Here is a 70,905-nt window from a genome sequence, read left to right on the forward strand (position 1 = left end):
TGTGCCAGCGCTGCTAGGCGGAGGATTAGCCTAGTGAGCCGCAGTGCCAGCCTGTTAGGGAACTTTCTTAAAGGCATTTGGCATGTACACTTTGTCTCCATTTCCTTCTACCCTCACCATTTCTGTCTTCTCTCAGCCTGTTGCTTAGAGTGTGGATTGTTGTGAGCGCCTATTGTCACGTAGCTCAACAGTAGCAAATGGGACGTACGACTTGTCAGTCACGGGGAAGAAAGAAACACACGGACACAAGACTGTCTTTTTCAATTTTATTGTTCACACACTGAGGACACACCAGGGTTTTATATCACACTACTCATCAGCATGCTCATTGGGATCAATACACTTATCAGTATCAATATACTTATCAATCTATACTATTTAATACACTTATCAATAAACTTAACACTACTATTTAATGTGACTTAACTACTTAACTTAGCTACTTAGCTTAACGTCTTGGCCTAATCACCTAACTTAACATAATAATTTAACACACTTATCAATATCACTAATATCACTATCAAAAATATCACTTATCATAACTTATAGCTAACTTAACACACTTACTGACTTAGCTTAAAATAACTACTTATCATACTTAACTTACTTACTAAAATACTTAACTATCAGAGTAACACTATTCCCTTAATGACTAGAAGCCTACTGGGATTAATACCATTAATATCAATATCAATAATACTACTTGAACTTATTCATTAATCCATAGATCACAGTATACAGCGTTAAAGTAATTTTGAGGGCTATTTAACTATAATAGTATATGTACATCAAGGTCTCCAGCATTATTTACGGATACCTTGCATAGGGTCAAAACACAGTTACATTATATTACACATGACTAACATTATTTGTAAAAGCTGCGTTTTCAAGGCTCGTATCATGGTCACGAATAAGAGTGTCAGTGTTCAAGGTCCAGAGCTCCATGTCTCAGCAGAGACGGATCTCGGATCAGTCACTTACAAGCAGGAAGTCGTGGGAAGACTGTCACTCTGGGCAGTAGGCTCAAAGTTCCCAGGATGACGGCCAGGCGAGAAGTTGGAGAGGTCCCCTGCTGAGAGGCCTGGTCCAGCTTTGTGGTCAGGTCTGGCAGCAGGCTGATAAGGACTCCAGGCAAGGCAGTGAGGTGGCATCTCAGGTGGAGTTTTGATCCCGTAGTCGCTTTGTGTCGCTTAGCAAGGGGGCTAGTAAGCTGGTGCTTCAGCTCCAAGTGCGAGGAGATCCAGAGGTTCACTCACACTGGGCCACACACACACACACACACACACACAGTGGGGTTACAGCTCAGGGACAGCTCTGCAGGTTGGCTTGTGCCGCTACCTGCTCCATGAAGAGTAGTGGGCTGCCTCTTCAGCTCTGGATGTGTGGAGATCCAGAGGTTCACACTCACTGGGCCATGATCCCCAAGAGGATGGAGAGTGGTGCAAGGGCTCCCCTTTTTATCCTCATTTCCGGCAGTTCTCCAGCTTGCCATCCTCCAGCTTGTCCAATCAATGCTGTTTCCTCCTTGCTTATAGTTGAACAGTCCAGTCAATACTGTTCCCGCCTTACTTATGTTTGAGCTGTCCAGTCAGCATGGGTAGGAGGGTACTGTCCATAGCACACTGTTATCTGACTGACCAGAGATGTCTGCTTGGTATGATTAGGGGCGTCTCCCTAACAGCCATTAGGTATTGCCTCAGCTCCTGACTTATAGCTCCACTTTACTTTTATTTTGTGGCTAGTGGTAACTTCTTAACTCAATGTTTTACTGTGTTTCCACAGTTCATCTCCTTTTCAGGTAAGCAGTGGTTTGTGACTCCTCTTGAGATTCCTGTGGGATTCTCCACGTGGATGTGATAGCCACCATCTTGAACCATAAGAGCACAAACCGTACCCAAGGATTGAAAGGCAGTAGATTGAAAGGAGCCTGGACTCTGGAGGACACTGTGGAGAAATCTGCCAGCCCAGTTCTGGACCCTGCCTCCAGACTTTGTGTGACAGAAATACACTCCCATGTCCAGTCACTAGTATTTCGTGTCTATTGCTGCCAAACTGATCATAATGAAGGCATAAGGCTAGATTATTGACCAACTTCTTTGGGACAGAATTGTGTGGAAGACACTAGTTATTTGGATCTGTAGAGTGTTGACAGATCTGTGACCTTGAAGTTATGTAGATAATCTTAGTGACATCATATGTTAGAGTTATAGCATCTTTTGTAAAAAAAAAAAATAGTCTGTGAAATGGAGTTTTTGGTGAAGCAGTCAGGACTTGAACCAACACTCACATGGGGTAAAGGAACTGTAAACAAAGGCTTAACCTTCTACACCTACTTTATACATTCTTAATGCTGTCGTTTGCAGCTCAAAAATTTTTAATTTTTTTTATTTGACAGAGTTAGAAAGTGAGAGAGAGAGACAGAGAGAAAGGTCTTCCTTCCATTGGTTCACTCCCACAAATGGCTGCCACGGCCAGTGTGCTGCGCTGATCTGAAGCCAGGAGCCAGGTGCTTCCTCCTGGTCTCCCACACGGGCACAGGGGCCCAAGCACTTGGGCCATCCTCCACTGCATTCCTGAGCCACAGCAGAGAGCTGGACTGGAAGAGGAGCAACCGGGACAGAATCTGGTGCCCATAAGGGATGCCGGTGCTGCAGGCGGAGGATTAACTAAGTGAGCCACTGTGCCAGCCCCCCAAATTTTTTAATTTCAATGAAGTCCAATTTATATTTTCTTTGCTAGGTTATGCTTTCAGTTTTGTACTTAAGAAGCTTTTGTCTAACCCCAAATCATATAGATTACTCCTACATTTTCTTCCAAGAGTTTTATAGTTTTAATTTTTACATCTAGGTTTATGATTCATTTCAATTAATTGTAATATATGGTGTGAGGTAGGAGTCCAAATTCATTCTTTGGTGTGTGAATATCTGGTTGGTCCAATCCCATGTGTTGAAAAAAAAAATTATCCTTTCCCCCATTGAATTGTCCTCGCAGAAATAATTGTTTTAAAATTTATTTTTAGGGCCGGCGCCGTGGTTCACTAGGCTAATCCTCCGCCTTGAGGCGCCGGCACACCGGGTTCTAGTCCCGGTTGGGGTGCCGGATTCTGTCCCGGTTGCCCCTCTTCCAGGCCAGCTCTCTGCTGTGGCCAGGGAGTGCAGTGGAGGATGGCCCAAGTACTTGGACCCTGCACCCCATGGGAGACCAGGATGAGTACCTGGCTCCTGCCATCGGATCAGTGCAGTGCGCTGGCCGCAGCGCGCCAGCCGCGGCGGCCATTGGAGGGTGAACCAACGGCAAAAGGAAGCCCTTTCTCTCTGTCTCTCTCTCACTGTCCACTCTGCCTGTCAAAAAAAAAAAAATTTATTTTTAAATATGCATGATATGCTCTCATAAAAATTAATCATATAAATAAATATTTAAAAAGCTAAAAACCATTAGAATTCTTCCTCCAAAGATAATAATTAATACTATAGGGGCCGGCACTGTGGTGCAGTGGGTTAACGCCCAGGCCTGAAGCACCAGCATCCCATAAGGGTGCTGGTTCTAGTCTCGACTGCTCTGCTTCCCATCTAGCTCTCTGCTATGGTGCAGGAAAGCAGTAGAAGATGGCCCCAGTCCTTGGGCCCCTGCACCCACGTGGGAGACCTGGAAGAAGCTCCTGGCTTCGGATTGGCACAGCTCCGGCCGTTGGGCCATCTGGGGAGTGAACCAACGGATGGAAGACCTTTCTCTCTCTCTCTCTCTCTTTCTACCTGTCCTCTGTGTAACTCTGACTTTCAAATAAATAAATAAATCTAAAAAAAATACTATAAATAAGTGGTCTGGAATAAATGATCTCCAAATGAGCTTCCAGATCTATGAATCTGTAAAATTTGACTAGTAACAAATAATTCTTGGAAATACTATTTAGCATAAAATTCTATTTAGTACGAGTGATTGCCTAAAGTACTCAAATGAAAGGCCTAGTGTCTCTCATCCTGGATGTCAGGTGAAACCATCTGAAACTATTAATGGTTGTATTAAAATCTACAGGCCTTTGCTGGAATAACCTATCTGGTTTTTCCTGTTTACTTTACATCCTGCATTATGCCAAAGCAAACAACCAACAACCTCCTTAATGATACTGGACTGTACCCTTTGCATTGGAGAGGGCATCATATTGCAGAAGCAGTAAGGGCACAGCAACAGCACAGAGTCAGCCTGTCTTGATTTAAATTCCAACTACAGCACTTATCTAACTTGTGTTTTTTTTTTGTTTGTTTGTTTGTTTGTTTTTGACAGGCAGAGTGGACAGTGAGAGAGAGAGACAGAGAGAAAGGTCTTCCTTTGCCGTTGGTTCACCCTCCAATGGCTGCCGCGGCCGGCGCACCGCGCTGATCCGATGGCAGGAGCCAGGAGCCAGGTGCTTTTCCTGGTCTCCCATGGGGTGCAGGGCCCAAGCACCTGGGCCATCCTCCACTGCACTCCTTGGCCACAGCAGAGAGCTGGCCTGGAAGAGGGGCAACCGGGACAGAATCCGGCGCCCCAACCGGGACTAGAACCCGGTGTGCCAGCGCTGCTAGGCGGAGGATTAGCCTAGTGAGCCGCGGCACCGGCCCTAACTTGTGATTTTGAACCAGCTTCTTAACATGTTTGTACCTCTGTGTTTTTTTGTGTGTGGTGTTTTTTTTTTTTTTTTTTTTTTTTTTTTTTTTTTTTTTGGCAAATGGGAATCATAATGCCAAAATTACAAGGAAGTTGTGAGGAAGGGAGGAATGACAATGCATGCACAATGATTAGGACAATACCTGACAAGTACTCAATAACAAAGCTGTGCAGTTTCATTACTATTTGCATATCTTGGTTCTTGGCACATAGTAGGTGATGAACAGTCATCAGACTAGGACTTTTTAAATTTAAATAGGGTTGTGGAGTTGGGGAGTTTTGCACTTCTGTAAGACAAAGAGAATGTATGGCAGCTCCATTTTCCCCTTAAAGAGTTGGAAGAGGTGGGACAGCTGGTTAAGCTGCCACCTGCAACACCAGCATCCCATATGAACATCAGTTTGAGTCCCAGTCATTTTACTTCCAATCCAACTTCCTACCAATGCACCTGAGAAGGCAGCAGAAGATGGCCCAAGTACTTGGGCACCTGCCATCCACATGGGAGACCTGGAAGGAGCTCTAGGCTCCTGGCTTTGTCCTGGTCCAGCTCCAGCCATTGTAGTCACTTGAGGAGCGAACCAGTGGATAGAAGATCATTTTCTCTCTATTTCTCTCTCTCTATCTTCTCTTATCTCTCACTATCTTCCAAATAAATAAATACATCTTTTAAAAATGAGGAAATTATGATCAAATTTATGTCAATAAATTTAAAAAGTAACTGAAATATTTCTAGGAAATATCTCTCACTAAAACTGGCACACACAAGAAAAAGGAGCTCTGAATAGCCCTATAACTAAAAAATAATGAATGCATAATATTAAAACTCTTCCTTTAGCTTCATGAATTACGAGCTTTGTAATCTTGATGAGCTATGTAATCTGTTTCCCCACGAGAAAAATGAAGATAGTGACATAATGAAATGGGTACTATTTGGAGATTAAGTGAGACAGTATCTATAAAAGTGCTTTGCACAGGGTCTAGCACATGCTCAGTGCATGCTAGCCATTATCAGTCACCTTTATGGCTCTGGGTGTGTGTCACCGAGTGCAACAGCTGTGTTCTTCAGACACCATGCTCTGAGAGGTAGAATGGCTTGGCCTGTTTTTGTTCTGAAAAGAAAGTGCTTGGGGCAATAGATCCATCTGAAATTTAAAAAGAGAATAAAACCTGTTTTGTCCTGAAATCAGATTTTCTCTGCTTTCGTTTTGCACACCTGACCTAATGCCAGCCTTGGAATTTTCCCCACTACTGTGGTTGCAACTTTTGTCTTGTGTGCAGAACCACTTTACCACTTTTACAACTTCAGTCCTAGATCCTGACTCAGTGGCTTGCAATCAGCTATTACCTGTAATTTATAACCCAACTCTGACCATCGCTGTCTCCATTTGCCTTCTGTCTCCCACCCTGGACTGATTTCCCAGACGAAGGTTTCACTTCCTGTTGGCTGCTCCCCTAATCTCTGAAGCCTGCAGTACTCACTAGCCAGGGGACTGCCTGCCTCCTCTGTGTCACGTGTGTGATCTTTCCCCATGCTCTCTGTCACCCTGGGGCTCTGCTCACATCTGCTGCATCACATTCCTGATCAGAGGGCTCTCCCTCCCTCAGGTCTTCACCCTGTCACCATAAAGCACCTGGCACAGTCCTACTTCTCTCCTGGAATGGCCATCCTGCCATGATGCCATCTTCATGATGCCAACTTCACAGCTTCCTCTGGACGGCATTGCAGACTTAAACAAGGGGGTCTGCCAGCTGTGGAGCCCTCCCCTCTTTTAATGGGGTTTCTTTCCCTGCTGCCTCTTGTGTTTCTTCTGCTCTGTCCTTTAGAGTCCACTTCCTTGTCCTAATTAGTCTTCACCACACCTCCTCTGATTATTTCTTCCTCACTTGTCAGGTTTTGTAAAGATCTTTCGTCCCCTCTGGTCCAAATCCTTCCTTCAAACATCAATTAAAGACTGCACTGGCAATAAGAGATATGGGCAAACCAGGGAAATCCAAGAATAGGGATTCCTCTGGTCCCCAAGATGTTACCAGGAATTTCAGCGGCAGAAGTTCTTGGATTTTCACTTTGCTGCATGGCCATTTATTTACATGCCTCAATGACTCGGACTTCACTTACTGGGGGAGTTCTCCACCCTTCCTGGATTCCTCAGCCTCTATTCTATATCTTTCTTTCACCTCATCATTTTTTTCTTACTTACTATGTCTGCTTCCTTGTAGCTTAACCCTACTCAATAATCGAAACTTGCTTCTGATTCCATCTCTTCCTTCCTTGTATTAGTTCATTTTTCCTTGTTATAACAAAATATCTAAGACTGGGTAACAGAAAGAGAAGAGGTTTATTTAGCTCACAGTTTTGGAAGCTGGAAGTCCAAACACCATGGCATCATTTCTGGTGAGGGCCCACTGGCTGCATCACATCATGATGGAAAGCATCATGGCAGGAGCCCACGCCAGAGAGAGAGATTACATGGGCAGACAGGAAGCCAGAGACTAGTTTGGATCCACCTTGCTCATTTATAAGAATTTACTCTTGCAAGAACTAGCTGGGGACCCTAAGAACCACCTCAGGCTTTTCCAAGGGCAGCATGCTCAGTGACCTAACCGTCTTCCACTAAGCCTTACCTCTTTAAAGAGTCCACCTGGGGGCTGGCGCTGTGGCATAATGGGTTAAACCGTTGCCTACAGTGCCAGCATCTCATATGGGTGCTGGTTCGAGTCCCAGCTGCTCCACTTCCGATCCAGCTCTGCTATCACCTGAGAAAGCAGTAGAAGATGGCCCAAGTCCTTGGGCTGCTGCACCCATGTAGGAGATCTGGAGGAAGCTCCTGGCTTCAGATTGGCACAGCTCCCGCCATTGTGGCCCATTGGGGAGTGAACCAGAGGATGGAAGGCCTCTCTCTCTCTCTCTGCCTCTCTTTCTCCCTCTCCCTAACTCTGACTTTCCATAAATAAATAAATCTTTAAAAATAAATAAATAAAGATTCTATCATCTGAATACCATCACATGAGGATCAAGTCTTCCAATATGTGGATCCTTGGGGTACAGACCACCTCCAAATCATAGCATCCTTCCTCACGTCTTGTTAGCTCCACTTCTAATTTCCTTATTAATTCCCATTTCAGGTTCTAGAGAGCAACCTTTCTATTTAATTTTTTTAAGGAAATATTCCATCAGCTTGAATCCTGGTCAATTGAAATCCTTTCACAATGTGGTGACTCAGGATGAGTTTTTTTGTTTTTAAAAAAGATTTATTTGCAAGAGAGGTAGAAATAGAGATAGATATATACATATACAGAGAGAGAGAGAGAGAGAGAGAGAGAGAGGAGGGATCTTCCATCCTCTGGTTCACCCCCCAAATGGCCACAACTGCTGAGGATGAGCCAGGCTGAAGCCAGGAGCCAGGAGCCCCATCCATGTCTCCCACATGCACTTGGGCCACCATCTGCTGCCTTCCCTGGAACACCAGCAGGAAGCTGGATCAGAAACAGAGCAGCCAGGACTCCAAACAACATTGTGATATGGGATGCCAGTGTCCCAAGCAGCAGCTTAACCTGCTCATCCCACTACCTTCCTTTTTAGAAAGAACTTTCTGCACTAAACTGCATCATTAACTACTGGGGAGACCCTGGGTTTGCCTGACTTTGGGGCATCAAGTGCCCACACATGGTTCCGTCGACTGGAGACCAGCATGGTTGCTGCCAGTCACCCTCAGCAGCGGCTGTGAGCACACCGTGCTCGGGATGCCACTTCCAGGACACTGTCACTTGCAGCATTTAATCCCTACAGCGACTTTGACAACAGACATCCTCCTATGCTCTACGGATGAAGAAACTGAGGAACACAATGGTTACCCAAGGCAAAGTCAGCGTGCGATCCCAAATCTGCCAACAGAAATCATAAGGGATCTTAAGTGAATTCTCCTGGGAGTGGGTAGGAGGCGGACATCACTCAATAGGACAAAGCAAAACCAGGAAATGAACTGCACAGAAAGACGCTTCTACAGGGTCATCGTAATAAGAATTCTGAGTGACAGTGGGGAGAAGTGCAATGGGAAGGAAAGGAGGGGGGGTGGAAGTCTGGGACGCTGGGCTGCCTTTCTGGAGACAGTGAAACCGTGGAAGGGAAGAAAGGGAGTGAAGCTAGGCAAGGAGGGGAGAAGGAGTTTCACTAACAAGAATTTTTCTCTAAAATTGAAATTAAGAACCAGAAGGGAATCTTATAAAAATTAAATCATCTCAGCCGGCGCCGTGGCTCAATAGGCTAATCCTCCACCTTGCGGCGCCGGCACACCGGGTTCTAGTCCCGGTTGGGGCGCCGGATTCTGTCCCGGTTGCCCCTCTTCCAGGCCAGCTCTCTGCTATGGCCAGGGAGTGCAGTGGAGGATGGCCCAGGTGCTTGGGCCCTGCACCCCATGGGAGACCAGGAAAAGCACCTGGCTCCTGGCTCCTGCCAGGATCAGCGCGGTGCGCCGGCTGCAGCGGCGGCCATTGGAGGGTGAACCAGCGGCAAAAGGAAGACCTTTCTCTCTCTGTCTCTCTCACTGTCCACTCTGCCTGTCAAAAAAAAAAAAAAAAAAAAAAAAAAAAAAAAAAAAATTAAATCATCTCATTATGTAGTTCATTTTCTTCAAAAGGGGTAAAGGCCACAATTTGGTAAATCTGAGAAATCATCATTTAGCTGCCACCCCAAAAGCCTGAACCCCCCAAAACTTCTTCTCCCTCCCCTGCTCCTGGCTATATAACTTGGCTAGACTGGGATAGGACAAAAAGATCTCTCTAGGGGCTAGCATTATGGTGCAGCAGGTAAGCCACTGCCTGTGATGCCGGCATCTCATATGGGAGTGTCAGTTATAGTCCTGACTGCTCTGCTTCCAATCCAGCTCCCTGCTAATGCACCTGGAAAACAACAGATGATGGCTCAAGTACTTGAAACCCTGCCTGGAGTTCCTGGTTCCAGGGCTCTGTCTGGCCCAGCAACAGCTGTTGAGGCCATTTGGGGATTGAATTAGCAGGCAGAAAATCTCCGTCTCTCCTTCTTGGAGTCACTCTTTCAAATAAATAAGTGAATCTACAAAATAAAATAAAGATGGTTGTACATCAGCAACTCAGAGATGCTAGAAGTGAGGTGGCGAGGGTCTCAGTCCTGAAGTTTTCAGATTTCCATCAGTCCACTCTAAGAGGATGGGATGGATGTGCCTGTTGGTTCTTCAGCGCCTCCCCTTCCTGTGGTAAAAGTTGTGGACATCAAATATCACCACAGGGTTTCTCAGGGAGCATGCAACCTTGACCATGGAGTGGGGGTTGCTAGAAGATTCCAATGGTTGGTGTTGCCATGTCTGTTATTGGGACGTCCCCACTGTTGGCACGGGCACCCCATGCTCTTAATCAGGGACTGTTTTTCCAGGATGGTTTTGGAGACTGAGTACTGATGGAACAAGGACAGAAGCCTCAGCCATTCTTGCCCATTGCCCAAAAGATAGATAACGTTGGAATGTAGTCCTTGCCCTTGAATTGCAATTGGGTCTCACACCCTATTGCCTTCATACCCCACCCAGCATTCTCTTCCAGGTTCCCAAGGCCTCACCCAGTTTCAGGAATTCCCCTCCGCCTGCTGCCTCCTGCCCTCACCCCCATCCCTAGCCCTCCTTAGAAAGGTCCAGCCCCTGGTGGTGGGGCCTTCTGCCACGTGCTCCATGGATGTGCATGTGGGCAGCTGGTCACCCACCTCTGTGGATTTATTTTCTCTGAATAAATTCGATCTGGCTGTAAATTCAGACACTGCCTCCTCTCTATTCTATACCTTTTTTTCTAACATTTTGGTGCCCCATGAAAGGAGGCAAATCTACAACTCTTTTCCTAACAAGTACCCTTGCTGCCACATGTTTTTTCTATGCTATTGTGCAATTGATTTGCTTAAATTTAAATTAATCCAATCCAGTCCATATTTCCCAGAAATGACAACACAGCCACCTTAATTTGATATGGATGTTCTTGAAACTCCATTACACAGTCAAAAATAACGCCTTTGGCTGTATCATTTCTGCTGGTGTCTGACCTCATCCCTTTTATTTGATTCTAATTGATTTTATTCTAAATTTGGGGTACAAATTGTCTGTATAAATACTATCTCATTAACCATAAATGGGTATCATGAAGCAGTTAGTAATATATTTTAGAGCTGAAAAAAAAAAAAAAACTGACACAAAGAGGTTTGGTAACTTGTCCAAAATCACATGACTGGTAACTTGTAAGAATCCTAATTCCATGGGTATTGCCTGGGTAGAAACAGCTGTTGGGCCTATGCAAGCCTTTCCTATCAAAGAGCCAACCCCACTGGCACCAGCAAGGTGTCGAGAGGCGCAGTGTGATGGACGGGCACCCGTGCCATGCTGACGGAACACATGTGGCCGGAACATAAGATGCACCATGGCGCTTTCGCCTGCCCTGTGTAGCCCAGATAACGGCTGGCAGAGAGGAAAAACGGTCCGTGAGAGCAATCGATATGGGCCTCATCACGTAAACCTCCCTTAGCCAGCTGGAGTGGCGTTCTTGGAGATGCATTAGTAAATTTAAATCACGCGGCGGACATGCCTGCCCCTGACGGGCGCCTGGGGCTCCAACCCCAACCCCAGCACCAAACACCATCTGTGTCTGAGCTGTACAGCCAAACGCCATGTTGCCCGAATTAGATTATCTATCTATCTATCTATCTATCTATCTAAAGTGAGAGAGAGACAGAGAGAATGCTGCTGTTTTAAACAGCACACTTAAGTGCAGTGGTGAGGACAACAAAATGAGGGTTTCAGTGGTTCATTTCCCCAAGGCAGATGGACCATTTCTTGCCATAGCCTGGGGAGCCTCTGGCCCTCTCAATCTCCACTTATCCTGTTGGCCTCTGGACCTGCTAGCACAGGCCTTGAGTAGGACACAACAGGGGCCTCTTGCTCTGGCATGCCGCTTTGTGTTAGTGTTAGGAATCACAGGTGGTCTGGTCCTGCTGGCTGTGGCCGCCACATCATCTGACAGAGACGGCGCTCCCAGTCCTGGCTGGCTGGCCCAGGTGGATGTGCCATTGTAAATCCCTGCTAGACATTTTTCCATCCCTGGCTGAGGCCTGATGCTACTTTTGCTGCTTTTTACCTCTGGGATCTGCTTTTAAACCAGCATTTTCCTGTAACAGAATCATGATTTGGAAAATAGTTTATTTATTTACTTTGATTTATGTGAAAGGCAGAGTGACAGAGAGTGAGGGTAAGAGAAAGAGAGAAGGAAGGAGAGAGAGACAGAAAGAGAGAAAGAGAGAGATATCAATCTTCCATCTGCTAGTTCACCTCCCAGGTCTAGGCCAGGCCAAAACCAAAGCCGATTCTATTCTGGTCTTCCACATGGGTGCCAGGGGCCCAAGTATTCAGACCATCTTCCACTGGCTTTGCAAGCTGTGGCTTAACTCACTGTGCCACAATGCCAATCTCAATAAATCTTTTATTAGTATTATTAATTAATTATTCACTTTGTTAAAAGATTGATTCATTTATTTGGAAGAGAGTTACAGAGAGAGAGAAAGGCAAGGGAGAGATAGAAGCAAGAGAGTTCTTCCATTTGCTGGCTCATTCCCCAAATGGCTGCAGTAGCTAAGGCTGGGCCAGGCTGAAGCCTAGAGCTTCTTCTGGGTCTCCCACCTGGCTGGCAGGTGCCCAAGCAGTTGGGCCATCCTCCACTGCTTTCCCAGGCACATTAGCAAGGAGCTGGGTCAGAAGTGGAGCAGCCAGGACTCGTGTGATGCCGGCATCACAGGCAGCAACTTCATCCACTACACCACAACACCAGGCATTCCTTTTCTTTTATAAAAATTATCTTTTGCTTTTTTTCTGGTGCATGTTTCTCTATTCCTGCAGTGAATCATTTGTCTGCTTACAGACCAGACAAATGACCACACGACATGATGGCAAGACAATGGTCAGGCCCCTCTCAGCTCAGGGCACGCTGCAGAAGGGGAAGCATGAAAATGCAAGTTAGTTATGTGGGGAGGAATGTAGAGATTCAACTTGGCATGACCGCCATCTTTTCCTCTAGCGAACCCTGGAGGTCATCATAACCTTGCAACATAAACAAAATTGTTATCTGAATGCTTTCATCTGATACACTGGAATGTCTCTAAAGAAATTTAGTATCTCTTGATAAAGTTCAGGTGTTTTCAGATTAGCCACAGGCTATCTTTGTCCTTAAAACCCTATTCCCTCTCCCTTGTGGCGTGGAGATCCCTGTGTCTTAGAGGGGTGGGAGGCCATGCTTCTGTCATTAGGCTCCTCTAAGTTACATTCCATATAACACTGGATTTGTCCCTTCTCCTGTCTTGTGGCACCTTCTGCCTTTGGCAAGTGGTTCTTGTACACTGTTTTTCAGAAACAATATTGATAATAACAAATTAGTTGACAGTTTGGCAAAGAACGAGCAGTTCCATACTGTAGAAGGACCTCTTGGGTAGGGAGTTTGGTCTAGTGGTCAAGATGCCTGCATCCCACCTCAAGGTACCTGGGTTTGATACCTGCTCTGACTTCTGATTCCAGTTTCCTGACAGTGTGGCCCCTGGGAGACAGCAGTGATGGCTCAAGTCATTGAGTTCCTGCCACCCATGTGGAAAACCCAAACTAAGCTCTGGACTACTGGGTTTGGCCTGACCCAGCCCAGGCTATTGTGGGCATGTAGGGAATAAATCAGCAGATAAGAGCGCTCTCTCTCAAATTGAAAATAAATAAATAAATAAATAAATAAATAAATAAGAGTGGTGCTGGCAGGAAGCACTGCCTGGTAACCCAGATCTTGACTTCACCAGGAGAAAGAATTAGAGAGCAAGTTGGAGAATAGCAAGTAGCCAACAGGCAACGTTTCAGTGAGACAGCAAAAGTGCACACTCTACAGTCAGGGAGCAGGCTCCTGGCGGGGGAACCCCATCTCTGTACTGTGTTTAACATTATGTTGCTTATTTAGCGAGAGGCGAGGCACAGCCTAATAAGAGGGAGTGCTATTCAGGATTTTCCTGAGAAGTAGGAAACCAGCAACTGTGTCATCTAGTTGGCTAAGGTCTTAGAGTGAGCACAGAAGGGGCTGTAGGTCAATCCAGGGCAGCCTCTGTGGTCCAGATAGGGGTCTGTTCATGTCCAGAGCCAGAGAACCCTAACTTGTATGTTGCAGGCCCTGAGATCACAGGAAAGACCCCCAGGTAGTTTAACCGGCTCCCTCAGCCCTCTGTGTCTCAAAAGCCCCTCCCCATCAAATACTGACTGTTTGCACAGGGAAAAAAGAGCAATTTTATTGTGGAGAAGCTTGGCATCCAGTGATCTCAGGAAATCACTGTGACCAAATTGAAATTATGCATGCCCCACTTGTTAGGATGCACTGAGAAAAAAAGCAGCAAGACTCCTAAGATATTCATGCCAAATAGGCATAAATGAATTGAGGCTCAAATTGAGGGACATCCTACAGTAATCAGTCTGCAGTCTTCAACTGGGTCAGTGTCATGGAAGAAATCCTGAGGAACTGTTTCAGATTGAAAGACACTAAAAAGACATGACAACTAAATCCGACATGATTCTGAATTAATCCTTTTGCTAAAGGACTCTGTTGGGGCAATTGACAGAACTGGAATGAAGTCTGAAATATGACTAATAGTAATTAGAAAAATCCATGTTAAATTTACTGGTTTCAACAGGGCCTCACACTGGTAATTTGTTCTAGACTAAGAAATAGAGTCCTTTCTCTTGTGCTTGCTTCCTGTAAGTAAAAGTTTAAAATAAGTATGGAGGAACATTCAGTAACACATTTGCCTTTGTTCACAGATGGCATAAGGCAGAGATGAAAAGTTTCAGGGAGGTACTCGTAGGAAAGAAGTGAAATGTGAGCTGGAACAATAGAGGAATAAAACAAAACCATCAAACCAAGGAGGGCAACATTGGAAGTTTCACACAATCAGGGAAACGCCAGCAAAAACACAGTGAAGGATGCAGAGGCCCAGATTAAGAACAGATTCACCCCCTCATGGACTGCTCTCCATAGTTCTGCATGCTGGCTGCTCTGTCTCAAACCAGTCCTTTATGTTACAGAGTATAGCGAAAGTTTGTATATCATTGAACAGCAACTCAGGTATTAAATGGGTCTTACCTGCCCAGACCTCTCTAAGAAACTTCAGGTGCTCTGCAGCCTTGACACTTTTTGAGATTCATCACCCATCTCTCACCTGGAGGTGGGTGCAAAGGCCTTATGATGTGTCCTGTAAGAGAGCACCATTTCCCCTGGTTAGCATAATGTCATCCACGCAATGAAACCAAGCAATGCCAACAGGAAAGAACAGGGTGAGGTCCTGGACCACCATGCTATGACAGATAGTAGGACTATGCAGCTACTCTTTGTTTTAAAGGTTTTTTATAAGATTTTTTTTTATTTGAAGGGCTATAGAGGATGAGAAAGGGGGAGAGGGTAGAGAGTGAGAGAGCGAGAGAGCTCTTCCATCGGCTCACTCCCCAAATTCCTGAAACAGCCAGGGCTGGGCCTGGTGGAAGCCAGGAACGCCGAACTCTGTCTGGGTCTCCCATGTGGGTGGCAGGAACTCAGGTACTTGGGCCATAATCTGCTGCCTTTCCAGGTGTGTTAGGAAGAAGCTGGGTCAGAAGTGAAGTAGCAGGGACTTGAACCAGTGCTCTGTTATGGGACGCAGGCATTCCAAGCATCAGCTAAAGACTGCGCCACAACTCCTGCCCCTACACAGACACTCCTGGGGCAGCACCGGGAAAGTCCATGTGAAGGCAAACTGACCTTGGGAACCACCTGTAAAGGGGTGCTGAGAAGCCATCAGCTAAATCTAAAACAGCATACAGAGAACCCGGAGAGGGTGCTAGTTTTTCTAATACCTGGGTAATACTGGGATCAGCAGCACATATGTGAGGCACTAGCCTATTAAGTTCCCAGGAATCTATCAATTCTCCAAGTCCCATCTGTTCGTTTCTTGTTTGTTTTTGTTTGTTTGTTTCTTGTTTGTGTTTGTTTCTAAGATGGGGCTGTTAACAGCATTGTGGGCTGGCTACAGAACTCCAACCCTTCCTAATTGTCTCATGTTTCCTGGTGTCTCCTCTTTTGGCCTATCCTCAGTGCATTTTGTACTGCTTTGTTTGCATTATCTGCCCAGGGACAGATCACCCTGATTTGAGGCTGAAACTCCCAACAGTTGTTCGCAGTGTCTTCCCTAACAAGACGTCCATGCCTAGGGGGTTTTCTAGAAATGAGCACCAGCAATAGGGCTGGAGGCATTTGCCCCATACCGAAATGCAATGATCCTTACTTTTCGCTAATGGGCTTGCTCCTGTATCCACATGTGAGTGCCCATGGCCCCAGAATAGTCTGGGTTTTCATGGAAAAGTGCACATTTGATGCCCGTGTCTACTAGGGCAACGTTTTTTATTTTTTCTGGGGAGACTGGGAGATAGGGAGTTCTTTATAAGGCTTCTGGTCACCCTCTATTGCCCTCACCTTGGGGCGATCTTGACCCCCACCCCCATTCTCTGAGAGTGGGTAGAATCCTTTCTATATGATCTGCAATGCCTGCCTGTGCGCAGGAGCAGACGAGAGAGGTGGGAACCGCGGGTCTTTCCACGGAGCAACATGGCATCTGGCTGTTCCTGTTTCTTCTCGCAGGAACACCAGTGCCAAGGAGATTGTGCTGCACCTGCTTTCTAGTTATCAGGACGGATTCCTGATTTTTCTTTTCCCCAAGCTTGTTTTGTTCTCCTCTCCTACCCTGTTTAGTGACAGGGCCTATCCTACCACAGCCCCTTCCAGCCCTTCCCAGATTGGCTGTGGCTTCCCGGACATCAGCCCCATCCCGTCTGACAACTGAGCAAAGGAGAGAGCGAAGCAGTCCGTACCACTGAGGCAGGCTTGGGAGGCTTATTTTCCATGTAGTGGTAGAGATCCATTTATGGAGCCTTTTCAAACTCTCGGTGTCCGTGGTCGGCCTGACTCTCAGTTCCGGCCCAGGCCTTTGGGCTTCTCCCATGCTCCTCGAGGGGCTGCTTGAGCTGGCTGCTCCGTGTGTTGAGCCTGTGCCTTTCACTGCACAGGTGTTGGGTGGGAGAGCACAGCTCAGAGCCTGGAGGCCCTCCTTTCCAAAAACCTCAACAGCATCTCTCTCTGGCTGTTTTTCGTCTTCACCTCTGAGGCCTGCTGCACATTGGTAGCCAGTGGAACAGTTCACGATACATCCTTACTGTGGTGGGCTAAGTGACAGTCAGCCATCAGCCTAAACTCAGCAACACTGTCAGATGTCCTCATACTCACACGGGGGCCACAGACGTCTGGCCCGTGGAGCAGCCCTCTCCACAGGTAGCCTGCCAGGATTTCCCCGGCAAGTGCTTCCTGCCCCTTGTCCATTTCCTCAGATACATACAACAGGTCACGTCAAACTGAATCCCTCCAAGTATGGACTCGTGATTTGTCTTATTCAATGGACTGTTATCTAGTACTATCATTACAAGTTCCTATCTTATCCAGTGGACTATGATCTATTACTATCATTACCTTTAAGATATTTATTTATCGATTCAAAAGAGTGAGAGCGCCGGGCGCGGTGGCGCGCGCCTGTAGTCCCAGCTACTCGGGAGGCTGAGGCCGGAGGATCGCTTGAGTCCAGGAGTTCTGGGCTGTCGTGCGCTATGCCGATCGGGTGTCCGCACTAAGTTCGGCATCAATATGGTGACCTCCCGGGAGCGGGGGACCACCAGGTTGCCTAAGGAGGGGTGAACCGGCCCAGGTCGGAAACGGAGCAGGTCAAAACTCCCGTGCTGATCAAAAGAGTGAGAGCAAGAACAAGAGAGGAATCTATCTGCTGGTTCATTCCAGAGTGAGGCCGGGAGACAGCAAATCCGTACAGGTCTCTCATGTGGGTGTCAGGGACCCAGGTACTTGAACTATCATCTTTTGCCTCCCTGGGTGTACATTAGCAGGAAACTGGGTTGGAAGTGGAGGTGGGACTCAACTCTGGGCACTCTGATAGGATATGCAGGCATCCCAAGTGGCAGCTTAACCCACCATGCCACAACACTGCCCCCTCTGTCATTATTTTTGAGTTCACATTTCCCCTGATTTGGCCAGTAGAAGCCTCTTCAAGCTGGCTTCTGTGCCCTTTGACATGTCCCATCATTGTTGCAACACTTGCTTTCTGGTACAAGAAAGTACAAGTTTACCTTGCACTTTTCTTGTTCCAATCCTAGATGCAACCATTTCTTTGAGGAGCCCTGGATCCTCTGTGTGGGAAGTGGTACCCGGAACAGTAATTGGCTAGCAGACGTGCCTTTTGCTGTCAGTGTCACTGTTACCAAACTCTACAGGTGGACGGAACTATGGTGAGGGTGTGTGTCTTAGTCCATTTACGCTGCTGTTAAATGGAGAGGCCTATAAACAACACATTCACTTTTCACAATTCTGAGGCTGCAAAGTCCAAGTTCAAGGCATTGGAAGATTTGGTGTCTGGTGAGGGGCCAGTTCCTTATGGATGATGACTTCTCACTGCATCCTCACGTGACACGAGAGGTAAACAAGCTCCTCGGGCCTCCTTTTTCATCCCATTCACAAGAGTTCCACCTCGTGATCTAATCACCTATCAGTGGCCCCAGCTCCTAACACCATCACCTTGGGAGTTAGGATTTCTTTCTTTTTTTTTTTTTTTTTTTTTTTTGGACAGGCAGAGTGGACAGTGAGAGAGAGAGACAGAGAGAAAGGTCTTCCTTTGCCGTTGGTTCACCCTCCAATGGCCGCCGCGGCCGGCGCGCCGCGGCCGGCGCACCGCGCTGATCCGATGGCAGGAGCCAGGAGCCAGGTGCTTTTCCTGGTCTCCCATGGGGTGCAGGGCCCAAGCACCTGGGCCATCCTCCACTGCACTCCCTGGCCACAGCAGAGGGCTGGCCTGGAAGAGGGGCAACCGGGACAGAATCCGGCGCCCCGACCGGGACTAGAACCCGGTGTGCCGGCGCCGCTAGGCGGAGGATTAGCCTAGTGAGCTGCGGCGCCGGCCGGGAGTTAGGATTTCAATATATGCATTCTGTGAGGACAAAAGCATTCAGACCATAACTGCGTATGTAGGTGCGTGTATACATATACACATATATACACGTACTTAAAAGCATGTGAATGTAGACACTGTGCCTATATTTATTTCCATATCTACCTATCTATATTGAAAACCATGAGCTCATACCAATCCCTTCAATTTGTTCCAACACTGCACGGGCTTCATTCCGTTTTTCTTACTCCATACTCGTACTTCTCCTTGCGACACTGAGGAGCCTCACTCCCACTGTCCTCAATATATTTCTCTATTTTTCAATCTCCTTTAACGTGCCAATCTTCTGTCTCTTTGCTTCCTCACCTGCGCAAATGTCCAGTCCGACTTGCCCAGGCTCCAATGCCCGACTTTGGCAGGCCGCATCATCACCCTAGTTTTCACATTCGGCATCCTTTGCCCTACACTGAGCTGCGACATTCTGCCTCCTGGTGGGGACTCCTTCCCGTCTGTTCAGGCTGTGACACTCCGTGTCGCCACCACTTTCCTGCAAGGGTGCCCTTCTCTCACCCGGGTGTTGAACCATCCCCACCTCCTCCTGGACCCTCCAGGCTTGAGCGCCTCCTTCCCTTTTATGGCAAACTCAGCCATCACAAGATCCACTTGCTCTTCACCACGATATTTCTGGTGAGTGCTCTTTTCTGCATTTTCTTTCCCTCTTCCTTTCTTCCTGTTTTCCCAGTAGCTTGTTTGCATTGCTTTTTCTGATCCTTTATTGATAACAAATTTCTGGATGAGGTGAGTTATTTCTGGGCCAACTATTCACAAACACAACATGAAGGGAAGAAGACAAGGCTGAGTTCTAGGCTAACAGGAATTTCCCCTATAACCCAGGGTGTCTATAAAGAGCTTGTTTTTAGCTTCTACTTCTCCTAGCCACAGAGATATGCAGCAGCAAGGCTGTTCACAACACAGCCCACCACCACATCCCATTGCCTCCTATAAGAAAAGCTTGACCCAGGTGGGGTTCAGCAGGTTAAGCTGCCACTTACCAAGCTGGCATCCCATACTGGAAGGCCAGTTCAAGTCCTGGCTGCTCTGCTTCTGACCCAGCTCCCTGCTAATGCACCTGGAAAGGCAGTGGAAGATGGCCCAAGTGCTTGAGTGTCTGCCAACCATGTGGGAGACCTGGATAAAGCTCCTGGCTCCTGGCTTCAGCCTGGCCCAGCTCTGGCTGTTACAGCCAATTGAGGAGTGAACCAGAAGCCAGAAGATATCTCTCCCTCTCTTTGATGTTCTGCTTTTCAAAAAAAAAAAAATTTTTTTTTTAACAAAATGGACTTCAGAGTGAATGCGTCACCTTACAGTAGTATTATTTTCTGGCTTTTGCCCTAATATACTCAGTCATGGGCATTCTCAATACATTTCTTCCTGTAGCCCAGAATTTCCAAAAATGTAGAACACTGGAGCACCAATGTGACCCCCCTGGGTTGGGTCACTTACTGAGCATGAGGCTTGTGTTTTTGTTGTTTGGTGCCCCTCTTCTGTTCACCATGATCGTGACACACTGCTGCCTTTTTTTCAAATATATATATACATATATATATATATATTTTAAAAAGATTTATTTATTTATTTGAAAGTTAGAGTTACACAGGGAGAGGAGAGGGAGAGAGAGAGAGAGAGAGAGAGAGGTCTTCCATCCAGTGGTTCACTTCCCAAATGGCTGCAACAGCCGGAGCTGCGCTGATCAGGAGCCAGGAGCCTGGAGCTTCTTCTGGGTCTCCCACATAGGTACAGGGGCCCAAGGACTTGGGCCATCTTCTACTGCTTTCCCAGGCCATAGCAGAAAGCTGGATCAGAAGTGGAACAGCTGGGTCTTGAACCAGCGCCCATATGGGATGCCGGTGCTTCAAGCCAGGGCATTAACCCACTGCACCACAGCGCCACACTCTCAAATATATATTTTTAAAGATGTATTTATTTGACACAGAGTTACAGAGAGAGAGAGAGAGAGAGAGAGAGAGATCTTCCATCTGTTGGTTCACTGGGCCAGACCAAAGCCAGGAGACAAGAGCTTTCTCCGGGTCTCCCATGTTGGTTGCAGGGACCCAAGTATCAAGGCCATCATCTGCTGCTTTCCCAGGCACATGATCAGGGAGCTGGATCAGAAGCAGATCAGCTGAGACACGAACAAGCACCCATATGAGATGCCAGCTTCATGGATGGAGGCTTAACTTGCTGTGCCATAAAGTTGGTCCCCACACTGCTGACTTCTTACTGTTGTTGTTGTTTAAGATTTATTTATTTATTTGAAAGGCAGAGTTACAAAGTTGGGGTGGGGGAGGGAGAAAGATATATATATATGTGTGTGTGTGTGTGTGTGTGTGTGTATCTTCTACTTGCTGGTTCACTACCCAAATGGCCACAATAGCCAGGCCTGGGCCAGGCCGAAGTCAGGAGCCTCCGCCTCCTCTGTGTCTCCCACTTGGGTACAAAGGCTGAAGCACTTGGGCTATCTTCTGCTGCTTTCCCAGGTGCAGTAGCAGGGAACTGGATCAGAAATGGAGCAGCCAGGACTCAAACCGGAGCCTGTGTGGGATGCTGGCGCTGCAGCTGGAGGCTTAACCTCCTATGCCACAGTGCCAGCTCCCACACTGCTGGCTTCTAATGACGGTCTCCTCTCCTTCTTGAACTCCACACGTGTGGCTCCTTTAGGACACATGTTCATGCGCAAATGCACAAACGCTCTCTCTTTCTCCCTCATCTTACTGCTGTGACTCCTCTAATCATTCAAATACTGCTTATCCATTACTCCCCTCTGCCCTGGGAAGCCTTGCCTTGCTTTCAAGTTACACTAGGTTGCCTGCTATACACTTCCACAGCTTTCTTTCCTTCCCCTCCCCAAGTCTTGCTCATATCAGAAAATAGTATCTTCATCCATCCACTTAATCATGTTAGAAATCTGGGAGTCAACCATCCCATCAACTTCTCCTCAACTACATGAGACAGTCTCTTTATTAAGTTGCATGGAAGCTACTTGGGTCTGTACATCCCATCTTTTGGCATTTCTTTGCTTTTGGCATTTCTTCAACTCCAGGTCACCAGCCTCGGCTGGTATACAGCAGTAACCTGTAACTGGTTTTCTTGCTTCCATTCTCTCTGTGCCTCACTGTCACCACCACTACCACTAAGTCTCCTCTGCGATGGATATTTCTAGACTAAAATTCTTGCTCTCTATTTTCCTAACCCTTTTCGCTACCTTCTTCAGCCTTGTAAATGGGAGGGATGTAGTTTCTATTAATTTCATCCACTGCATATAGATTTTACTCGTTTAACTTTCATTGGTAACCTTATTTCCAAGTTCTGTAATAAATGTCATGATTTTTGTTATTTCTTACTCTTTATAAAAGAATATGCTTGGGGCTGGTATCGTGGCTCAGCAGGTTAAGCTATCATCTTCAATGCTGGCATCCCCTATGGGTGCCTATTCAAGTTCTGACTGCTCCACTTCAGATCCAGTTCAGCCATTGTGGCTATTCGGGACAATGAACCAGTAGATGGAAGCTCTATCTCTCCAAGTCTCCCCCATCTCTCTCTGTAACTCTGCCTTTCAAATAAATAACTCTTTAAAAAGAAGAAAAAAATTAGTCTTTAAAATTTTTTTATTTATTTGAAAGGCAGAGAGAGAGAACTTCCATTTGCTGATTCATTTCCCAAATGTTCAGAACAGCTGGGATGGGCCAGACACTGAAACCAGGAGCCTGGAACTCAATGCAAGTGCTTGAGCCATTACCAGCTGCCGCCCTAGGAGTGCATTAGCAGGTATACGGTATTGGAAGCAGAGAGAAGACTTGAACTCAAGCACTATGGTATGGTATGGTATGCAGATGTCCCAAGTATCATCTTAACTGTTTTGCCAAGCATCTACCCCTTTGGCATGCCTTTCTTTTCTTACAAATAACCAGGTTGGGGCGGCACTATGGCACAGTGGGTAAAGCCACTGCCTGCAGTGCCGGCATCCCATATGGATCCTGGTTCTGGTCCTGGCTGCTCCACTTCCAATCCAGCTCTCTTCTGTGGCCTGAGAAATCAGTAGAAGATGGCCCAAGTCCTTGGGCCCCTGCACCCATGTGGGAGACCTAGAAGAAGCTACTAGCTTCTGGCTATGGATTGGCACAACTCCAGCCATTGCAGCCAACTTGGGAGTGAACCAGCAGATGGAAGACCTCTCTCTGCCTCTGCCTTTGCCTCTCTGTAACTCCGCCTTTCAAATAAATAAATCTTTTTTTTTAAATAGTCAGGTTATTTGAGTAATTGAACAGTTGAAGCCCAAATAGAGAAAGCCAGAAATCAAGATTTTATAATGGTTTGACCTTTGGAATGCCAAGGGTCTGGCATACTGATTTATCTTTTTGGTACATTATGCAATAACTCTGTATCAATGATGGGTTAAAGTCTCACTTCTTCTAGATATGTGGCTCCAGAGGATCTGTGTCCTATGAGTTTTAATTCCAAATAAGCTTTCACATAAAAAATTTATCAACAATGTGTGAAAGCCATACTCAGTGGGCAGAGTGTCTCAAAGTGCTGTGCTGTTTGGGAAAGTTAAGCAGGTCACTGACAAAGGCAAGGCCAGCCTTTCTCTGCTTATTCAGTAAAATGCCTGGAAAAGCCTGCTCCTCACCGCTGAGTGCCAGTCTCTGTTCGGGAAGTATGTATAAATGTCACAAGTTGTTGAAAAATGCTTGCCATAATAACAACTTGCTTCCTCCGTTAAAAAATAGTTTAAGAACCTCATCCCTTCATCCTTTTCTCTGTAAAAAGCCTTAGTCCTAAGATACAGTTCTAAATGTGCTTCCCACTCCTCCAAACCTCCAGGACCCTGAGCTGCAGCCTTCAAGACAGCTTCAGGGAGAAAACAAAGGCCCCTCCAGGCTCGGCCGCTTGTCCTCTGTCCAGGCATGGCCACTGTGTGCTCCCTCCAGGCATGGACGCTGTGTCCTCCCTCCAGGCACGACTGCTATGTCCTCCCTCCCGGCACCGCCACTGTGTCCTCCATCCAGGCAAGGCTGCTGTGTCCTCTGTCCAGGCATGGCCACTGTGTCCTCCCTCCAGGCACGGCCGCTGTGTCAATGTTCAGGCACAGCGCTGTGTCCTCCCTCCCAGCACCGCTGTTGTGTCCTCCATCCGGGCACGGCCACTGTGTCAATGTCCAGGCATGGCCACTGTGTCTTCTGTCTAGGCATGGCCGCTGGTCCTCCCTTTACTGCCACTGCTTTGGTGCTGGTTGTTCTGTTCCCATACTATAAAGGACAAGAAATGTCTCCTTCAAGCAGCCCTTGCTCCTAAGGTCTTCCAGGGGCCTTCTTGTTGAGCTTCACCACTGGAAAGACATGCTTGGGAAACCACAAGCAATCCCCATAAGGCAGGAAGAGGAATTTGGGTATTAAATTCAGCACAGCATATGAGTGAAGGCGACAACTCATCTCTCCATGCAAGGCCTGCTTAGCAGCTGAGTGCAGGAGCTGCCAGGGGAACTGTCTAGGCATAACAAAGCATTGTGGGAGATGTCTCAAAACAAAGATCCCGACTGACTCTGTAAGTAATTCCCTACAAAAATCCATCCCATTGCCTTCTTGCCCCTTGTACCACCCCAACCTGCACTCCCACACACATTTTGTGTGTGTGTATGTGTCATTATTAGGACTCCAGAGGTTCATCCATCTCTGCCATCAGATATTTTTTGAGCTCTTACACCATACAGAACATTTTACTGGGGCTCAGGCTCTGGTTAAGAGTAGAGCCATTGGGGTCCATGTTGTGGCGCAGTGGGTTAGGCCGCTACCTTTGTGGCCGGCATCCCATGTCTGAGTGCCAGTTCAAGTTCCAGCTCCACCAGTTCAAGTTCTGGCTGCTCTGACCCTGCTACTGCGCCTGGAAAGACAGTGGAAGATGGTCCAAGTACTTGGGCCCCTACCACCCACTTGGGAGACCTGAGTGAAGTTTCTGGCTCCTGGCTTTGGCCTGGCCCAGATCCAGCGCATTGTGGCCCTGAGAAAAAGATGAAAGATCTCTGTCTCTCTCTTGCTTTCTAATCAAATCCTCAGTGGCCTCCCTGTACAGTTGGAGAGGGGGGATCACTAGTGAAAGAACCGGCTGTGTCCTGCATGTGGAGCGAGTGCTAAGTGCCACACCGAGACGTCTTCAAGGGCTGAGAGGCCCTGGGAAAGTCTCCTGGAGGAGCTCAGAGGAGCAGTCCTGTGGCCGGAGGAGAGGGAGAGGTTGTAGGGGATGACCCCTGAGCACCATCCTCAAAGGAGGGAGGAGCCCTTATGCAGCCAGACCTGAAGGAGGCAGCGCCCTTCCCAGAGAGTAGAAGCCCCGTGTTTCTCAGAGGGGAGAGAGCCTTGAAGGAAGGGTTTGGAGAGAAACCCTGCTTCTAACGGAAAGGGCTCACAGATTCCTCTTCATGGCTTCTGTGTCCTGGTACCTCAGACCCACCAGGCGCGGTGCCACGCCTTCATCCACTCCTGTTCCTGCCAGGCCTATTGCTGGATGCTGGGCACACGGGACCAACACGGATGCTGCAGAGTGCAGCACCTGTTTCTCAAAGTGTACACCACGGCTCACCCTCAGCATGCTCACTGCTAATAACACAGGCCCTAGGGCCACACCGCAGACCTACACTTACTGTATCAGGATCTCAGCGCCGGCCCTGAGAATCTGCATTCTCAACAGTCCCCAGCCTCTTGTGCAGCTGAAGTTTAAGGCCGCTGGCCTGGTGACGCTGCAGGCTACTCTCTGTGGCAGCTGTGTCTGCTTGGATGTGAGCCAAACTCACACGGGCGACTGCGCGCCCCCGACTCCGCCAGCCCCCTTTTCAGTCCCCTTTTCAGCCCCTCTGGCCTAGGGGTTGCCCGGGAACAGAAAGCCCCGCCTCGGCACGCTGACCCCGCCCCGCCTGTCAAGGGTGAGGAAACCCCGCCCCCGAGCACGCCGCCCAGCCTAAGCTCCGCCTCCCGGCGGTTACCCTGGACCCTCCGCGGGGCCGTGATCCCAGCGACCACAGGTCGGGCAGACTCCCAGTCTCCAGCCGGCAGCGACAGCAGTGAGAAAGCGACATGGCGGCAGCGGCCAAGGCCGAGAACCTCGCCCTGGTGGTGCACGGACCCGGCGATCTCCGCCTGGTAAAACGGGAAGCAGGGTGGGCAGGCCGCCTCGCTCCCCTCTGAGCCCTGCACGGTCCCGATCCCCAGTTCCAGTGCGGTGCGGACCCCGCGCTTCCCGCGCCCGTGTCGCCCCCGGCCCCGAGCTGGTTGTCACGCGGGTCGGGGTGAGGGGTTAGAGGTTGTCGCTAAGGGAGGATCTTGTGTGCCTCCCGGAACCCAGCCCCGTGGCTGGCACGTGGCAGGCGCCCAGGGTGCTAACTTGATTGAAGCTTCCTCCCTCCTTTGCCAGCCTCTTGCCATTGCAGTTTTCAGCAGAGATAGGAGGGAGGGTGCCTGGTTTAGGACCTGCGCTGATTTCTAGTCTGGGCAGACAGCGCAGGGCGGAAAGAGGCGCGGGGGACGCTTAAAAGCATTGGAATTTCTCTCTAATCTCCCTTGCTTGAAACTGACAAAGCCTGCCTCGCAGGATTATTGTGATCACGAGAGAAGCCAGCACTCAGTGAGGGCTCCGACAGGGCCGGCTTCTCCTTGCCTTCCAGGCTGGGCCTCCACCTGCGGGATTTCTGGTGCTCCCTTGCCTGCATCGGACTTAAGGTCTTCACAGTCCTCAGGCCACCAAAGCTCTCATCTCCCAGCTCTGCACCTCCACATCTGGCTCACTTCCCAGCCCCTTTCGGCTCTCCTCTCCCTTTAGAACATTGTTTATGTCTCCTCCTGCCTCAAACCCTGCCTTCTGCCTCTCCACCCCCTCCCCGGGGGGGCTCATGAGGCCAAAGTTTAGGGAGCCACAAAGTTTAGAGTCAGCCCTGTGATCATGCCAGGGTTCCCTTGACAAAGTCCATCTCAGATGGGCCTGGGGTGGCGGTGAGTCAGGGCGGCTGCCAGCCAGCTCTGCTCCCCAGCACCCCCTTCTCCCCAAGAATTCTTTAGGATCTCAACTGGAGGGACTCAGATTACCCAGGTGGCAGTTTGGAGCACTCAAGAATCTTTGGCCTCCCTCCCCACAGGGCGCCAGAGTTTGGAATCAATTTCCGATTATTCAGACTCCCTGACACCACCCTCCAGACCATCCAGCAGCCTGTGGACCCCAGACTTAAAAGAACCCTAGCTCGGGATCCCCAGTGTGATAGGCTTGGTGAAGGAACAGCCAAGACAAGAACTCAGAAACCCAGATGCCCATTTCTGGCTCATTTCCACTCACCTTGGAAACTGCACCTGAGGTTCTGAACAGCAGTGACCCTGTTAGTGTTTATTGCTGTAAATCCCAGATGGTGCCACGGGGAAGAGAAAGCGGTTCAACTCCGCACAGATTACAGGCTGATCACACATTTACTAGATGAGAAAGACACCACGCACTGATGGGGGGCCCAGAGACGTGGAGGACACAGCTCTGCTCGCAGGCTGCCCAAGAGCCACTGACACACGCAGTTATGACCCAAGGGCTTTGATGGAGGCCACAGAGCAAATGCCTCGCAGGCAGGGCCCCTGGCCCTCCATCTGTTCAGGGCGTGTTTAGGTTCTTGTACTTAGTAAGTAGTAGACCCAGGATCACAACACCATGTTCCGCTCCGCCTTTGTGCCTGAACTCACGCCCTAGGCAGCTGCACAGGCAAAACCCCTCCATCCAGAGGATAACCCTTGAAGACTGTAAGTGGGGAGAACTCCCCTTACAGCTGAGCCCATTGGCTCTGCATTAGAAGCCACTCTAGGATTGGATTAGGGGCTGGGTGGGGCTCGCTGTATCTTAAAAGCTGGAGAAAACATTTTGGGCTAGAGAATTTCACCTGGGGCTGTGGGGCTGCTGGGTTAAAGGGTTGATGGGTGGAGTCAGGAGGTTCATTTTGAAAGTGTGAGGTGTTTCTTATGGGGTCATTTGCTAGACAGAAGAGTAGTTCAGAATGATGACGTCAGGTCCAAAGACTTAGGACGTCTCTGGGACAATGCACAGGGTATTCTTGGGCAGGCCCCTTGGGCACCAGGGGCTGGAGATGTAGATTCGGGAGTCACTGCTGCTTTACTGAGCAGTACTGCGCCTCCTCCGGGGGAGTCGGGGATGGATCAGTGATTTGACTGACACAATGACTGAGGGGCATGACTGGCAGACTGAGGGGCACTGTCCTGTACAGCGATGAACCATCCTGGCCCAAATAGTGTCCTGTTGGGAGATGGTGGAAGCCTGCATTTTACCGAGGCTGAGGGGAATGTGGAGAGGCAGAAGGAAAGAACTGGAGGCGGCTACCCTGGAGAAAGCCCCCCGAACTGGAGAGAAGGCGGCAGAAAGAGCTGTCAGCAGAGGAGACTGGCCAGGGAGGCCTGTGTTGCTCCAGTGGCACCTGCAACCCAACCACCCTGGACCTTGGTCACTTCCCTCCCAGACATGGTCTCCCCCTAGCACCCGCCCCCCACAAGGGTATCTCTGCCTCTCCTCCTCTTTCTTTAAGGCCAGCAGGGTCACTGGTTCGGTACTGGATTTGGTAGTAAACCAGGGATAGCAACAGGGAGGAACAGACTTGGCAACGTTTTGAGGGAAAATGACCTGCTCTCAAGGCGGGGGAACACCAACATGGAAAGCCAGGATTTCCAAGGCGCAATGAATTAAATCAGTAATTACACTTGGGGGCAACCGGAAACAGGAATGAGGTCACGTGCCAGACAGGGGTCAGTGTGGGCTTCTCTCCCGGCCCTGTTGCTGCTGGTTCTGTACAGCACTAGCTGTTTTCTGCTTCACTTTCCCAATGGAAGTGAGGGTGGTGGCGGGCTGGGCGCTGCAAGAGGCCCAGTGCTGCCTCAAGCACGGCCAGAGGGCACCCTTTAACCACACTGTTAGAAAGTGGGCCCAGGCCATGAGCTTGTGTTCATTACAACAAACAGTTGTTTTTAATGGAGAAATTAATTACTGGCTCATAAAGTTGGGATATAATAAAACAAGCAAGTCCGTTTTTCTGCACAGGAGCCATGTTTGCTGTGAGGGCTGGCTTGCTTATTTAATGTGCCGGGGTTGACTTGAATGGTAAGGAAATTGATGGGCATGCGCCTGGCCCTTTAATGCAGAGCTTCTGTGTTAACCCTCTGGGGTGGAGGACCAGTTTCGTTTTCATTTCCACTCGGCCACAGGTTCACGTTTGCATTGCTGCATTCGGATGTGGCAGCAGTACCCAAATACTATCAGCATTTCTAGATGCCCCTGGGACTCTTGGCATCATGAAGCAGTGACAGTTCATCAGGGACGCTCTGTCTCCCTTGTTCCTGACAGCCAGGTCTTCCAGCTGCCAGGCCTGAGCCCCTGGACAGGGAGGAGAATGGGAACTGAGCACCGCCGAGGGGATGTAGGCAGGGCTATAGGAGTAAACAAGCCAAAGGAGAAATAATTCTTGTAGAATGATGGGTTGACATTGTTTAACTACAAAGAGCAGAGAAAATGATTTTCCACCATCAACCAAGTTTAAACATTAGTCAGGGTTCCAAGAAGCTGTGTCTTGAGTTTTTGCTTTTTCAGGAAATGTCTTACACCCTAGGTCAAAAAAATTCTTTTGTTAATATTTTTAAAAAATAAGACAGTTGTATATTTATAATTCAACACGCTGAAAATGTCCACTCCTGTACTGTTAAGATTTTTGGGTGAGGGATGGGCATTGTGGCATGGCAGGGTAAGCCATGGCTTTGGTCTTGGACATCCCATATCGGAGTGCCTGGGTTCAAGTCGAAGTGACTCTGCTTCCCACCGAGCTCCCTGCTGGTGCATCCTGGGAGGCAGCAGGCTCAAGTGCTTGTGGGAGACCCCGACGGAGTTCCCGGTTCTGGGGGATGAACCAACCACAGGGCCCTAAGCATTTGAGCCATCCTTCACTGCCTTCCTAGGTATGTTCATAGGGAAATAGATTGGAAATGGAGCAGCTGGGATTTGAACCCACGCTCTGATATGGGCTGCCAATAACACCAGCAGCGGTTTCCATGTACCACAATGCCGGTCCTTAAAATAGTTAAAAAAAAAAAAAAAAGATTTTTGGGTGAGGAGAAGGGGACTGTATAATGATGTGGTAGGGGCACCGGCGGCTCAGATGGTTCTCAGCATCAGGTCTTTTTCCCTGGTTAATTTTGCTACCACGTGACACAGCCAGCTGCTCCTAGGTGATGAGATTAAAGGGTACCTAGGGTCTAAGGAGCTGCTGGATTAAACATGACCTCTCCCCGCCCCCCAGATGCAGACTTCCTTAACCCTTTCTTATCAAAGCTGGACGCAGATCTTTTCTTCTTGAAACTGACTCAAGTCCCAGGCACCTGAGACTGAAAATAGAATCCGAGTTCCTTCAGAAAAAGGGTTACTAGGGAGTAGTGTAAAGCCCAGCCAAGCACCTCTCTTCCCTTTACACAAGCCAAACCAGACTGAACACTCCAAATTCCAAACAGGAAACTGAACCCAGCCAACACTGCCAGTCTCGATGAGAAGTCAGTGTCTTTGCAAACCGCCCCAAGGCACAAAGCACACACTAGGCAGTGCACAGAGGCAGAGAAGGTTGCATGCGGGAAGAGCAGCTGCGTCCTGACCAGAGGATTTAGAATGCTGGGTGTGGGGCAAACTTCTCTTTCAGAACTGCATGCCAGATTAAGGAGAAATATGCACACAAGGTTAACAAATACACCACACAGGCAATCAATTTAGAAGTCATTTACTGTGGTTGTTAAAACTGGCTCCCCCCAACCAGATTTATGCTGAGAACATTAATTACTGGGAAAAAGCGCACTCAAATTTTGCAATGTGATATTCAGCTCAACAATTTTTTTAAAAGAGTCATTTTATTTATCTGAAAGGCAGAGTTAGAGAGAGAGAAGTAGGGAAGGAGAGACAGAGACATCTTCCATCTGCTGGTTCACTTCCCAAATGGCCAAAGCCAAGAGCCAGGAGCTTCCTTCAGGTCTCCCACATGGGTACAGGGGCCCAAGGACCTGGGCCATCCTCCATTGCCTTCCCAGGCATATTAGCAGGGAACTGGATCAAAAGTGGAGCTGCTGGGTCTCGAACCAGCACCCATATGAGATGCCAGCGCTGCAAGTGGTGACTTTACCTGCTATGCCACAGCGCCGGCCCCAGCTCAACAATTTTTAAAATGCATGAGGATTCAGTTACATAGACCTGAACGCAGTGAGCACTTACTGTGGCTCACAGACTACAGCATCCAGGTAAACTCCAGGCACTGTGTTTTGCTTGCTGTAAGGACCATTTGCTAAGCTTGTGTGTGGATATGTGCATGCACTTGGGATGAGGAGGGCATTTCGACATCCTGGGCTCTGCTGAGAATGGAACACTCCTTTTGCTGTCCTGTGTGGATTCAGTACTGAGTGGTGGGCGAATGCAAAGAAGAGCAAGGAGTCAGCTTCCCAGCCTGGTGAGGACGGGAAGACTAGCAGGAAGTGACACCAGAACACTAGTCCCAAGAAACAACCACCTGGATGTCCCCAAACACCAATCCCAACACAGCCAAACCCAAGTCTCCCAAGTTCCCTCGGGGATTAGGACGTCAGCCCAAGACACCTGTCAGTGGGTCTTGAAGGAGAGCAGAAGGGGCCCTGGGAAGGCGAGTGAGTGCAGGGCGAGTATTGCAGAGCTGGAGATGAAATGGGCCCAGTGGCCACCACAGGGGGGCTTGAGGATTTTCTAGGGCCTCTGGGGACTTTAAAACAGATTTGCAGTCTACAAAGATTCTTATTAGCAGAATACAGGCTGGATGGAGCCAGGAGAGCCTGGGCTGGAGACTAGCGTAGTGGACTTTGGGAGAGCATCCAACCCTCTACTTTGATCATGAGTACACCAGAACTGACGGCAACAACAAAGTCTCTTACGACAGAATGGTCGATGGGGAACCTTTGAATTTTCCTCCCACCTTCCAAACACCTTTCAAGTCAGCAAGGGGATGGGAAAATGGAGGGAGAAGGCCAGCAAAAGTAGGGGCTCCTGCTCCCCAGAAACGTGCAGAGCAGTTCCCACAGGTCCACAGGAGGCTGCTGGGGACTTGGCCGTGTGGTCTTGCTCCAGTCCCTCTTACTCCGGCAGTGGGGGGGGGGGGTCTTTCCAACAGACCCAGTCAAACCTGGAGCCCTACTTCACCTCCTTCCGAATTCTAGCCTTTCCAAGAGCAGCTGCATTGTCTTTTTATTTTTATTTTATTTTTTTGACAGGCAGAGTGGACAGTGAGAGAGAGACAGAGAGAAAGGTCTTCCTTTGCCATTGGTTCACCCTCCAATGGCCGCCACGGCCGGCGCACCACGCTGATCCGAAGGCAGGAGCCAGATACTTCTCCTGGTCTCCCATGGGGTGCAGGGCCCAAGCACCTGGGCCATCCTCCACTGCACTCCCTGGCCACAGCAGAGAGCTGGACTGGAAGAGGGGCAACCGGGACAGAATCCGGCGCCCCGACCGGGACTAGAACCCGGTGTGCCGGCGCCCCAAGGCGGAGGATTAGCCTAGTGAGGCGCGGCGCCGGCCAGCTGCATTGTCTTAAAACTCACATGAAAAGGACGGGAACACAGCTTTTCCCAAAAAAACAACTAAAACTACCTCACCCCTACACACAGACAAGGTTGCCGGGAGCTTGTGCAGGCATAGTGTGAGTGAGCCAATGATGGAAAGGGAACTTTGGCTTTCTTTGCGGCGGCACTCCCTCTTACGATTATCCTCACACGGAGGAGGAAGCTGAGAACAGAGGTTTCATAATTACCGGGAAGGACACAGCTGGGGGCGGGGCGGGCGCCTGGTGTGCACCTGCACTGCTGGTTCTTCGCGCGCCACCTGGGTTGGTAGGAAGACGGCAGGGGCATCTTCCCTCGGTTTCTCCTTGTGTTGAGGCCCTTGCTCCAACCCAGGCAAGGAGTGTGGAGGGTGTGGGCGGGAGTAAACGGGAGCGGGCTGGGGTGGGGGTGGGGGGTGGGGTGCGAGGCATCTGAGATGATTCCGTGTTCCCAGAGAGAGTTCTTCCCAAGGGGCTTCCACCAGTTCCTGTGGGGTGGCGGCGTGGGGAGTGGGAGCAGCCGAAGGGGTCGCAAGGCCGACTGAGGGTCACGTGTGCTGTTCTGACTTGCAGTGACAGATGTTGGAAAATGACTCAGCTACAGCAAGAAGAGTTACTCAACTCCTTCACACGCTTGTTACTGACAGAGAGAGAGAAATCCTGATCAAGTGTGCCTGGGATCACAGTGAAAGTTCAGGGTCCCAGGGGAGCTGAAAAACTGATAGATGGCAAAAAGCACTACTGAAATCTGAGACAGAAAAGGAGATTAAGTAAACAGTCCACACACAAAAAAGGCAAGGCTTTGGGTCAACCCTACTGTGAAACGTTGCGGGCCATGCTTAGGACAAGCTCTACAAATCTGTGTGTTGATCCGAACATGGTCTTGCACTCCGGTGGCACGTCTCCTGCAGAGAGGGGAGGCAGGAGCCCGCCCGGGTTGTCAGGGTGGTTAGACGCAGCAGGAAAGAGCCAAAGTTGTGGTAGAGAGGCAAGATCTCCCCCAACTGTGTTCGGGGCTAAGGAAAAAAAAAAAACGGGCGTTCTGGCACAGCACCCTCTAGTGTCTGGAAGAGTCACTGCAGCTTTGCCAGCGTGGTAAGGGCAGGTCGGTCGGTCAGTTTGTTTAAGATTACAACAGTAATCTCTCCTGACCCAAGGCCTACTTGGTGTACCCAACTGTCGCTCTGACCTTGCATCTCACCACCTACCCAGCCCCAAATGGGGTGTTAAGACTCGGCCTGGCTAGAGACAAAGACATGAAGACTGTGGAATTTTCTATTGCCTGTAGCAGGGAGAGTAGGTGCTGGTCCGTTTTCGGAATAAAGGCCTTAGTCTTGGGTGCACTGTAACCTGCAGTTTGGAACTGCACCCCATAGAACACCACCAGCAGTCCCCAGTGCTGCACAACATCAGTCTTCTCGGAGGAGGGTGTTGGTGGCAGCAGCTATGCTGAGGGATCCCCTCCCTCCCCTGCTCTTGCACGCAGTTTAAATGGCAAAGAGGCAAAAACCTGCCTCGCTCCCCCTTCCTCCACGGCAGGCTGCTTTGGATGCAGCTCTTGCCGCTGTTGCTGCGGGCAGGTTCAGTCTTCCCGTCCCGCGACCTGATCCCGTGGACAGCAGGGTGATCAGAGAGGGCAGCACCTAGAGTTAGTGTGATCATTAAAGCACCGAGCGCACAGCACCTGACGAGCTTTAGGGTAGTCACTTGGAGCCCCGTTTCACAGGAGGAGTTCGAATGAGCACGGGGCTTCTCAGAAAGTGCTGGGAGCAGGTGACGAGTGAGGTCCTCCTGTGGGAGCACTGCTCTGGAGAGGGGTTATTTAACAGCGCACACACCCGGGGTTGCGGCCGGGTGCCCAGGAGATAGGAAGCATGGCTGGGCCTCAATGTGTTTATTCTCGTTAGCAGGGCAGTAACGAGTAGCCCGTGTCTCGTGCTCTGCGGGGTCCTCCAGTGCTGTGGGACTGCCTGTATAGCAGCTGGGGGGGGGGGGGGGTTTGGAAGGAGACGAGCCGGGAACACCCTGCATGGGGCCCGTCTCAACATCCTCATCACCTGATTGACAGCTCTTGGCATCACCTCTGCAGGAGGAAGGACGTAGTGCACCCTGAGTGCAGTGGGGTCCAGGGGAAGCAGGCGTGGCGCCAGACACGTGGGCCGAGCCCTCGTCACCCCACTCGGGCAGTGGGATGTTGACCTAGTTTTGCAGCTTTCTAGCCTCAGCTTTCTGGCCTACAGACTACAGAGGCTCTGGTGAAGATACAGTCCAGCACACTGCCTGGCCCGAGAGCAGGTGCTGTGAACTTTTTTTTTTTCATCTTCCATCCACTGGTTCAGTCCCAAAATGGCCACAATGACTGCGGCTGTGCCAGGCCAAAACCAGGAGCCAGGAGCTTCCTCTGGGTCTCTCACACGGGTGCAGGGTCTAAATGCTTCGGCCATCTTCTGCTGCCTTTCCAGGCACATTAGCAGGGAGCCGGATCAGATGCAGAGCAGCCGGGGCTCGAAACAGCACCCACATGGGATACCAGCTTCCTTAACCTGCTTCGCTACAACACGGCCTCACTGTGAATGATTTACATCCCTTCTCCCTCTTCTTCCTGACTGCCTTCAAGGAATTAATAGAACGAACGCTGCTGAGGGGGGAGGGTGCGGGCAATGTGATGTCATGGCACAGCGAGTTAAGCTGCTGCCTGTGACGCCCTCAGAGTCCCATACTGGAGTGCTGGTTTAGGTCCCTGCTGCTCCACTTCCAGGCCTGCTCCCTGAGAATGCAACCGGAAAGCAACAGAAGGTGGCCCGAGTGCTTACCACCCACAGGGGAGACCAGGATGGAATTCCAGGCTTCTGGCTTGATCCTGAGCCAGCCCTGACCATTGTGGCCACTTCCTCTCTTTCTTCCTCCCTCCCCCTCTCTCTGTCGCTCTGCCTTTCAAATAATAAGTACAATAAATCTTTAAAAAATATGTATTTATTTGAGAGGTAGAGTGACAGAGAGAGATGGAGAGACTGAGAGAAAGGTCTTCCATCTGCTGGTTACTCCCCAAATGGCCGCAACAGCCAGAACTGAGCCAATCCGAAGCCAGGAGCCAGGTGCTTCTTCCAGGTCACTCACACAGGTTCAGGGGCCCAAGCACTTGGCCATCTTCTACTACTTTCCTAGGCCATAGCAGAGAACTGGATCAGAAGAGGAGCAGCTGGTACTCGAACCAGTGCCCTTATGGGGTGCCAAGTACAATAAATCTTTAAAAAGAAATGAACACTTGGAACTCAGTGGCCTTCCTCCTTTTCCCAAGGACTTTCCTAGGCAGTTGGCATTGGGAAAAAAAGCTTAGCAAACAAATACTATGACTGTTACTACTAGCTGTGAACATGAAAGTAGGTCAGATTGCATTTTGGACCTCTGAGAGTGACCTATATTCCAGTCCTACGTGTTCCAAGGGGCCCCTATAGGGCCACATGGGAGGTTTGGGCAGCAAGCCAGGCTCAGCTGTGCCTATGGAAAGGGCGGCAACACGGCGCTCTGTCCCACCTGTCTAGATGGAGAGGCCTGACAGGGCAACTGCCAGAACCGCCCTCATCCTCTCCCAGTGGGCGGTTGCCAGACCAAACAAAGCTGTATCGAAGAACGTGTTTTTTCTGGACGGAAGGAGCCAGTATGGAAGGCAGGTTGGCGACTTAGAGGCAGCCCTGAGGGCACCTGGAGCACTTTTTCTTGATTGTTCTTGGTTAGCACTATTCTCTGGGCAGTGAGTGGGGTGGGGTCAGGCAGGTGTATCAGCGCACCCCCTACCCCCAGGCTTCAAGTTCTGACCCTGGGACTGGGCCTTTGGCTGTGGGGCCAGCGGCATCTTTCCGGAGAGGGACCCCAGCTTCTGAAATTTTTCTTACCCAGGGCCGCATCGCTGGTGACAAGGAGTGTGGCCCCCTGTACACTTGGCAAGTGTGTTGTGCATGCCATTGTTTGCGTCGGTTGCTCTGTCATTCAGCAAAGCATCAAAGAGCTAGACAGGCTTTTTCAGCATGGAGCTCACTGCCTGCCAGGCAGAGGCCTAGCCACAGTGTGATCTGAGCTTGTGCTAACTCTAAAAAGAAAAATTATTTATTTGAGATTCATTTGTTTATTTGAAAGGCAGAGTGACAGAGACAGGAAGAGGGAAAGAAAGAGATCTCCTACCTTCTGGTGCACTCCCCAAATGGCTGCAACAGCCAGGGCTGAGCCATGCTGAAGCCAGGAGCCTGGAACTTCTGGGTCTCTCACATGGGTGGCAGGAATCCAGGTACTTGGGCCATCTTCTGCTGCCTTCCCAGGCACATCAGCAGGGAGCTGGATCAGAACCGGAGCAGCCAGGACTCCAACTGATATGGGATGCTAATGTCACAAGTGACAACTTAACCCAATGTGCTACAACGTTGGTCCCAGAAGAATTTAAATGAAACTCCACTTTGATTTTTTTAAAAGATTTATTTTATTTATTTGAAAGATAGTTACAGAGAGAGGTAGAGACAGAAAAAGAGAGATAAGTCTTCCATCTGCTGGTTGACTCCCCAAATGGCCACAACAGCCAAGCTGAAGCTAGGAGCACCCACATGGGTGCAGCAACCCAAGCACTTGAGCTACCCTCCTCTGCTTTCCCAAGAACATTAGCAGGGAGCTAGATTGGAAGTGGAGCAGCTGGGACTCGAACTGGTACCCATATGGGATGCCAGTGCTGAAGGCTGGGGCTTTAACCTGCTATACCACTACACTGGCCCCTGATTTGATATTTTTTAATATTTACTTTTAAAAAAAAAGATTTATGTATTTAAATGTCAGGATTACACAGAGAGAGGAGAGGCAGGAGGGAGAGAGAGGTCTTCCATCCGATGGTTCACTCCCCAACTGACCGCAACAGCTGGAACTGTGCCAATCTGAAGCCAGGAGCCAGGAGCTTCTTTGGGGTCTCCAATGTGGGTGCAGGGGCCCAAGGACTTGGGCCATCTTCTACTGCTGTCCCAGGCCACAACAGAGAGCTAGACTGGAAGTGGAATAGCCGGGTGTCAAACCGGCACCCATATGGGATACCCACGCTTCAGGCCAGGGCGTTAAGCCACTGCGCCACAGTGCTGGCCCCCACTTTGATTTTTTAAAAATAGAAAATGTTCATAAGATACAGTTGTTCTACATGTTAAATTTTTTTTTCTCTTTTGCTTCTTTTAGGAGAACTATCCTATCCCGGAGCCAGGCCCAAATGGTAGGTTCCTGGAAGCTGAACTTGGGTGTGATTGTCTGCTCCTGCTTACCTTGGGGACCCTTGTGCACTGTGCCCTTACCTCCTCTTTTCCTATTGCTCATTACCTGTGCCTCCATTAAAAGCTAAGCTTTTTGTTACTCTGAGAACCTCATCCGTTGTCCATAATAAGACTGATTAGGTAGGTGACAGTGACAGAGCCATGAAAATGACTGCATCAGACTGCTGACTCGCCCCGGAGAGTGTGTAATGAGATGTGTTTGGGCCAAAAGGAGGACCTTCCCTCTCTTGACCTAATAGCCCAATGCCTTGTCTACCATCAGCTGCTGCTGGGGTTGCAAACCATGTCTTAGCCCTCACCCAACCTTTGAAAAGGAGCGAGTCTGCAGAATTTAGTCTTTTACTTAACGAAGAGAGCATTGTGCCAGCCCTTCCCTAGAGGCCACTTATCAAAGAGTAGGACAGCCCAGGACTGTGTGTCCCGCTGGGTTGGGAGGAGCTGCACAGAGCGCTAGGCCAGAGCTGCAGGCACCTTTGCCCTACTCCTTCAGGCTCCTGGCTGGCTGAGCTGCGTGCGTGGTCCCTGGGGTAACATCTGTCTCTGGGGAGGTCACATCCCCTGTTAGCTAGGGCAGGACCGTACTGACAGTTTTTTCATCCCTTCCAGCCCCACATCCTATTTCTTCTTAATCTACAGGACCTTGAAGAGAGGTGAGGGGCAGTGGGCAGAGTACCCACAGACGGCACGTCATCCTCCCACACCCCGTCACACAGGTCCCCTTTCTGTCCTCTGTGAGTTGGGGGTGCCCTCCCTGAATCTACCATAGCTCACTCCAGACCTCAGCTTCTGCATGCATGAACAGCCCATGGAAGGCAGCTCTCCTGGTGCCTTCCGAGGTCTGCAGTTTGAGGTCAGTCGGGTTATTAACTCAGGACGATAAGATACAGACATAGCTATTTCTATCAGTGTGGAGGAGTAAGGTATATTTAGGGTTTAAACATTCCACCATGATACTACTTTCAGAGAAGGAGGTACCTCACTATGTCCTGCAGAGTCAGTGTTGATTTCAGAATTGGCCAAACAAGGGCCATCTTGAACTCCAAGGATCGGTTCAGCTGCTATCTCACATGGCATTCTGCCCTCATTTTCTTGTCCCTTGCTATGCTGGAATTGGAAGGTGATCCTTCTAGCAAGTCCAATGTAATCTCTCTCTCTTTTTTTAAAGAATTTTCTGTCTTTTTAAATTTTTATTTGACAGATAGAGTTAGACAATGAGAGAGAGAGAGAAAGGTCTTCCTTCTGTTGGTTCACCCCCCAAATGGCCACTATAGCCAGAACTACGCCGATCCGAAGCCAGGAGCCAGGTGCTTCTTCCTGGTCTTCCACACAGGTGCAGGGCCCAAGCACTTGGGCCATCCTCCACTGCCCTCCTGGGCCACAGCAGAGAGCTGGATTGGAAGAGGAGCAACTGGGACTAGAACCTAGCACCCATATAGGATGCTGGCGCCGCAGGTGGAGGATTAATCAAGTGAGCCACAGCGCCAGTCCCAATATAATCTCTTATTACAAACTGGTAACTTCAAGAGGGAAAGCTCTGCGACAATTTGCCTAATTTCAAATAACTTTTTCCTAATTTTGAAAATATTTATTTTCATTTTTATTTGAAAGGCAGAGACAGAAAATGAGAAAGACAGAGACAGAGATCTTCCATCCACTGGTTCCTTCCTCAAATGCCCACCAACAGTTAGGGTTGGGTTAGGCCAAAGTCAGGAACCCAGAATTCAATGTGGGTCTCCATGTAGGTGGCAGAGATCCAAGCACTGGAGCCATCATTTGTGATGTCTCTATGCGTGCCTTAGCAGGAGGTGAAAGTCAGAAGTGGAGCTGGAACTTGAACCCAGGGCACAGTTATAAGAAATGTGGGCATCCCAAGCCGTGTCTTAATCCCTGTGATGACACCTGCTCCTTCCAAAGTTTTGATCTCAGAATTCACCATTCCGTTCCTTACTCTGGCTGCTAAAACCAGAGCCACACCTGGTGGGTCCCTGGTGGCTTGTGTAGGATGTCTGAATGTACAGTGGCGCTTCTGCATCATCTTTCTAAAGCCAGGAAGATACCAGTAGTGTGGTCCTCAGAGTCAGAACAGACCAGCAACGCTTTCGTACTTAGTGCACCATTATTTTAGACTTGGAAAATAGACAACAATACCACCCTACTCTTGTTTTATTTAAACCCTTCAAAGGGAGATGCCAATTGAAATCCTTGGATGGTGTGAATAAAGATGCTGCTTTTGAGAACTCAGATAGCTCCCCGACTGTTGCCAAGCCAAGGTTCTGCCAGACTCATTCTCAGATAGGTAGGAACCAGGCTCGTCACGGCCTGAAAACAGTTGTCTCCTGGAGAAGTTTGTTGTCTTAAATGGTTGGTACATTTCTCCCTACTGGTAATATCTTATATACACAGTGATTGGTCAGGATTCTCCCCAGAAACAGAACAAATGAGATGCGGGATGTGTGTGCGTGTGTGTGTGTGTGTGTGTGTGTGTAGGGGGAAGGGCCACAGAGGCGGAGATTCATTTTGAGGTGTTGGCCCATGCCATCGTGGGGGTCTGGGAGCTGGCACGTTGGAAGTTCGTGGGGCAGGCCAGCGGAGTGGGCTCCAGGTGAGGGTGACCGTTGTAGTCTCGAGTCCCGAGATCTGTAGGGCAGCCTGGCAGCCCAGGCAGGGTTTCTATGCGCTCTTTCTCCTTGGAGAAAACCTCGGGCTTGCCTCTCAAGGCCATCAAATTGAGGGGGTGAGGCCCAGCCATGCTGTGGAGAGCAAGCAGCTTCGCCCCAATTCTACTGACTTAAATGTTAGTCACAGGTCTGAAAAATACCTTCACAGGAACACCTAGACTGCTGTGTGACCTAACCGCGGGGCATCGGAGTCTGGCCAGGTCGACACAAAACTAGCCCTCACGTGCCATTCACGTGCTCCAAGGAGGCTGTTGGTTTGCCTTCTGAGACTTTACGAGGCTCTCCGTGTAGCGTGTTCCCGTCAGTGGTCTACACTGTGCACCTGGCCTCGGAAACTCACACCTCTGCCCTGCGCGGAGCGGGGGAGTCGCTGGGTGCCGGCGCACTGGAGGGGTGGTTCTCCCCCTCACTTGTCTCCTCCCTCTCCCATCCCCCCTCAGAGGTGCTGCTGAAGATGCATTCCGTGGGGATCTGCGGTTCAGACGTCCACTACTGGCAGCACGGCCGGATCGGGGATTTTGTCGTGAAGAAGCCAATGGTGCTGGGGCATGAAGCTGCAGGAACCGTCGTCAAAGTGGGATCCTCGGTGACACACCTCAAACCAGGTCAGCCACGTCCACCTGCTGGGCTCTGCTCCAGATTCTAGCAACACTGGTGTCCCACGGTTTTCTCCACTCCCCACCCCACCCCCCACCTCGTCACAAATTTTTATATTTAGCAGTAAAAATGAGTCTAGAACAACACAAGGCACTATGGTGAAATAAATATGAAAAGGCATTTGTTGTGGGCAGAGGTAGTTAAAGAAGCTCCTGCAGGAGACTGATTTTTTTTTTTTTTAAGATTATTTATTTGAGGGGCCGGCACTGTGGCGTAGTGGGTGGAGCCACCACCTGCAGTGCTGGCATCCCATATGGGTGCTCGTTTGAGTCCCGGCTGCTCCACTTCCAATACAGCTCTCTGCTGTGGCCTGGGAAAGCAGTAGAAGATGGCCCAGGTCCTTGGGCCCCTGCACCCACATGGGAGACCTGGAGTAGGATCCTGGCTCCTGGCTTCGGATTGGCACAGCTCTGGCTGTTGTGGCCAGTTGGGGAGTGAGCCAGCAGATGGAAGACCTTTCTCTCTCTCTCTCTCTCTCTCTCTCTCTCTGCCTTTACTCTCTCTGTGTAACCCTGACTTTCAAATAAATAAATGAATCTTTTTAAAAAAGATTTATTTATTTGAAAGAGATTTATAGAGAGAGTGAGGTAGAGACAGAGAGATAGATCATCCTTCCTCTGGTTCACTCCCCAAATGGCCACAACAGCCAGAGCTGGGCTGGGCTAGGCCCAAACCAGGAGCTAGGAGCTTCTTCTGGTCTCCCACATGGGTGCAGGGGCCCAAGTACTTGGGCCTTCTTCCACTGCTTTCCTAGGCACTTTAGCAGGGAGCTGGATCTGAAGTGGAACAGCTTGGGACTGTAGGCAGAGGCTAAACCTTCTACTCCACATGCCAACCCCTAAAAATTTTTATTTATTTGAAAGACTAAGACAGACAGAGATCTTTCTTCTTCTGGTTCTCTCCCCAAATGCCTGCAACAACCAGAGCTGGGCCAGGCTGAAGCCATGAACCAGGAACTCAATCTAGCTCCTACATGGGTGGCAGGGACCCAAATCTCCAGCCGTTGCCCACTGCCTTCCAGGGTGCTCACTCGAAGGAAACTGGAATCGGGGCAGAGCCAGAACTTGATCCTCCAATATGAGATGTGGGTGTTCCAAGTGGCGGCTTCACCACTGTGCCAGACACCACCCCCTGGGTACTTTTGACACAAAAAGACTCATAAAAATAGCTTACTATGTCTGCGCTGAATAAACGCCAGACCTATGGGTTCTTAGCAGGCTCCTCACATTGTCCTCAGGCTCAGGAGGTCCCTAATTCCTCTAGTCCAGAGGTCAAACTGTGCGGCCCCCTAAGCTCCCATCCTATCTCCATCTCATTGGTTTATGGTGAGGAAGAAGCAAACTTTTGTGATGCGCTTCACCTGGTGCGCACCTGATGCTCCGGAAGCGGCAGGTCTTGCTGTGCTGTGCCACCATTGGGAAACTGTATCCTGTAGGCGTGAGCACTTCTTCCCAATAGGCCCTGGTGCTCAGGTTCCTCCGGTGGGAGGGGCCCCGCAGGGTACTGCCTCCCTCTCCTTCAGCCATCATTGGTCCCCAGCTTTGTTCCTGGCTGCCAGCGGGGCAGCTTTCTCCTCCTTGCTGTGGAGCTGGCACCTCAGCTCAGGCAGGAGGGTCCACTGGGGTTTCTAGCACAGCCTCTGATTAGCTGGTGTGAGTCATTGCTCACGTTCAGGCGGAGTTAAAATCCAGCTAGAACGCTGGCATGTCGCAACGCCTGCAGTATAAAACCTCCTGCAAGTCTGCAAGCATGGAGGCCGCCTGCTGGAGTTCTGAGCAGGGCTGGGTGCTGGCATCCAGACCATCTGCACCGTCCCCGAGCCTCAGGGTGACTGCTTGCCTTGAATTGTTCATTCCTTTCTCCTTTTCCTTTACACCATAATAGACTACTCTCTGATTTGTCATGTCCTAGGACAATTGTCACCAGTAAGCAGTGCCCTTCTAAGATGCTAGTAACACTGATTTCCCATCGTTTTGTCCCCCCCAGTCATAAATTCTATGTTTAGCAGTAAACATTTCTCTAGTGTAACACAAGGCACCATGGAGAAATAAAATATGGAGCAGAACATTCATTAACCCCAAGGCACGCTTGTCCAAGATGAGAAGGCAAGACATGCTTAAAAAAAAATTAGGAAACTGGAAACAGTTGTCTATCAGTAGGAGAGTGGCTGAGCTAACTGTGGGCTACTCACAATGGAGCACTATGCAGCCATAAAAAAGAATGGATTGTTGATAGCACCACAACATGGAGTAACCGGAGAACATGAGGATGAGGGAAAGAAGCCAGATGCAAATATGTACATTGTGTTTAATTCCATGATGTTCTAGAACAGATAGTACTAAGCTATGGTAAAAAAAAACCACAGAACATTGGTTGCCTGTGTGTGTTTGTGTGTTTGTGTGTGTGTGTGTGTGTGTGTAGAGGTGGAATTGACTGAAGGGACACACAAAGGAATTTAATTTCTGAGGTAGTAGTGATGTTCTGTGTCTTGATGTGTTACACAAGTAAATGCATTTATCAAAATTCATCCACTGGTCCACTTAAGACTTGGGCATTTCCTTATGTCAAAAGTTTACCTTAAAAAAAAGCTGTAAACAAAGATTGAGCTCTAGTTGCTGATGTACAGGTTGACATGTTGTAGGGTGAAATGTACTGATGCCTACAGCCTACTTTGAAATGCATCAGGAAAGAAGATGCATTGATGGCTGGGGGAGACACGGGCAGATGGGACATAGGGTTGGGTGGAGAGATACAAGACGAAGCCAACACAGCTAAAATTCCCTGAAGAATCTAGGTGGGGGGTAGCTGCATTTCACCGTACAATTCTTTGAACTTTGCTGTATATTGGGAAATTTTCATAAAGGAAAAACAAAACAAAACAAGAGAGCAATGCTCAGGCTATTTCCAAGCAGGGGTAGTGAGGTGTGGAGTGTGACAAGCCTTGCATATTATTTTCCGTACTGGAGTCTGAGGCTTCCACAGGTGCTCGGCCTTTGAGGTTCTGCTAACCAGGAAGCAGCTGACTCCTAGCTTATTGCCTAAACACAGCCAGACTGAACTTCAAACGTGCCATGATTATGAGTCTCAGCTCTGTAGAGCCCTTCTCCATATTTTCACAACAGACAAAGAAAAAAAAGATGTGCAAACCCCAGACAAACTCCTCTTTTGCATCAGTTTGAGAAGGAGAACCAGACCTGGCCTGGTTTGCAGATGGGCCTGGTTCTGTGCTTCCCAAGCTGGGAAGTGACTGTGGAGCCAGAGGGCAGCGGTGGCTTTTCACACGAGTTAGAAAAGAGCAGGTGCAACCTGGCAGTCTGCAGGGATGTGGGCTGATCCTTTCCCCAAGTTGGAGCTGCATCTGCTCTCCCTTGGATGCACCGATATGCTGGGCTTGCCTGGGACACCCGGGTCCCCAAGGAGGAGGGCAGCTCAGCAGCTGCATTGTTCTGTCCCCAGGCCCTGCCCACGAGCCTGCATGCCTTCACAGCGCCTCTGCCCTGGCTCTTGTTTTCAAAGATCAGAAAACCAGGAACCAGGCTCCAAGGAGGAGGCAGGCTCTGCTTCCACTCTTGGGCTCGGTCATGTCTTAGTTTTCCTCTCCAGGTGATCGTGTTGCCATCGAGCCTGGCGCCGTCCGAGAAAATGATGAATACTGCAAGGCCGGCCGCTACAACCTGTCGCCCACCATCTTCTTCTGTGCCACACCCCCTGATGACGGGAACCTCTGCCGCTTCTACAAACACAATGCAAACTTCTGTTACAAGTCAGTGCCTGTGGCCCCAGCATGCTGCTGGACCTCTCTCCCTCCTTTTGTTTAGTGACCTTTCTTCTAGTTTCCCATAGTGATTTCTACATTCTTTTTAGTTCATAATTTTTTTCTTTTTTTTTATTAATTAATTAATCAATTTTTAACAGGCAGAGTTAGACAGTGAGAGAGACAGAGAGAAAGGTCTTCCTTCCCTTGGTTCACCCTCCAAATGGCTGCTACAGCCAGCACTGCGCCGATCCAAAGCCAGGAGCCAGGTGCTTCCTCCTGGTCTCCCATGAGGGTGCAGGGCCCAAGCACCTGGGCCATCCCCCACTGCCTTCCCGGGCCACAGCAGAGAGCTGGACTGGAAGAGGAGCAACCGGGACTAGTACCCGGCGCCCATATGGGATGCCGGCGCTGCAGGCAGAGGATTAACCAAGTGAGCCACAGCGCCTGCCCCATTAGTTCATAATTTTTTTTTTTTTTTTGACAGGCAGAGTGGACAGTGAGAGAGAGAGACAGAGAGAAAGGTCTTCCTTTGCCATTGGTTCACCCTCCAATGGCCACCACAGCTGGTGCGCTGTGGCCGGCGCACCGCACCGATCCGAAGGCAGGAGCCAGGTGCTTCTCCTGGTCTCTCATGGGGTGCAGGGCCCAAGCACTTGGGCCATCCTCCACTGCACTCCCGGGCCACAGCAGAGAGCTGGCCTGGAAGAGGGGCAACTGGGACAGAATCCGGCGCCCCGACCGGGACTAGAACCCGGTGTGCCGGCGCCGCAGGCAGAGGTGAGCCGCGGCGCCAGCCTAGTTCATAATTTTTAAAGAAGATTTATTTATTTGAAAGGAAGAGTTACAAGACAGAGACAAAGAGGTCTTCCATCTGCTGGTTCACTCCCCAGGTGGCCACAGTGGCCAAGGCTGGGCCAGGCCAAAACCAGGAGCCAGGAACTTCATCTGGGTCTCCCGTGTGGGTGGTAGGGGCCCAAGCACTTGTGCCTTGTCCCACTGCTTTCCCAAGCCATTAGCAGGGAGCTGGATCAGAAGCAGAGCAACCAGGATTCGGATCGGCAATCACGTGAGATGCTGTCAAGCAGTGGTTTAACCACAGTGCCAGCCCCTCGGCTCATGACTGTAAACATAAGGCTTCACCTGTCAGGCCTGCCCTTCTCGGTGGCGTTCAGTGAGGGTAGCCATACTAGGACTAAGCCTGACCCGCAGTGCTTGGTTTTAGTCTTCCAGTCTGACTTTCCCTCATCTATAGCGACAACAGGAAATTCTTGCTGAAATCACTCCCTCCAGCTGTTCTGGAGAGAGAACTCGTCCTGTCTTATCTTCTGTTATTGGTTTCCACCACAACCACCAGAAAGGTGTTGTTCTCGATGACCTTGAGAACAGCAAACAATCACAACAGCAACTGACATGCAAGTGTGGCCCAGGGCACGCAGGCTGGGATCCGGGGCCCAATCCCTCCTAGCAAGTGACGTTGCGGGAGTGACTTAACCCTCCCCTCCCCTGCTTCGGTTTCATTTAATCACTAGAAGATTAAATAAGGCAATGCATGTAAAGTCACAATTATGACTACTAAGTACCTGCCCTTGAACCAATAAGCACTTTGCATGCCTTATCTTATTTAACCTTCCCAAGAATAATGGTGAGGTGGGCACTCTGACTGCAGTTTAATGCAAGGGTTGACTGGGGCAGAAAGAGGCTAATTGAGGTACAGAGCAGAACTAGGAGTCAACTGGGAACCTGCCCTGTGCCCACTGCCCCACCCCAGCTCGTGCCTGCGATGGTCTTGAGGTGAGAAGTTGTGTCAGGGAGAAGCCCAGTGTTGCCCCTTCTGCACGGGATGCTGATGTGCCGCTCCCCTCTCACATGGCCCAAGTGCATTTTGTTTCCACCTCAGCCTGGCCCCACCAGTGCCTTGGCCAGTGGAAGCCAGATGCCAGCCACAGGGGCAGGGTGACAGATTTGGGTTTTTCTAGTGCCCACTGGAAGCCTTGAGAGCAGTCGCAGGCCAGAGACCTTGCGATGAGTTTAAGTCAACAGCCAAGCCTGTTCTAGAAGAAAGCAGGTTATCTGGACAGAGCCTGCATTTCAGCTAATGCTTCCTGGATCAGCTCATCTTTTCCTGGGCCCTTTCCAAGTCAAGGCGCCAAACCACATTTTCAAGGAAGGCAGAACATCATAGAAGCAGAACTCAAGACTAACCAGTGGGCTCTGCCACTTACCAACTGTGAGCCCTTGAGCAAGTTCCTTAAATTATACAGGCATAACTTCAAAATCCTGGCCTGTCAAATGGAGGTGATCACAGCACCTCCCTCGCAGACTTGTGAATGCGATTCGAAGAGAAAGCACTCGGCATGAGCACCGAGATGTGTCATAGCCATGGTCTTACGGTCTGAGGGATGGATGTGCAGGATCTGGCCTAGTGCTGAGGTTGAGGTGATGTGTAAGGAATGGCAGAGGATGGTGGAGGGGCCGAGGAGGGTCCCTGGGGGCTGTGTACTCCGCCTCCTGCCCCTCCTTTCTTTCAAGGGTCCTTTCTGGCCTGGGCTGTGGCCCTCCCCTCTGATGTGTTTTAGAGGATTCCTGCACAGCCCAGCTGCTGTATTTTCCCACTCATCTGTTTTCTTTCCATCTCCCTGCTTCCCCCCGGCTACTTGATCGCCCTCGGTCCCCCTTTGCTTACCCCTGAGCCAAGCTGCCTTGTCATTCTCTGGGGGTTATAAAGTCATAAAAGGCTAAGGCTGGGAGGAAACTTTGAGTATTCCCATCCCCATCCCCAATCCCATCTCTCCCGGATGTTCTTATTCTGAAGAGAATAAAGAGGGGAGGTGTGGGGCTCACTCATTTCCCAACTAAAGAGCCCATCCCCCCACTCCCACCCAGCTCAGGGCTATTCTGAGCTCAGAGGGAGGCCCAGATGTGAAGGGGCAGGCATGTCTGAGAGTGCTTGCTGGGGTCTCTGAGAGAGTCGTGGCTCCTCATTATTTCACTTGGAACCTGTTCCCCTTTGTAGACTTGATGCCTGTGGGGTGGTGAATAGAAGAGGTGTGGACACCAGTCAGAGCACAGGAGCGGGCGGGGCTGGGAGGGGTGGACGGGGAGGGGAGGGGGGAGGAGAGAAGCAGCGTGGTGGTGGCGACCACGGGCCTCGTGATTTGTTCAGCTAAGGATTGGGCACAGTGGCACTGTGAGCACAGGCACAAGGCTGGGATGCCACCTTCCCTTCTGGAACCAGAGGGTTTTTCTGTGCCTGCATCCAAAGGTGCTGAGGGCTCTGGATGAATCCTGGGCACTGAGGAACTTGCAGAGTTTGGATATTAGCTACAGAGCTGCTTGTACCAAGAGGCAGCTGAGGTGAGCCAGGCAGACGCCATGGAATCAGGAGACCCGGGTTTAAGTTCTGTTTGCCAGCCTGGTAACCTTGGGCGAATCTCTCAATGTCACTGACATTCTGTTTCCTCCTCTGCAAAAGAAAGGTAAAAATAAAGCCTGCCCTTCCTGCCTGGCCGGGCTATCCCGAGGATTAAATGAGATAACGGGCGAGAAAGCTCTCTAATCCGTAAAGCCTTCTGCAAATGTTTACTGTCATCCTCCAGTGGGCCTGTTGATGGGGCTGAGATGCCAGGAGGCTCAGAAGTAAAAACCAAGAACCCGTGGTGAATGTGACACAGCGTTTAATCAGCTGTGTGGGACAGGTCCGTCCTAACCATTCCCAGGGGAGCCAGGCAGCTGCTGTCATCAGGTGTGGCTCTCCTGGAAGATGTCCTCTGGGGGACAGGGAAACAGAGTGGCACCTGCGCAGTTGTGGATGGCTGAGGCAGAAGTGCTGCCACAGGGAGAAGCCGTGAGATGCTGGAATGCAGCCAGCCAGCCCCTGGTTAAATGAACTTCTCATTGATTGATGCCAACCGCCCCACCCCTTGGCTTGGCTGGCACATTGGAGAAAACATATTCACATTCCCTGAACTGATTTCCTCCGAGAAAACCATTTTCAGATAGGGGTGATGCACGTGGGTAGTGGAGCCCAAGTACGTCTGACTTCTAATGTGGACCCTTTGAGCCCCTCCCTAGCTTTGAACCTTGGGGGATAAGTCATTTAACCCTCCAACCCTCAGTCTCCTCACCTGTAAAACTGGAGTGGTGGTACCTGCCACAGAACTGCTCCAAGGATTTGCGTGAAGATGCAGTTTGCTTGGTGCACCTAAGTAAATGCTCAATGAATCTCAACTGTTGTTGTTACTGTGACCTTGTGAGTGCACAATATGATACAGTTAACCCCCTAGACCTAACCGGTGCCGAATGACTCTGCAGGCTTCCTGACAGTGTCACCTTTGAGGAAGGAGCCCTCATTGAGCCGATGTCTGTGGGGATCCATGCCTGCCGGCGAGGTGGCGTCACCCTGGGGAACAGTGTCCTTGTGTGCGGAGCCGGTAAGGAGATGACACTTTGGTTATGAGTTCATTCACTGGGGACACAGGGACCCCTCTTCTCATTTCATCCCCCCTCCAAGGGCTGCGATTGGTCTAGAACCTCTCTGGGTAGGGGAGGGTTATAGAGTCCCATTCCCTCCATGATCAGCACTTGGCTAAATAAATATCTGCAACATGACAGCGACTAATGCTACATTTCCTGGGCAATGTAATCCTTTTGCCTCTTTATTTGCTTATTTATTTCTTCATTTGAGAGAGAGAGACATTCTGCTGGTTCATCCTCCGAATGGCAGCTGATGTCCAGAGCTGGGGCAGGGCAGAAGCCATGGAGCTGGGAACACAGACTGGCTCTCCCGCATGGGTGGTAGGAACCCAACTACCTGAGCCACGACCACTGCATCTGCAGGAATCTGGTATTAGGAGCCTGGGCTGGAACTCAGATGCAGGCACTCTGACGGGGAATGCAGGCATCCTAACCAGCGCCTTCACCGCCAGGCCAAACGCCTACCTCTCTTGTTCTCTCAAAACATGAGTCTTGTGATTGTTTCTGAACTCCTCCCAAGAAGCTAGGGCAGTATTTGTTGGGGTAAAGGGAGGAGGGCAAATTTTGGAACTTTAAATCATACCAGAGCAATGACTGCCTCGTCGTATCCACAAGGGAGGCGGGGCCCATTCTCCTGGCCGGCGAGCCTGCGCTCTGCCTCCAGTGGGGCTGCAGCTCCCTGCCGTCTCCTGCTCCCTGCTTCCAGCCCCCCAGAACCAAGCCCAGCAGCCTCGGTCCAACTCATGCCGGGGATCCAGACAGCATCTCCCCTATTGGTGGCTATGATCTGGCCTTTCTCGTGCACATGTGGGAGTGACTTGCCCTGGCAGGGCTCTCTGCAGAGAAGTGACGGGAGAAGAGCGGATTTGCCCCAGGGAGCCAGCAGGCTGCAGGACTCGGGACATGGGGTCTTTTAAAATCTGCACAAATAATCATCTGCCATAGAAAAGGAAAACAAGCTACATATATACCACACACACGTGCATACATATATGCACATGCACACACACACACAGAATTCCCATTAGCCTGAAAGAACCACTTAACATTTTAGTGCAGAATCTTTTCTTTTTTTTTTTTTTTTTTTTTTTGACAGGCAGAGTGGACAGTGAGAGAGAGAGAGACAGAGAGAAAGGTCTTCCTTTGCCGTTGGTTCACCCTCCAATGGCCGCCGCAGCTAACGCGCTGCGGCCGGCGCACCGCGCTGATCCGATGGCAGGAGCCAGGAGCCAGGTGCTTTTCCTGGTCTCCCATGGGGTGCAGGGCCCAAGCACCTGGGCCATCCTCCACTGCACTCCCTGGCCACAGCAGAGAGCTGGCCTGGAAGAGGGGCAACCGGGACAGAATCCGGCGCCCTGACCGGGACTAGAACCCGGTGTGCCGGCGCCGCAAGGCGGAGGATTAGCCTAGTGAGCCGCGGCGCCGGCTTGTTTTTTTTTTTTTAATGAGACTGTACTAAATATGCTTTTTAAAAAAGATTTATTTATTTGAAAGTCAGAGTTACACAGAGAGAGGAGAGGCAGAGAGAGAGTGGTCTTCCATCCGATGGTTCACTCCCCAGATGGCCTCAACAGCCGGAGCTGCGCTGATCCAAAGCCGGGAGCCAGGAGCTTCTTCCCAGTCTCACACAGGGGTGAAGGAGCCCAAGGATTTGGGCCATCTTCTACTGCTTTCCCAGGCCATAGCAGAGAGCTGGATCGGAAGAAGAGCAGCCGGGACTAGAACCGGCACCCATATGGGATGTCGGTACTTCAGGCCAGGGCTTTAACCCACTGTGCCACAGCACCAGGCCCTAAATATGCTCTTTTTGCCTATTCTTTTTGAAAAAAAAAATCAAAATATTGTAAATTTTCCCATGTTGTAGCAGAGTTATGACATCATTTTTAAAAACTGTAATATCCCCCTACAGTTTAGTTAACTAGTCACCCTTTTTTGGACATTTCAGGTATTATTTTCCAGTGTTTGACTTTTTTTTTTTTTTTTTTTTGACAGGCAGAGTGGACAGTGAGAGAGAGAGACAGAGAGAAAGGTCTTCCTTTTCCGTTGGTTCACCCCCTCCAATGGCCGCTGCAGCCAGCACGCTGCGGCCAGCGCACCGCGGCGCTGATCTGAAGCCCGGAGCCAGGTGCTTCTCCTGGTCTCCCAGGGACTAGAACCCGATGTGCCAGCACCGCAGGCGGATTAGCCTATTGAGCCGCGGTGCCGGCCCAGTGTTTGACTTTCTAGAGGAACTCACAAAATTGTTTTTAAAGGAGCATGTGCAAAAAGCAAACCCCCTCAGAGATTCTGCATTGCCTCATTTGGGGGGGCGTAGGTTTTTTGATTTTGTGGCTTAGATGACAGAAACGCAGGGCCTCACAATTGTGGAGGACACAAGTCCAGAACTGGGTGTTGGCAGGGGTGCTGCTTCTGAGGACCAGGAGGGAGGGGCCTGCTCCAGCTTGTGGAAGGCCATTTTCCTGCTCCCCGTAAGTGGGCATGGCCTGTAGACACTGCAGGGAAGCGGGTGATCTTGGGCACCTGAGTATCTTGGAGCCGTTTGAGCAACAGGGTCAACCCAGGGAGCCAGCTCACTTGAGGATACCGCCCCCGCAGGCTGAGCCTCAGAGACCCCCGGGAAGAGTGTGTGTGTTTCCTTGGAGTGCAGTGGTGGGTTCTCAGGAAGGCGGGGTCACACTGGACTCCCTGAGACTCCTTATTCACTAACAAAGTGCACGTTTCCTTCGACCCTCTGGTTCTTTGAGTTTAGCTCCAAGCAGTGCCCCAGGAGAGACAGAACCGAGCTCCAAGTATTTCCCATAAACAATTCTCTGTGCATTTGCTCACTTCTGGTCTCAACAGCAGCTGTTTTTTTTAAATTTTTATTTATTTATTTTTTTAATTTTTTTTTTGACAGGCAAAGTGGACAGTGAGAGACAGAGAGAGAGAGAAAGGTCTTCCTTTGCCGTTGGTTCACCCTCTAATGGCCACCATGGCTGGCGCACCGCGCTGATCCAATGGCAGGAGCCAGGTGCTTCTCCTGGTCTCCCATGGGGTGCAGGGCCCAAGCACTTGGGCCATCCTCCACTGCACTCCCGGGCCACAGCAGAGAGCTGGCCTGGAAGAGGGGCAACCGGGACAGAATCCGGTGCCTCAACCGGGACTAGAACCCGGTGTGCCGGCGCCACAAGGCGGAGGATTAGCCTATTGAGCCGCGGCGCCGGCGTCAACAGCAGCTGTTAATGTCTCATTGTGTGCATGGCACTGGGATAGGTTCTAGGGGCACAAGAAAGATATGGTTCCTGTCTGTGGCCTGGACAGAGGGGAGAGCTGATGTCTAATAATTCACAAACACAGGGTGGGCACTGGAGTGCAGTGGGTTAAGCTGCCCCTTGGGATGCCTACGTCCTATGGAGTGCCTGGTACTGGGTCCTGGCTGCTGTGCGTCTAGTCAGCTTCCTGCTAATTCACCTAGGAAGCAGAAATGATGGCCAAAGACTTGGGTTCCTGCCACCATGTGGAAGATCCAGACTGAGTTCCTGGCTCCTGGCTTCACTCTGCCCCAGTCCTGGCTGTTCCAGGCATTTGGGGAACAAACCAGCGGATGGAAAGTCTTTCTCTCTTTCTCTTTCTCTCTGTCACTCTGCCTTTCAAATGAAAGAATGAATGAATGAATAACCAAATCTTGAAAAACAATAACAATTCACAAACATCCCCCATCTTCTGCTTTGTTTAGGACCAGTCGGGCTGCTCACTTTGCTCGTGGCCAAGGCCATGGGAGCGGGTCAGGTAGTGGTGACTGGTAAGAGGCTTTCTTCTTAAAGTTCCTTCCGGGGGAAATAGCTGGGCTCGTAGTCTGGGCCTGGGACATGAGACCTACGTGCTTTCTGAGCTACTGGGTTTCTGAAGAGCTCCTGTCTTGTCTCCGGCGTCCAGGGCTGAAAAGCCCACCCAGGCATGAGCCGCTGAGAGCTCAGAACAAGGCGCTCTTGTGAAGAGGGGAGTGGAATTTTGTATGTGGGCCTCAGCTGCCTGTATTGGCCCCTTGGTCCTAAGAGGAGGTTCTGCCCTGGATCTGTTGGAGCTCAGGAGGCAAAGGTGTGTGAGGTGCTGTGTGGTTTGGGTGGGAGGCATGGAGGGACGTGAGTATGAATATGTGAGTATGAATGTGTGAGGAGAGGTTTTCTGGGAAAGTGTGGAATGCTATGAGAGCGTGTGCAGGCAAGCACTGTGCAGCATGTAGGAGGGTGTGCATCTGTGTTTTGTGTGAGGAGCGGTTGATCTGGGAGTGTGTGTGTGTAGCTGCCTGGGCTATGGGGCAGTAAGCGTGCGAGGAGCCCATGTATTGGGCACAGCGACACAACCCACTTCCCCGAGCTTTGCTGCCATCAGATCCTGCCCCTCCACTTTACTCTCTTCCTAACCCATCATCCGCTTTCTTAGTTTGAAAGAAACTCTGTTCACCTTCAGATCTGTCTGCTTCTCGGCTGTCCATGGCCAAGGAAGTCGGGGCCGATTTCGTCCTCCAGATCTCCAAGGAGAGCCCTAAGGAAGTGGCCAGCAAAGTGGAAGGGCTGCTGGGGCACAAGCCAGACGTGACCATCGAGTGCACGGGGGCAGAGGCCGCCATCCAGGCGGGCATCTACGTGAGTGGGCCTGGGGCAGCCTGCCGGCGGGGGAGAGGGCATGGGGCAGAAGCGAGGAGCTCACTGACTTGCTGTCTGGCCCCCAGGCAGGACGAGTTCATCTCCTGGCATCTCTGTTGTCTTAGATGTGCCCCCTGCGAGGTAGTAACATCCGCCTTTGTCTTCACTGAGGCAGCATAGAGTTCAAACAAGATAACAGACAGGCTTGGGACTTGAAAATTGTCACCTGCCAGACCTTTAGGATGGAGCTGCTTTCAAGATCCTATCTGTGGCCATAAAAGTAGGAATCTTGACAGAAAGACCACAGGAGGAACAAGGACTGGGAACTGTGCTCTCGGGGAGTGCAGGAAAGCCTTATCTTGGTGGTCTTTAAAAAAAAAGATTTATTTTATTTGATAGTTGGAGTTACAGAGAGAGAGAGGACAGGACAGAGAGAAAGATTTTCCATCCACTGGTTCACTCCCCGAAAGGCTGCACTGCCTGGAGCTATACCAGACCTGAAGCCAGGAGCTTCTTCTGGGTCTCCCACATGAGTGCAGGGGCCCAAGCACTTAGGCCATCTTCTGCTGCTTTCCCAGGCACATTAGTAGGGAGCTGGATCAGAAGTGGCACAGCCAGGACTCAAACCAACTCCTATATGGGATACTGGTGTCCCAAACGGCAGCTTTACCCACTATGCCACAGCACCAGCCTCGCTTCTTGTTTATTGAAGAGAAATTGCAGTCTTTGAGGCATGGAGCCCAGTGACAGCTGTGATGCGGGTTAGTCACCAAGTGAGCAGGCTTCTCAGGGTGGACGCTGGCTACTGCTCTGCTCTCTCCCGTGCTAGCCTGACCTGCCCCTGAGCAGCCCCCCAGCAATTCCTGGGAACCTGACAGGGAGCTGGGGTGGGGGGAGGGAGTGGCATCAAGAGGCCAAGTATGAGAAAAAGGAGGGGAAAGAGAACAAGCCCTGGGTTCTAGGCACTGCTGCGTGCAGGTGTCTACCAGGCGCTGGGTAAGCACCTGCGCTAGCTCCACAAGTCAGCTCCAGCTCCGCACTGGCGACCTCCGGCAGCTTGGGAGGAGCCCCCTTCATCTCCAGATAGAAGAAGTGCTGAGGGTGAAACCACGTTCCTGGAAAACTTCCCAATCGAGAGTGTCCTGTGGCTCTCTCTCATCCTCGACATGTCTGTCCCACTTTTCTAAGGGGGGCAGCAGCATGTCCCAGGCGGCTTGTGAGTGATGCTGCCGCTTCAGTCGAAGCACACCAGGCCGCTCACAGGGCCCTCCCTAGTGCCAGGCCATCTCCTACCCTCATCCTTTCTCACCCACGAGGAGCCTGGCAGGCCGCCGCCACTTAACCTGCTGCATCACAGCGCTGGCCTGGGGCAAGTGCATTATTTCAGGAACTTTGAAGAAGATAACATCCACTCTGCTGCACCGCTGGGTTTAGTCCCCACATGGAAGAGTTCAGCAGCCAGCAAGGATCGTGTTGCCTGGGATCTCTGGGGTCCCACCTGCCAGGCTCAGAGGGACTGATAGGTTACAGGAAGCGGGAGGTCTACGCTTTCTTCTGAGTTCTCCTGTTTCTGCCTCCTCCCTAGGCCACGCGCTCTGGTGGGACCCTGGTGCTTGTGGGGCTGGGCTCCGACATGACCACCATACCACTGGTGCACGCCGCCCTGCGGGAGGTGGATATCAAGGGCGTGTTTCGATACTGCAACACGTGAGTGTGCTGTGGGTGAGCTGGCTGGCCAGCCGCCAGCAAGACCAGGGCAGGCCCTGTGTGGCCTCTGGGACCAAGAGTTGCTGCCTGTTTATTCATGAGGGGCACTCCCTGGCCGCAGGGACGGCCACGCGATATGATAGGGATCCAGAGGGAGAACACCTACTCCTCTGCAGGAGGGAGGGGATTTAGAGGCAACTCTCGCTGAGTCTCCGCCCCACATCCTCCCTCCCACCCCCCCACCCCCGCCTGCTCTCTTCTCCATGTCCTGAAGTGACCCTGTCTCCACTTTCCCCTTTAAAGGGGAAGAGGAGGACAACAGTAAAAAATCAAGTCCCACCCTGGGGAGAAGGGGCGGTTTAACTGACCCCTCCCACATTCTGCAGCTCCCCTCTCCCTGTGAGGTCCCTCTGTCCCCACTGTCGCCCTCAGCTTTAGAGGCTATAACTCCAGGCCCATCACGGAGCACCAGTGGGTGCGAGTGGCTCAGCTGGGGCTGCCCTTCCTCAGACTGCAGGGCCTCCTTCCCAGTGGCCTCCCTAATAGGGGGATCCAGGCAGAGGGGCAGGAGGGAGGAGAGGGGACAATTGCAGTCAGGCTCTGCACCTGTAAGCCAACTGCAAGGCCAAAGGCTGTTGTGACCTCCGCGGCTGGGCTGTAAACTTGGCCTTGCCGAACAGCAGTGCCATAAGTAAATATGGCTGAGCCAACCCTGGTAGTTTTGGGGGCCTGGCTCTTTTCTCCCTGAAAGCTGATTATAACGTTTGTGATTTTTTTTTCTTTTTCCTTTTTACAGGTGGCCAGTAGCAATTTCCATGCTTGCGTCCAAGTCTGTGAATGTAAAGCCCTTAGTCACTCATAGGTTTCCTCTGGAGAAAGCTCTTGAGGCCTTTGAAACAACCAAGAGAGGACTGGGGGTGAAAATCATGCTTAAGTGTGACCCGGATGACCAGAATCCCTGATGTCCCCTGGGCTCTGCCCCGGTCCCTGCCTCTCAGCGGCTCTGGGCTGAATGGCTGGGCAGGGGTGGGCTTTGATACATAGCCTTCTTCTGAATGATAAGAATAACTAAAATAATTCATATGAGCGGAGAGCCTTACACGGAGGAGCTGGTGTGCCTTAAAGACACAAGCAGGGATGGCTTGGGGGAAGTTGAGGCCAGGATGACCTGTTCATGCTGAACAGAATTTACCAAGTAGAGCAGAGTTGGACAGGCAGGTGCCGGGAACTCCCTTCTTCCTGGCGTGCCTTTGAGTAAGGAGGCAGACCTAGCCCTTGGCTTCCCGGTGCCACAGGGACAGGCTAGGTGGGGAATGGGGGCTTCACAGAAGCAACAATTTCATTGAGATTTAATTGGCCCAGAGGCTGATTTTCATGCAAATCTGTAACTCAGGGGGGATTGTCAGCAGTTGTAGTTTATAGCACAGTGTTTCTACTGATACATGCTTTGGGTTTGATGATAAAAGGAGTGGGACAAAAGGGACTGATTTTCCTGGGTTGGGGATGGCTTAAAAACCCAACGGATGTGTAGAACTGAAACCCACTGTGAGATCAAGCCAGCTTGCATTCCCCAAAGATGGAAACGGTGAGGGCTCGTCTCAGTCAGCACTGCTGGAACAGGGCCTCTTCTGCCCCTGAGAAGTCTGTCCTCTCCTGCGCCAGCCCGGGAACCACCTTCCCAGTACTCCCCATCCCTGCCCTACCGGGCTCCCTTGCTGCTAGGCAACCAGGAGACCTTGCAGGTTTGGTCCAGGCACCTGACTTTCCCCTGCAGAAAGAGCATCTGCTCCAAGGCTCCCTCACTGATTCTTAGATAATTCCATTTCATTTGGGTTATTAGACAGATCCCTTCCCCGTCTCATAGCCACTGAAGGCCTTGCTATCTTTCTGTCTGTCAGAATGACATTTTCTGAACTTGTCTTATTTTAATTGTGGGGTTTTTTCTATGTAAGATTCGGATCCAAACCACATCGTGCCCAATTCGGGCGCTGAAATGATTCATCAAGAATGAGGATATAGTAGCCGTGGTGTAACTTGAGTTGCAGCCTTTAATCCCTCACTTCGGTTGTGGGTGGAGGGTGAGTTTTCTGACCAGGGAAGGCTACGACCAGGGCCTGGAACTCCTCAAACTGTTGTGCATAATCAACTCTGTTGCTGGTGTCTGGCTCTTGCTGCTGTTTATTCTTGTTTAAGGAGGAGTGGATCAAGGTTGCCCACTTCACAGAGGGAAGAATCCCAGGATTTTTGCAGCTGACCCATTTTCTGCATCAAATATAATTTCATGGGCTGTAGGAAATTTATGTGAATCACCTCTCATCCTTGCAGCAAAGCCAAAGTGTCTGATTGTTTTACAGATAAGGAAATAAATCAAGTAATGTGCTCAAGGTCACACGCTGCTTTTCCTCTCTCACCCGCTTAAGGAAGGTGGGGTCCTGAGACTTCTGTCCACACATCACTCACATTCACACACTCTCTCACACTCACACACACACACACACTCAGCGGTCACACAGCCCAGCCCACTTGTTCATTTTCCTCTGAATCCTGTTTAGCTAGGGCCAGACTTGCCATATGCCCTCTCTCAAAGCTCTCTCCATCCAGCTCCATGGCATCCAAGGCTCCTCTAGCATGGAAAGAGGTGGGGAAGGCGTTTGGTGCCGTGGATAACTGGCCTCTCGGCAGACCACATCCCATATTGGAGAGCTGCTGGAACCCGTATTGGGTATGAGTCCCCGCTCATCTTCAGTTCTCACTCCCTGCTGATATGCATCCTGGGAGGCAGCAGGTGATGACGCAAGCATACGCATCCCTGCCACCCAAGTGGGAGACCCTGATGGAGTTCCCGGCTGCTGGCTTTGGTCTGTCCAAGTCCCAGCTGTTGTGTGCATTTGGGGAGTGAACCAGTAGAGAGAAGATGTCTGTGTCTGTCTACCTTTCGAGTAAAAGATGAAAATAAATAAAAAGAAATTTTCAAAAATTGAATGAGAAAGCACTCTTCCCGTAGAAGTGCCCTGACTGATGTAAGGAGGCCACTGAACATGAAAGGGATCCGGGAGCTGCAGAGAAGAGGGCCACACGCACAGAGATGTGCCACTGATTCACAACCATGCTTAGGCTTCATTTTTTTTTTCTTTTAAGATCCATTTATTTATTTGAAAGGCAGACTTACATAGAGAAGGAGAGACAGAGATCTTCATCCACTGGTTCACTTCCCAAAAGGTCACAATGGTCTGGGTCAGGCTAAAGCCAGGAGCCCAGAACTGCATGCAGTTCTCCCATGTAGGTGCAGGTTCCCAAAGACCTGGGCCATCTTCCACCGCCTTCCCAGTTGCATTAGCAGGGAGCTGGATGGGAAGCAGAGCAGACGGAACATGTACCAGCACCTATGTGTGATGCTAGCATCGAGGCAGCAGCTTAACTCACTACACCACAGCGCCAGCCCCAGGATTGATCTTCTAAGCCAATGTCTTGGAGCCTAGTTTCTGGTCTGTTAAATGGGCACACAGGTGATTATGAAGAGCAAAGAAACCTTTGGAAATAGTGCAGGGATTCTCCCCATTTCCAAACCTGAACCTGGCAGCTCTCCAGCTACACATCCCAGCTCCCTGCCAGGGACAGAGCAGGTGGAGGTGGCACAGGTGGTGTGTGTGAGCTAAGACCTGGCTGCTCCATGAGTGACCAGGGCTATGAGGGCCCAAGTTAGAATCACGGAGCTAGAGCCAGGGTTCCCTTTCCTCTGCACCCTTCCAGAAACATCTCGTGCTTGGAAGGAGCCAAGGAAGCCCAGAAATTCATGCCTACCACCACCTCCACTAAGCGCTCAATCAATACTGAGTGAATCAGTCCCGGAACCAGGAATGTGAATTCCCCACATGCTCCCCAACCTTGGGGAGGCTGGGCCACCTCTGTGTGCTCTGTCACCAGCACCTGGCACCAGTTAGCTTTCAGTCAACACTGAGGACCCCACCCAGGTGGCACTCCCAGCACCAGGGTGGGGTGGGGTGGAGGGTGGAGAGCTGGGGAAAAGGACCCTACAGGCAACTTCACAGCTGGAAAGAGAAGCTGCCCAAGGACCCCCGATGAGAAAGGGACATGTGGGCTCCAGGAACTCCCTCTTGCAGGGTCCACCCTGAGCCACAGTGCATGCTGGTGTGAACACTCCTGGCTCCGACATCTGGTTCTCCAACATCTGGTTCCCCTCTCAGTCTTTCTTGTGTAGGAAGGTCCCGCCTCTTCTCTGCCTCCTATTTTGTGCAAAGAAGGCCTGTCTGGGAGTTGGCAGAGCCAGAGGTCAGGAGACAGGATTTATTTGCTATTTCCCAGAACTGTCTGCTGCTCTTGACGTCAACTTTGGGCCAATGACAAGGAAGCAATGTCCATCCAGCTCTGGACACCTGGTGGGCTGGCTGCAGGTAGCAATGCCCAGCAGATCTCCACCATCCTCATCCCCCTCCAGATGGGGAATTCTTCTAGGGCTGAGGGAGGAGCGGGGTGGGGAAGGGGCAGCAGTGATGTGGCTCAGAGAGGAGCTCAGCAAGTTTGAGACATCAGTAAATACTCTGTGGGACAGCTGCTGCCACGTTGAAGCTGCCCTCCATGCTCCCGCAGCTCTGCCCTCTCTGCGGGCTTCCTGCTCCTCTGAGGGTCCTGGCTGACTCAGACACTGAGCTCCCTCCCTGGGCACCTGCGGGTGGGCACGGCATGTGGATGGAGTTTCCTGCAGCAGACTGCTCAGTGCATCTTCCTATCGGTGGTGCTGGGGGGTGGCTGAGGGCGCAGCCTTGTCCTCAGGGCTTGGGCCCATCCGGCCTGTGAGAGGCAGTGTGCTTTAGAGGACTGTGTGCCGTGGGGACGGCACTGTGGCACAGCAGCTGGAGCCACTGCCTATGATGCTGGCTTCCCGTTCCAGTGGGTTCCAGTGTGTGTCCCAGCTGCTCCATTTCCAATCCAGCTCCATGCTACTGTCTTGGGAAAAGCAATGGAAGATGGTCCAAGTGTTTGAACCCCTACTACCCATGTGGGAGCCCCTGAGGAAACTCCTGGCTCCTAGCTTTGGCCTGGCCCATCCTGACAGTTGTAGCCACTGGGGAGTGAAGCAGCAGATAGAAGACCCCTCTCTCTGTCTGTCTCTGCCTCTCTATAACTCTGACTCTCAAATTAAAAAAAAGAGGACCTGATGCCAGGATTCCTGACTTCTATCTAATCCTGGGGCAGCCACTAACTCACTGTGCAATTTGCCAAGTCACCTCCCCAGTCGGAGGCTCAGTTCCCTCCCTTGGCAACTGAAGGTTTGTGCCAGAGGATCTGAGGTCTCTGGGCACTAATGTTTTATGGGATGGATCACCATCAACCAGAGGCCCTGGGGAGTGAGGACCACTTTGGGGTTATTCTTCAGGATTGAGTGGGAAGGGTCTTCTCTGGTTTCGGTTCAAGTGTGTGTGTATGTGTGTGCGCTTGGGAACACCTGCGTCCGGGGCATCACCTTGTCTGGTGCTTGGCCTCAGCCTCCCAGGTGTGGTCCTGAGGGGTCTGCACAGTCCAGAGCTGTGCAGACACAGAGACCCAGCATAGCCAGGCCGGGGAGTCCATCACAGTGAGGGAGGACAGTGTGGGGGATGGGCTCCAGCCGGCAGGGGCTCAGCTCCCAGCTCCCTGTGGGCAGTGCTGGCGCCCGTGGTTCCTACCTTGAGCTCTCTCCTCCTTGGCGGGAATCCCTAGCGGCTCAAGTCAGCTGTTTGCTGTGCCCTGACCGCAGGAGATACCGTATTCCCTGATCAAGCACGTCTGTAAACTGTAAGAAAATAAACAAAGGCAGATATGTGAAAAACAGAAAGTCAGCATAATCTGTTCTCCTGGTTGTTAGCACGCTGGGTGCCTCCTTCCAGTTCTGCCATGCAATCTCATGCCTGTGAAACATGTCCATGGGTTATCATTGCAAATAGGACTCTGCTTGACTTTTGCCTGTTTTCACCCATAACAAATTAGGACTTTTAAAAAAATCACAGCTGGGGCCAGTGCTGTGGCGTAGTAGGTTAGACCTCCATCTGCAGTGCCAGCATCCCATAAAGGCGCTGGTTCTAGTCCTGGCTGCTCCTCTTCCAATCCAGCTCTCTGCTGTGGCTTGGGAAAGCAGTAGAAGATGGCCCAAGTGCTTGGGCTCCTGCACCTATGAAGGAGACCCGAAAGAAGCTCCTGGCTCCTGGCTTCAGATTGGCTCAGCTCCGGCCACTGCAACCATTTGGGGAGTGAACCATCAGATGGAAGACCTCTCTCTCTGCCTCTCAAATAAATAAATCATTTTACATAATCACAATTATCAAATAATTCCTGCTAATATATCCAATGCATTTAACAGTAATTCCTTCATATCATCCAACACCCAATCCATCTGTGCCAAATTTTCCCTAATTATCTTATTGAAGAAAGTAATTATTTTTTACATATTGTTTACTGAAATCAGGATCTAAACACGTTGCATGTGGTTGTATCGCCTAAGTCTCTTTACTATAATTCCCCTCCACTGTGGCTTAAATGCCATTATGTTAATGAAACTGGGCCCTTTATGCTCAATACCACTTTTGAAAAGCTACTTGTTTTCATTTAATAAATGGTGGAATTTTTTCTGTCAACAATGACACACATCGTCATATTATGTCACCACATCCCATTGTGTGACTACACTATCATTTATAAAGGCAATCACAATATTTTGTGATTATTTGAATAGTTGATAGGGTTTTGCTCTTGTGATAAAGCGGCAATGCTATCCTTGTGCATACATCTTTGTGCTACTGACTTCTTTTCTGAGGCTGTGTTTTAGAAGGAAACAGTTGGGGTAAAGGGTGTGCGTCTTTCCAAGGTGGCCTGGTTAGACAAGAACACGGAGCACTGATAGTGACACTAAGAGGATCTCTGGGAGTACTGCACGCCCTGAGCGAGGTGGAAGGGCTCCTGGGGGTGAGCGAGGCCTCGGGGCTGCTGAGGCCATGAAGCCACTGGCTTCAGTCTTCGGGAAGCTGGGACTTGCACCCCACCATCCGTAGGCTTGGACAGGTCATGCCTTCTCCATGCCTCAGTTTCCTTAGGAGAAAAATCAGCTTTCCTTGCCAGCTTGGAACCACTGACAGGACGTGAAATACACACCCCATGAAGGGCTGGGGAAGGAGTCCCAGAGAAGAATTCCCTCAACAGTGCCGTGTGCTGGAAGCCTGCCCCACACCCACTCACTTCAATGCCAGGGGCTGCTGGGTGCCATTACCACATGTCAATAAGTAATTGGGAAGAAGTAGGGGTGCTGTGTAGGATATTCCTTTCTGGTTCTGGCTCAGCTTCAATAGATGCAAATCCGGGAGGGCACAAAAGTAATTGGATTTGTTATTGAGATGCAAATCTTGAATTCTCAGACCCCAAGAGACTTGGCAGTCTATTAACTGTTTTATTTATTTATCTGAAAGAGGTACAGAGAGGGAGAAGACACACAGAGAGAGCGTCTATGTGTTGTTCTACTCCCCAGACGCCACAGTGGCTGGGGCTAGCCAGGCTGAAGTCAGGAGCCAGGAGTTCTTCCAGGACTTCCACATGGGTAGCAGGGACCCAAGCACTTGGGCCATCTTCCGATACTTTTCCCAGGCCATTAACAGGGAGCTGGATCCAAAGTGAACCAGAGCCCATATGGGATGCTGGCGTCACAGGTGGTGGCTTTACCCACTATGCCACAATGCCAGCCCCAATTTATAATTCTTGGGGGACTTTTGTCTTCTGAGGGATTCAAATGCAATTGTCACATTGCTATTTTATTCTCTTGCCATATCTATGTGTATATGTGTGTGTATACATACATACATATAGAATTTATTTGAAAAGCAGAGAGACAGACAGAGATTTCTTAACTGTTGGCTCACTCCTCAAATGCCTGCAGCATCTGGAGCTGGGCCAGGCCGAAACCGGGAGCCCAGGACTCAATGTGAGTTTCTTACGTGGGTAGCAGGGACCCAGGCACCTGAGCTATCATCAGCTGCTTCCCAAGGTGCATTGGCAGGAAGCTGGAATCAGATGCAGAGCCAGCACTTGAATCAGGCTCTCTGAGATCAGGGTGCCCCAGCAACATCTTTTTTTTTTTTAATAGAGCAATTTTTTTCTTTTTTTAAGATTTATTCATTTTATTTGAAAGATTTACAGAGAGAGACGGAGAGGGAGAGAGGGAGGGAGGCTTCTATCTGCTGGTTCACTCCCCAGTTGGCCACAAAGGCCAGAGCTGTGCTGATCTGAAGCCAGGAGCCACGAGCTTCTTTCGGGTCTCTCATGTGGGTGCAGGGGCCCAAGGACTTGGGCCATTTTCTACTGCTTTCTCAGGCCATAGCGAAGAGCTGGATTGAAAGTGGAACAGCCGGGTCTCAAACCAGCACCCACATGGGATGCTGGCGCTTCAGGCCAGGGCATTAACCTGCTGCACCACAGCGCCGGCCCCCCCACCCAGCAACATCTTAACCAGCACACGGAACACCCATTCCTATACATAATCTGCACGCATGTAGCTTAACAGAGTAGACTTCTGAGTGTGCTTGCATATTTGCACTCCCTGCTTTCAAGAACACCAAAGTGAATCATTCACCCCATCACCCATCACATACGATGGGATGGGTCTGTCAGCAATGATGCTATCAGAGATTGATGGCTCTAATGAACTTCTGAAAAGAAATGTTATCAGCAAGCAAGAGACCAGTGCATGATCTGAGAGAGAGTGAATGAGGAAAAGGCTGTGAGGCAGGGCACTGGTAATCCAGGGCAGAGTGAAGAAAGTGACTCAGCTGTGGCCTTTGCGGGCTGGGGCTGCTGGCTGCAGGGAGAAGCTGGGTTTTCCAGACAGCGCAGGGACAGACAGGCTCCAGCCAGAGTTGTCCTGGGCCAGCCCCACCTGAACTGCTCCTGTACCCCAGACTAAATCCCCATACCTGGCTGTACACGCACCACTGCAGGCCTCCAGAGGGGGAGACGCTGTTGAGGGGAAGACCGACCCTGCTGGACTCCGTCATCCAATTCTGTCCTGTCAGTGAGTGGAGGAAACGCTCTCTTCATCGGAAAGATGGTGAAGGAAGAGGCCGGGGTATGTCTTGGACCTCTTGCAGAAATAAAGATTTCCTTATGACCTTGGCCAATGCACTTGACTTCTACAAGCCTCAGGTCTTCATCTCTCAAATAGGAAAATTAAGACCTCCCCCAGGGTTGTCACAGGATAAAATGAAACAGTCTTGAAGTTCCTTGCAAGGTGAATAGCACTGTGGCTGTGCTTATCATGTGCTCATGCTCTGGCCCTTCCCTCAACAAACCTTCCCTCCACCTGTTAAGTGAGCACAGTGGATGGTCCCCAAGACTTGCTACCTGTGAGTCTGCCGAGGTACTGGAAAGTTTATCTGCAAAGTTCCCAGGGTGGCAGGAGAAGCTTCAGCCTGGCCATGACCTGGTATTTCCAGCTCTTCCCTCTGCCTGCCAGGAAAAAAAGAGATGGCACCAGTTTTGAAGGCTGGAGGGTGAGCGTGGAGGGGGCAGAGAGGACCCAGGTAAATACACTCAGGGCTGCCTCTTACCTGCCCTGCCCCCTGTGAACACTCAGAGGATTGTCTGGACCCAGGATCCCCAGGTGGCTGATTCCCACTGGACAAGGACTCCCAGAAGCCATGGCCAGGCCTCACTGCACAGGTTTCCTACACACATGAACAGAGCTCTGAAAGTGTTCTGTAGCCTGATAAGCAGCCAGACCTCACTCTCAGCTCTGAGTCCCTCCTTCCTGCCCACATCTGTAGCTAATCCAGAGTGGCTAGGGGTGGTGGGGCTGAGTGTATGTGTGGGGCAGGGGGGCTCCTCAGGAGACAATGTTGCTACCTGGTGACTTTCTATATAGAGGAGAAGCTGAGCCCTAAGGACTAGGACTCACCTGTGCCTAGATCTTCCTGGAGACAGCCTGGAGTCCAAATAAGATGGCAACCCCACTGAGCAACAAGCAATGAGAAGCCTGCCCCATCCAGACCTCTTTGGTTTCAGGGGGGATTGTGGGCACCCTGTGTGGTGCTGGGAACAACACAGAGGCAGAGGCAGAGTCCTGAGTTCTGGGCCTGCTGCTCATTCATTTCAGAAGAGCCATTGTGTGTGTTATATGTGTGTGAGAGACAGAAACAGAGATCTTCTACCTGCTAGTTCACTCTCCAAATGCCTGGGCCAGGACAATGCCAATGCTGGGCCAAGACAAAACCAAGGACCTGGATTTCAATCTGGTCTCCCTTCTCTGAATGGCAGGGACCTAAACACTTGCGCTATCACCCGTTGCCTTCCAGTGTGAATATTAGCAGGAAGATGGAATGGAGAGTGGACCCAGGACTCACACCCAGGCATTCTGATATATGGATGCAGGCATCCCAAGCATGGACTTAAGCACTGTGCCAAACACCCACCTGTGTGTGTTCTTGAGCACCTGCAATGAGAGACAAAGTCTCTCAGCACTGTTGTCACTCATGCAATAGAACACTAAGCAGCTCTGCCAAAGAGGAGCGACTGATAATGACAGCCAAAGCCAAGTGCCTCCTGTGGGCCAGACCCTCTGCTGAGAATGTTGGGTATCCTAACACAATGACCATTAACCACATTAACCCAATCAGTGCAACATCATTACCCTCATTTTATAGCAGAGAAGACTGAAGTACAGAGACTGAATAATTTTTCCTAGGTCCCACATTGAAAAAAATGTTTGTTTATTTATCTATTTATAGATCATGGCCCTCAAAGGTCAGCTGTGAGGCCTCCAGGGCCATGGGGGACAATAAAACAGACCCTGCGCATACTGGGTCCAGGAATTCAGCTGTGCATGCTTCAGCCATGAGGCTGCAGCCTTTCACTAGCTCTGTTCTCTCCAACGAATCATCTGCTTGGTTTGGTGATCAGCAGAGTAACTGCCCACAGCAGGGGAGTCCTTAGCACCTCCCTCGAGGTTAGTGTCTGCATCTGTGGTCTTCACTACATTTTGTGGATTCTATGTAACTGGGGTTTTGTTTTTTAATTTCTCACCCACTGATTCACTCCCCAGAAGTTCCAGGTTTCCTATGTGGATGGTGGGAACACAACTACATGAATCATCGTCTCTTCCTCCCAGGGCCTGCATGAGCAGGAAGCTGGCGTCAGGAGCCAGAGCATTGAACCCAGGCAATCTGCCATGGGTCACACATGTTAACAACTATGTCTTCACAGCTAAGCCAAACACCTACCCTGAGTTTTGGTTTTGATTCGAGGCGATGGCCCTCCCACCATCAGAGTTATCTGTTCTGGCTGCAATTGTGTTGTGTGTACTCCCAGTGACCCTTAGATTAACCTCTGTTACTTCCTTCTTTTGCTTTCTTTCATCCTGTTTGTGGTTTCTGTAGAAGACTTTGTTTTCTGGATCCTTTTCAATTAGGTTAAAAACGATCTTTCTGATTTAGAAAACTGGTTTTTACCATAAGAAGTATTAACAGAATTTTTTCCTCATTCCTAAGATTAATTTCAATTGGCAATTAAGGGATATTTTGATCTTGTTTTAGGAAAGTGTGGATTAGGGCTGGCATTGTGGCACAGCTGCTGCCAACAATGTTTACATCCTGTACCAGAGTGGTATAGGATTCTAGTCCCAGCTGCTCCATTTCTGATCCAGCTCCCTACTGATGTGCCCAGGAAAGCAATGGAAGATGATTCAAGTTCCTGGGCCCCTGGTATCCATGTGGGAGATCCTAATGGAGTTCCATGCTCTTGGCATTTGGGGAGTGAATCAACGAATTGAAGATCTCTCTCTCTCAAATAAATAAATAAATAAATCTTTCTGGCTTTTCTTTTTTTTTTTTTAAACTTTTGTTTCAGGAGAGGGACACCCCAGCCCCCATCAGCTGGTGTAACCCCAAACACCTATAATGGCCAGAGGGCCAAAGCCAGGAGATGGGTGGTAGGGGCCATCACCTCCTGCGTGAGGAGGGGGTGGAGGTGGAGCAGCATGAGCAGGAAGCTGGAACAGAGAACTAACCTGGGACTTGAACAAGGCACTCCAGGCGACTCAAACATTGCCTGAAGGCCCACACCAGTGACTCATGCCCTTAGCTTGCGGTTCCCGTGCCCACTCTGGCTCCACTCCATTAAGGGAGTTCCAGACAGAGAGTAGCTGGGTTTGATTCTCACCTCCTACAACTCCCACCACTCCCGCATCAGGCCCGACCTTCCGGATTCTACAACAGAATCACCATGTGGGCTTGGGCTTGGGCCTGGGCCTGCTGGCAACTTTCCGAATCGGGACCTTAATGTACAAAGCACTCTTCCTGAGCCACCCTCGCAGGACCCGGGAAAACACCTTTGGGATATTACAACGCCAGGAGCAAGGCAGGACCACACCAGACCTTATAATTCCTCCTTAAGCTCTGGGAAGAGTCCACCCAACACACGCAGGGCCAGGAAGCTGCTGTCACCCTCCCTAAACCCTCACCCCAATACGTACTCCTCACCTGCAGAGCTGAGGGGGCTCGGTGGGCGGGAGGCAGGACAGCCCTCAGCAATGAGTTTTTTTCTCACGTGTGGATTTCAGGGTTTCCTCCGCCAGCCTCGTAATGTGGGGGTGAAGTCCCTGTCTGAAACCCCCACCGAGCTTCCCTGTCCCCTCCCGTAGTCCTTCTCCCAGTGTTTTGTCTGATACACTGAGAACCCACACCACCATCCCCTGCTCAGCCAGCCCTTCCCGTCACTCCCCTACATCTGTGTCCCCACTGTGCCGAAGTACAGACTTCTGCAGCTGAAGTCTTTTGTTGACGCATCCTGCCAAAGCTTCCGACTTCTGAAAATCTTTCAAATGGGAAAAGTCAACCGGGACCCTCACCCTGTGTTGCGAATTCCATCAGGTTGTGGGGCTTTGCTTTCAAACTTTTCCCTCTCCCCAGGGCTGGAGCAGTGGTGGCCAAAGACATCTTCCTGTAGCCCCTTAAAATGTCTCTTGCCGACCCCTTGTGAGCACTTGCCAGGTTCCACACTGACGGTTCTATAATCCTATTTGACCTGGCCTCTGAATCCAGTGCTTTGCAAACATTGTATCATGCTACCCTCACCTCTGGCAGGACTTGGGTGCTCAGAGCAGTAAAAACTTGAATAAAGACAAAGGTGGAGTCAGGGTTTGAGTTGCAGGCCGAAGGTTCGCAGGCTCATGCTTCGGCCGTAGCGAGCTGTATTTGCTTCATGATATTCTTGGCCAGCCTGTTGTCTTCTGCCTTGCTGTTGCCTTCTATTAGTCACTATAAACATCAAGGTGTTTTCTGGGTTTTTTGTTTTTGCATTATGAACACCACTATGCTTCCTTTAGCTCTATGCTAGTATTCTTGGCATTGCTAATGACTTAAACATTTGTTTTTATTTGGGAGGCAGAGACAGCCAAAGAGATGTCACATCTGCTGGACTGTGGAAGCCGGGAACTGGGGATTCGATCCAGATCTCCAGTGACCCAATTTCTTGAGGCCTTACCCAGTGGCGCTGGAGCCTGAACGCAAACTCAGGCACTCTGCTAGGAGATGCAGACATTCTAATGCCAGGGACCAAACACCTGTCTTTGGCATCGCTAATTATTTATGCCACTCGATAGTGGAGGTTTAACTCAGCTCAAAATTATGATGTCCCCACCTTACCTCAGTCCCCATTTTAGTATGAGCCTTCACTTTGTAATGTATCCTTGCAGATATACCTTAAACACTAAACACTAAACACACACACACACAGAGGAAGGCACTTCAAAAAATGTTGTAGAAAATGGAATTAAAATAGAAATTTATTCGAGTTCATAAAATTAAAATCCAAGAATAATTTTTTCATAACATGCATTATTAAAGATTTATTTATTTATTTGAAAGAGTTACACAGAGAGAGGGGAGACAGAGAGAGAGAGAGAGAGAGAGATCTTCCATCCGATGGTTCACTCCCTAAATGGCTGCAACGACTGGAGCTGTGCCAATCCAAAGCCAGGAGCCAGGAGCTTCCTCCAGGTCACCCACATGGGTACAGGGGCCCAAGGACTTGGGCCATCTTCTACTGCTTTCCCAGGCCATAGCAGAGAGCTGGACCAGAAGAGAAGCAGCCAGGTCTCAAACCGGCGCCCATATGGGATGCCGGCACTTCAGGCCAGGGCATTAACCCACTGCACCACAGCGCCAGCCCCCATAACATGCATTTTCCATGAACTTTTTGAAAACTTTGTGTATATATGCACACATTGTATATAGTATACACACACAAACACTACGTGCACATACATGTACTTACTCATAAATTTAATTTTACAAAAATGGAATCACATCCTCACCATATATATTTCCATGGTAGTGCATGTAGATAATATTCGTTCTTTTTTTTTAAGAGTTATTTATTTATTTGAAAGTAAGAGTTACACACAGAGAGAGGAGAGGCAGAGAGAGAGATAGAGAGAGAGAGAGAGAGAGAGAGAGAGAGAGGTCTTCCATCTGATGGTTCACTCCCCAAATGGCCACAATGGCTGGAGCTGTGCCGATCCAAAGCCAGGAGCCAGGAGCTTCTTCCGGGTCTCCCACACGGGTACAGGGACCCAAGGACTTGGGCCATTTCTACTGCTGTCCCAGGCCATAACAGAGAGCTGGATCAGAAGTGGAGCAGCCAGGTCTTGAACCGGCACCCATATGGGATGCCAGCACTTCAGGCCAGGGCGTTAACCTGCTGTGCCACAGCACCAGCCCCAATATTCATTCTTTTTAATGGTAGTAGATTATCATAACAGTAATTATATGCATTCACTGTACAGCATGCTGTGCCATTTCATTCTTTTGTCATTGGGTGTTTGTTTCTTTCAATATTTTGCTATCATAAATACAGTGCATTTCCTTGTACATTTGTCTTTCCTGGATAGGACCAGGGTGTTCGGACCCCAGAGACGCTCTTGCCTTCGGCAGATACTGTCTTCAGGAAAGCGTGCCATGGAAGAGGAAGGGGCTCCACTCTGGACCCCCAGGATGTAGACGCCAGCAGAGGTGAGTTTGTGCTCTTTTAAAGTTAAACTCAAAATCTTCCTCCTCCAGGGAGCTTTTCTGAGTCTCCCCTCATCTTGACATTTAATCAGTCACTTATGCCATAACGTAGTTCATTCACCAAATAGCCCACGAGAATCTGCTCTGTGGCCAGCGCTGTCCTGGGCAGTGAACAGCAAAGGCACAGGTCCTACCACCAAGGGGGCTTACAGCACGGTGGGAAAGAGGAACATTGAGCAAGCACGGTGCCTGCCAGTGTGGCGGTTTACTGCACTTTCTCCCAGAGCTGGGGAGATCTGCGGCTCCTGGC

The 70,905-nt window shown here is 50.3% G+C and overlaps 1 protein-coding gene across 1 annotated transcript; it reads left to right on the plus strand.

The window, feature by feature from the left end:
• The first annotated feature begins 25,688 nt into the window (after positions 1-25,688).
• SORD (sorbitol dehydrogenase) lies at positions 25,689-57,946 on the plus strand. The gene is made up of 9 exons (XM_008269076.4): positions 25,689-25,881; positions 37,569-37,602; positions 40,779-40,943; positions 44,599-44,758; positions 49,064-49,182; positions 52,941-53,006; positions 53,675-53,850; positions 55,436-55,557; positions 56,354-57,946. The coding sequence occupies exons 1-9, from the start codon at positions 25,816-25,818 to the stop codon at positions 56,517-56,519; spliced, it is 1,074 nt and encodes a 357-aa protein (XP_008267298.3). The 5' UTR covers positions 25,689-25,815; the 3' UTR covers positions 56,520-57,946.
• Positions 57,947-70,905: the final 12,959 nt, after the last annotated feature.

Source organism: Oryctolagus cuniculus, chromosome 12 (assembly GCF_964237555.1).
Source record: "Oryctolagus cuniculus chromosome 12, mOryCun1.1, whole genome shotgun sequence".
In the NCBI taxonomy this organism is placed as follows: Eukaryota; Metazoa; Chordata; class Mammalia; order Lagomorpha; family Leporidae; genus Oryctolagus; species Oryctolagus cuniculus.

What these genes read in the sequence shown, in the direction of transcription:
- SORD (XM_008269076.4), top strand. Translation starts at nt 25,816, where the DNA reads ATGGCGGCAGCGGCCAAGGCCGAGAACCTCGCCCTGGTGGTGCACGGA. An exon ending in CCATCCAGGCGGGCATCTAC is followed by an intron (nt 53,851 to 55,435) that starts GTGAGTGGGCCT and finishes CCTCCTCCCTAG; the next exon opens with GCCACGCGCTCTGGTGGGAC. An exon ending in GTGTTTCGATACTGCAACAC is followed by an intron (nt 55,558 to 56,353) that starts GTGAGTGTGCTG and finishes TCCTTTTTACAG; the next exon opens with GTGGCCAGTAGCAATTTCCA.